The 72,089-nt window shown below is 41.5% G+C and overlaps 1 pseudogene; it reads right to left on the bottom strand.

The window, feature by feature from the left end:
- Positions 1 to 21,987: 21,987 nt before the first annotated feature.
- LOC110295661 (uncharacterized) lies at positions 21,988 to 49,195 on the bottom strand (annotated as a pseudogene).
- Between the last annotated feature and the right edge of the window lie 22,894 nt (positions 49,196 to 72,089).

Here is a 72,089-nt window from a genome sequence, read left to right as displayed (position 1 = left end):
TTCTGCCATTACTTCACTCAGTGATGGACTGTGACCTGGAACTGTGTAAGTCAAATAAACCTTTAATTGTGTAAGTCAAATAAGCATGGTTTAAAGTTACTGCGTTTATCACAGCAAGAGAAGGCAAACTAAAACAGTAGCTAATGCTGCCATCTTGTGGCCCCCCCAAAAATCCTTTTGTTCTAAAGTCTGCCTCAGACAAGGATACCAATGATCATTTGCACTTTGTTACATTATTACATGCATTACTTTTAAAGTGAGAAATAAAATCTAATAGTATAATAATTTTCAAGAGGCCCAAAGTGAATATTCCTCAGTGACAAGAATTATCTACAACTATATGTAACACTATGAATAGCCTTCGCAAGTACAAGGTTGAGCAAAAAGAGCCAGATGTGAAAGAATGCACAGCTAATAATTTTCATTAAATATAAAAGCAAACAAAGATAATCTAAATATGTATGTATACGAACATATACACATGTCATCTATCATATGTTCATCATGGTGTGTTGTTTGAGTGTATATGAGAGAGAGAGACAGACAGACAGAGACAGAGAGACACAGAGAGTCTCTATGTAGTCCTGAGTGATTTTGAGATTGCTATGTATATCAGGCTGACCCTGAACTAACAGAGGTCGACTTGTCTTTGCCTCCTGAGTACTGAGTAGAAATGTGGACCAACATATGCAGCTGTATCCCATTTTAAATTTGTATTGAAATACAACATTCATATAGAATTGCTCATATTCATACAAGCAATAAGTTTTCACAAATGGAGCACAACGACCACCCAGAACATCACCCCTCATGCCTTTTTCAATCACTATTCCCTCAATACACACATAATCAATTTCATAAATGTAATGGTGAACAAAAAGAGACCACTTTAACCCCCCCTAAAAATTTACCATCATCTCAATCATCAAGCATAGATCAGTTTTGCTTTCTTTTTTTTTAATTAGGTATTTTCCTCATTTACATTTCCAATACTATCCAAAAAGTCCCCAATGCACTCCCCCCCCCACTCCCCTACCCACCCACTCCCACTTTTTGGCCCTGGCGTTCCCCTGTACTGGGGCATATAAAGTTTGCAAGTCCAATGGGCCTCTCTTTCCAGTGATGACCTACTAGGCCATCTTTTGATACATATGCAGCTAGAGTCAAGAGCTCTGGGGTACTGGTTAGTTCATAATGTTGTTCCACCTATAGGGTTGCAGATACCTTTAGCTCCTTGGGTACTTTCTCTAGCTCCTCCATTGGGGGCCCTGTGATCCATTCAATAGCTGACTGTGAGCATCCACTTCTGTGTTTGCTAGGCCCCGGCCTTGTCTCACAAGAGACAGCTATATTTGGGTCCTTTCAGCAAAATCTTGCTAGTGTATGCAATGGTGTCAGCGTTTGGAAGCTGATTATGGGATGGATCCCTGGATATGGCAGTCTTTAGATGGTCCATCCTTTCTTCACAGCTCCAAACTTTATCTCTGTAACTCTTTCCATGGGTGTTTTGTTCCCAATTCCAAGAAGGAGCACAGTGTCCACACTTTGGTCTTTGTTATTCTTGAGTTTTATGCGTTTAACAAATTGTATCTTATATCTTGGGTATCCTAAGTTTTTGGGCTAATATCCACTTTCCAGTGAGTACATATTGTGTGAGTTCCGTTGTGATTGTGTTACCTCACTCAGGATGATGCCCTCCAGATCCATCCATTTGCCTAGGAATTTCATAAATTCATTGTTTTTAATAGCTGAGTAGTACTCCATTGTGTAAATGTACCACATTTTCTGTATCCATTCCTCTGTTAAGGGGCATCTGGGTTTTTGCTTTCTTTTTTTAATTTGTTAAAACTGAATTATTTGCTGTGTATTCTTTTGCATCTGGTAGAGAGATTCTCTGCCATTTATTTTTTCAGACAGAGGATTAATATAGAGAATATGTAAAGAACTTTTTAAAGGAACAGCAAAAGACCTAAATGACAATTTAAAAATTGGGTCTTTGAATTTAGGGGATAGGCAGGAGGGGTATAGGAAGATTTGTAGGAAGGAAAGGTAAGAGACAAATACTGTAATTATAATATGAAAACCAAAATAAAATAAAAGTTGGCCAGGAGCCGAGATGTCACGTGATGAAAAAATGTCTAAGAATAACTCAAAAAATGATAATTTTCCCCAGTAATTAGAAAAATATACATCAAAACAAAATTAATATTCCTTCTGTCTTAGCCTAGTTAAAATGGCAAAACTCACCCAAACAACCAAAAATGGAGGGCTGGGATGGGGGTTCTCAAATAAAGGGAATCTGAACATCATGTTGGGATTGCAGACTGGAGGGGTCATTCTAGAAATCAGCATGGAGAATTCTGAAAGCTAAAATATCTACCAGATAACTCAGCTACACCACTCCTTGGGATATGCACAAAACATGTGATATCCTTTGCCTCAGATACTTGCTGCTCTCTATAAAAGAGCTAAGAAATGGAAACAACTTATATATTCTACAAGTGACAAATGGCTAGTGGAAATATGGTATGGATACACTTAGCGATCATTTCAATCCTACATGAGGACCAGCAGTCTCAATTTATCTGGACCCCTGAGGTCTCTCAAACACTGGAGCACCAAAAAGACAGCATACACCAGCTGATATGAGGCCCCCAACACACATACAGTAGAGGACTTCTGGGTGTGTGTTCATTCAGAGATGATGCACCTAACCCTCAAGAGACTGGAGGCCCCAGGGAGTTTAGGGGTCAAGTGGGGTGGAGGGTGAGGGCATCCACGTGGAGACAGGGTGGGGTGGGGAGGAGGTGTGGGGTGTGGAGCAATCGGAGGGTGGATGGGGGGGCTAGAAAAGGAATATGGAGTGTAAAAATATATTAATAATTAAATAAAATAAAAAAGAGATGGAAACAACGTATATATATATATATATATATATATATATATATATACTTTCCTTTATATATATATTTATATATATATATATTTATATATATATTTCCTTTATATATATATACTTTCCTATATATATATTTCCTTTATATATATATGTGTGTATATATATACATATACATATATATATATCCTATACGTTCACTTTCCTTTCTTCAAGGTCTCCAAGTCACTCTCAGACTTGCACGTTTTTGTTTCTTCTGTTTACATCCACCTACCTGTGACTAGTACTAAGCACACATGCAATTCAGAGCTCTCTGAAGTGAATAAAGTGGACCACTGAGCACCTTCACACAAAGTAGATAATACAGTTCTTGTCTATCACACCAGGATGCTTGCAACACATCCCCATTCCTGTCTTTCAGGGCCCTCTCATACAAAATGTCCAGCAGGCATCCTCACAGGAAATTATGGTAGTACATTCACCCATTCTCTGCAGAGTCCACAGATCAGTGAGAAGTGTCCCTACTGCAGACATATGAAAGATTGGGTTTTGTCACCAGGCTGTATGCAAACATATCAACAAACTAAAGACAACCACCACACTGACACCAACACCACACACACACACACACACACACACACACACACACACACCAGAGATACATAATACACAGAGATTTTTGTGCTTATTCTTCTTCTCCTTCTCCTTCTCCTCCTCCTCCTCCTCCTCCTCCTCCTCCTCCTCCTCCTCCTCCTCCTCCTCCTCCTTCTTCTTCCTCTCTCTCTCTCTCTCTCTCTCTCTCTCTCTCTCTCTCTCTCTCTCTCTCTCTCTCTCTCTCTCTCTTCCCTGATCTCTGTCTATCCTTAACTCTACTTCTAACTCTTTCTCCTCCTCATCTCCACTCTTCCATACCTATAGTCCAAACCACTGTATCCAGGGAAGAACTGCCTATCTGTTTAATAGAGGATTTACCATGTGCACTTAGATAAAGCTTTCTAGACCTTCAGGAAACCTTCTTTCTCTTGAGGACCAGTCCTCCAAAATTATGCCACCACATTGCCCAAACTTTCTGGGCTGTACCTAGAAGACCCTCCCTGCCTCTTGGAGGCAGCACCATCATTGCATTCCAACTCTTCTTCTCTAACATGAGTCCTAGAAGCATCCACTCTGGTGCTTGAAACAGAGCTTCCTTGGGGTGGACCTGAACTCAGTTCACAGAGGTGTCATGCTGGCAAATTCTAAGGGTAGAATATGCTAGAATTCATCTATGCTACCATGCAGTTCATTTTCTAGACTGCCATGTGCGTATACACACACCCCAGGAAAATTATAGACCTTGTGCCCACCTTGGCTGATTCTGAAGGATTGAGCCCTACTTAGCCTTAGCTACAAAACAAACTGTCCTTCCCCATGTCTACTTTTAGATGTCTACCTTAACCAGTATAGTCTGTGCTCCCTGTGGCCTCACTTCTTACCTCTCTGAGCCATAGCTTCTTGGACAGGTGATACACAGAGAATATACTAAATATGTACACACATGCAAACACATACACATATATGTAAAAATGCACACAGAAACACATGCACACACTCCATGCCAATCAGGACCTCAGGACCATAGTGAAGAGCCTCAGAGACAAATCCAGTTCCAGAAGATCTGATAATCTTTCTAGGATATACATGTACCAGATACACAGGCACACACATGGACAAAACTGCTGAAGGGTGAGAGTATACTGTAGTCGGTACAGTGCATGAGCACAGAGCCTTGGGTTGGACTCCCAGTAGTCTGTAAACTAAGCATGATGACATAAGCCTGCGTTTTCAGCACTTAAGAGGTGGAGGCAAGAGGGTTAGAATTTCAAAGTCATTTTTACCTACAAAGTGAGTGTGAGGTGAAGCCTACTTAAAAAGTATTAGTGAAATCTCATACTAGCTCCTTAAAAGCACACCCTAAATCTCTAGAACAAAAGAAATGGCATCCCAAAGTAGGAGGTGGCAAGAAATAATCAAACTTGGGGCTGAAATCAATAAAATAGAGAGAAAGGGAACAATACAAAAAAAATCCATGAAGCAAAGTTTTGGTCTTTGGCAAGAGATGGGGGAGGACAAGGGAAGGAGAGAAGAAAGAAGAGCATGAGAGCAACCAGGAAACACTAGCACCAAGACAGCATGGGGAACCAAGAGAATGAGCAGCCAAAATGGTGGAGTTCTACAAGAATCTGAGAAACTGAGTAAGGGAAGTAGAAGCCTAGACCTGGGGCTAGAAATCAATGTGGCACTTTCCCAGATAGCTGGGAATCAGTTTCCCTGAAGATTCAGCTGTATCATTCTTGGGCATATAGCCAAAGCATGCCTCATCCTACCGCAGGACACTTGCACAAACATGTTAATTGCTGCTGTATTCATAATAGCCAGCAACTGAAAACAACCTACATGTCCTTCAGCTGAAGAATGGATAAAGAAACTGTGGTATATTTATACAATGGAGTGTTACTTGGCTGTTTCAAAAAAATTGACATCATGAAATTTACAGACAAATGAATGGAAATAGAAACAAAAGTCATCCTGAAAGATGTATTCTGGTCCCAGGAAGATAAATGTGGTATGTATTGATTTATATGTTGATATTCACTGTGCTAAATTGTTTTCGTCAACTTGTAACGTGCTAAAGTTATCTGAGAGCAGGGAACCTCAATTGAGAAAATGTCTCCATACGATTGGACTGTGCAAAGGAGATACCACTTCCAGGCACTGTAGCACGCCCAGAATCTTAGGACAACAGGATCCCAGGATAACAGGAGCTTGGTCACACCAGTATTTCAGGGTCTCAGAGGAGCTTGACTACCAAGAACTCTGACACACCCAGAATCTCAGGTTCACAGGAGCCCACAAGCAAAGGATCACAAAGAAAGCTGGACTCTGAGGAATCCTGAGTCAACTGGGATTATAGGAAGGACAGGCTCCAATCAGGTATATTGAGGGCAGCAAGCACTTGAGATAATCAGATGGCAGAAGGCAAGCATAAGAACAATGAATTTATGAAATTCCTAGGCAAATGGATGGATCTGGAGGGTATCATCCTGAGTGAGGTAACCCAATTACAAAAGAACTCATATGATATGTACTCACTGATAAGTGGATATTAGCCCAGAAACTTAGAATATCCAAGATACAATTTGCAAAACACATGAAACTCAAGAAGAATGAAGACCAAAGTGTGGACACTTTGCCCCTTCTTAGAATTGGGAAGAAAACACCCATGGAAGGTGTTACAGAGACAAAGTTTAGAGCTAAGATGAAAGGATGAACCATCCAGAGACTACTCCACCCAGGATCCATCCCATAATCAGCCACCAAACCCAGACATTATTGCATATGCCAGCAAGATTTTGCTGAAAGGACCCTGATATAGCTGTCTCTTGTGAGGCTATGCCGGGGCCTGGCAAACACAGAAGTTGATGCTCACAGTCAGCTATTGGATAGAACACAGGGCCCCCAATGGAGGAGCTAGAGAAAGTACCCAAGGAGCTGAAGGGATCTGCAACCCTATAGGTTGAACAACAATATGAACTAACCAGTACCCCCAGAGCTCGTGTCTCTAGCTGCATATGTAGCAGAAGATGGCCTAGTCGGCCATCATTGGGAAGAGAGGCCCCTAGGTCTTGCAAACTTTATATGCCCCAGTACAGGGGAATGCCAGGGCCAAGAAGCAGGAGTGGGTGGGTAGGGGAGCAGGGCAGAGAAAGGGTATAGGGCACTTTCGGGATAGCATTTGAAATATATATAAAGAAAAATCTAATAAAAAATTGAAAAAAGACAAAAAAGATTGGACTGTGCAGGCAAGACTGCAGGGCGTTTTCTTAATTAATGAATGATGGGGAAAGGTCCTGTCTGTTATTTTTCCTGCCATCACTGTGCTTATGTTCCTGAGTTCTCTTTGAAAGAACAAGTTATGAGGAGCTAGCAACCAAGCTGTACCCATCCATGGTCTCTGCATCAGATCTTGCCTCCAGGTTCCTGGCCCATTTCAGTTCCTGTTCTGCCTGTCTTCAATGATGCACAGCAATGAAGAAGTGTTAGACAAATAAGTCCTACCCTCCCCAACTTTCTCTTTGATCATAGTGTTTTGTGTCAGCAATAGAAACACTAAGACATTCAACATTACATAAGTAATGGCCAGTCTATAATCCAATTTATAATCGGTAGATACACAGAAGTTAGGTATGGAGGAAGGGACTCGGGTGGACACGTGGATGCCTGTGGAATAGGGAAATGGAATGATTTTATTAGCGGACAAAGGTGGACAAGAAAGAGAAGATCAGGTGGCATGGTGGAGGGAAATGACATTGAAGAAGGGAATGCAGGGAGATATAGTTGAAACAGATGATGGACATTTGATGGATGATATGAAAACCTAGTCATTTTCTAAAATATGTGAAGGTGATGCTAAAGAAGTCTCCTACTAATGAAGAAGACTGAGCTCCAACTGGACATCTCTTGTCACCAAAGTTTCCACTACAGGTACTGAGTGGTATTCTATTGAGTTGTTGGCCAAGGGGATGCCATGGAAATCCCCACACAACACAGACAGTTGCCAAGACAATGGGTTGCTCTCTGCAAATTGACTCTGGAGCCCCATTGCTGAGGAAAATACGTCAACACAAGTCATTGAACATGAAGAAATTGTTTTGGTACCCACACAGAACCTTAATACTTACAGTCTAGTTTTCTGATGCAGGAAGATACTTTAGAAGTTAACAAAAGAGAAAAATGTAAGCACTAACCCAATCACAAAACTGTTGACATGAATCTGTTCTGCCTACAAGATATTCTATGTTAATGGTGGCAGAAAACTTGTGGGAGTGTCCAAAAAAGTAACTGATTTGACCTAAGGCCCACTCCTCGAGATGGAACCCATGCCCAAGACTGCTTGGGTGACCAAGAACCTGAGATTAAACAGCCCAGGTACCTAGGGTACAATCAAATAATACTGGTCTAAAAAATAAAAGAAATATAGTGATGCAATGATTCCCTTCTCCTACACTCACAGATCAGTACCTCATTCAGCCAGACAGGGATTGAGGCCATCAGGAGAACAAGACCCTCTGAGTCTATGGAGCAAGGTTCATATAAACCCAGAGAGATTGAAGCATCAAGTACAGGGATTGCTCAGTCTGCAGGAAGTCCTCTGCATATATGATAGTTTATGGCTTTAGATTTTTATGAGATTCTTGAGTGTATGAATGAGTGGGTTTCTGACTCATGTGCCTGATTTTGGAGGTCTTTGCCTTCTGTTGGCCTTCCTGGTCCAGCCTTAATGTGATGATTTATATTTTTTATTCTTTATTTTGTCATATTTGGTTGTTGTGTGTTAGAATCCTGCTCTTCACTGAGGATGGATCTGAAGGGGTGGGGGTAGAGGTGGGAAAAGATCTGGGAGGAGTAAAAGTTGGGGGGATGGTAAGCATGGTATATTATATGAGAAATTAATTTATTTTCAATTTTACTAAAAAGAAAAATAAGTTAAACACAGCAGCGGGGCTCCCAAGACTGTACATTTTACCTCTGAACTACTGGGCTTTGATGGATTCTCAGTAAGGTGAACCACTTAAAAACTGAAGTGAACTCACTCCATGGGTAACGGGGCAATAGTGATGATATCATGTACATTTGGGAATAAGAGTTTACATAATCCTTTAATTCAGCTTTACAGCACAGTATTGGGACTGGCTAGACAGATAAGTGATTACTGTAGCTATGCCAGCTAATCTGTGTTTGATCCTCAAGATGTGCATGGTAGAAGGAAAGACAAGACATTATGACATGTACTTATGAATTCCATATGTATGTTATTCACCCTGCAGTAACATATTAGATAGATGTTGGGTGCTGTGCAAGAGGAACAGCAAAATCATTAGAACTTATGTTATGTGGCCCAGTAGTTAGCCCAAGCAAAGTGAGAGTGCCTGAGAGGCGGGGCCTGAGGACTGTGTCCTGAGGATTTCATGCTGTTGTGGAGTTTCACTCTGTTGCGAACCTCACGTCACACCACTCATAATCTATGAGTTGTATGAAAACTCTAAGGGGGGTTCCAGCCCCTAACTTGGGCAATGTCATTGTCACCCACAGTGTAAGTTATATTGAAGATTTTCAAGCATTGCTGCTGGGGCAGATTAATGATTCAACCACCACTCTTAGAAAGAATTACTATGAAAAAAATGCTTTTTTATGCAAAAGCCGGGCTGGTGAGCAGGTGAAGATTAATTCCTTGTACCCCCTCAGATTTCTGATATGATTTAATAAAAACATGGTTAATGAATAGATGTGCACCCTGAGGATTCAAAGTAGAAAGGGATGATTGGTTTTATTTAAAATTTTAGTTCTCTGATTCTTTTAGATTTTTGTAGGATTAATTTCTGAGATAAATAATGAAGTAATTGATCCTTTCTTTATAACAGCAAATTACAGTCTGCCAGTAAGAGAAACTGGCTGAAAAAAATTACCTTGCTTGCTTACACCTTGTTAATCTATAACGAATTGCTTACTTAGGAACTCCACATAAAACCAGAGACACTGAAACTTATAGAGGAGAAAGTAGGGAAAAGCCTCGAAGATATGGGTACAGGGGGAAAATTCCTGAATAGAACAGCAATGGCTTGTGCTGTAAGATCTAGAATCAACAAATGGGACCTCATAAAGTTGCAAAGCTTCTGCAAGGCAAAAGACACCATCAATAAGACAAAAAGACCACCAACAGATTGGGAAAGGATCTTTACCTATCCTAAATCAGATAGAGGACTAATATCCAATATATATAAAGAACTCAAGAAGGTGGACTCCAGAAAATCAAATAACCCCATTAAAAAATGGGACTCAGAGCTGAACAAAGAATTCTCACCTGAGGAATACCAAATGGCAGAGACGCACCTGAAAAAATGTCCAACATCCTTAATCATCAGGGAAATGCAAATCAAAACAACCCTGAGATTCCACCTCACACCAGTCAGAATGGCTAAGACCAAAAATTCAGGTGACAGCAGATGCTGTCCAGGATGTGGAGAAAGAGGAACACTCCTCCATTGTTGGTGGGATTGGAAGCTTGTACAACCACTCTGGAAATCAGTCTGGTTGTTCCTCAGAAAATTTGACATAGTACTACCAGAGGATCCTGCAATACCTCTCCTGGGCATATATCCAGAAGATGTCCCAACCAGTAAGAAGGACACACGCTCCACTATGTTCATAGTAGCCTTATTTATAATAGCCAGAAGCTGGAAAGAACCCAGATGCCCCTCAACAGAGGAATGGATACAGAAAATTTGGTACATTTACACAATGGAGTACTACTCAGCTATTAAAAAGAATGAATTTATGAAATTCCCAAGCAAATTGATGGACCTGGAGGGCATCATCCTGAGTGAGGTAACCCAATCACAAAGGAACTCACACAATATGTACTCACTGATAAGTGGATATTAGCCCAGAAACTTAGGATACCCAAGATATAAGATACAAGTTGCTAAACGCATGAAACTCAAGAATAACAAAGACCAAAGTGTGGACACTTTGCCCCTTCTTAGAATTGGGAACAAAACACCCATGGAAGGAGTTACAGAGACAAAGTTTGGAGCTGTGATGAAAGGATGGACCATCTAGAGACTGCCATATCTGGGGATCCATCCCATAATCAGCTTCCAAAAGCTGACACCATTGCATACACTAGCAAGATTTTGCTGAAAGTACCCAAATATAGCTGCCTCTTGTGAGACTATGAAGGGGCCTAGCAAATACAGAAGTGGATGCTCACAGTCAGCTATTGGATGGATCACAGGGCCCCCAATGGAGAAACTAGAGAAAGTACCCAAGGAGCTAAAGGGATCTACAATCCTATAGATGGAACAACAATATGAACTAACCAGTACCCCCCTGGAGCTTGTGTCTCTAGCTTCATATGAATCAGAAAATGGCCTAGTCGGCCATCAGTAGAAAAAGAGGCCCATTGGTCGTGAAAACTTTATATGCCTCAGTACAGGGGAATGACAGGGTCAAGAAGCAGGAGTGGGTGGGGGAGGTGGTCTGGAGGTCCCTTCTGGTGGATTGAAATATTATAGGTCCTAAAGATAGGGTGGGGAATGTCTGAGGACCCTAAATCAGAGGAGGACAATTCAAGGTCCTCCTTGGTCAGAAAGGCATATTTGAAGACAGTTTGGGTAAAATGAAATCTGAGGTTCTCTGGTAAATCAGAGACAGTAGATTAGAATCTCTTTGATCCCAACAGAAGGATCTGAGGCCCAATTAAATAGACTTAGTAAGTCCACTCCCACAGGACAATATTTAGAACATCTTAGAACCCTTTGGATATTAGTGGTCTGTAGCTCTCTATTGGAACCAACATGTCTGAAATTCTATTGTTAAGAAGAGAAACAGCTGGGGTATAATTAGGGAGAGGGAGTAGTCTAAAATCCAATTCTGTAACAGAGGATACTCAGATTTCCTCGGGTAGCTGGAGACATATCCAATATCCCTGTTTGCAGAAGAGGAATGGTTTCTGACCCTCTGGGGACAGGTGATAGATCTAAGATGCTCTGAAGTAGAAGAATGAGAGAGGATCTCTCAAGGATTGTATGGAAGAGGCTCAGCCTTCTTACTCTTATGTATACAGCCCTACTGAGCAGAAGTAAAAGGTTGATTGATACCTTGAGAATTATAGAATGTTCCAGCCACTTGCTACATCAACAACTCCAAACCTGAAATTACAATGAAGAAGCATTGGAAATGTAATTGAGGAAAATACCTAATAAAAAATATTAAAAAAAAGTTAAACTGAAAAAAAAAAGAATATGCATCATCTGAATGTCCATAGTAGGCAAGACAGCAGTCTTAGAAGTATTCTAAGAGGGTGCAATGCAGTAGTCTCGGGGTTAGTTATCTTCTTCAACTATATGTCCATCCACATAGTCCTATGCATGGAGGACAGGATGTCTCTGTCTAAGGGAAGACAACAAAGACTGTAATCTGATTTTGCCTTGATAGTCTTCTGTTTGGGATCTCAGTCCAGAGTGCTCTGAGATCTCTTAGTTCAAAACAGTGCTTCCCGGGCCATGAAAATTAGATGGGGTAGGTAGGAGATATGCTGAGAAGATGGGGAATCTATGGGGTTTCCCTGATCACACAGGACATGTCTGGAGCACTTTCTGTTGTGAATGTCTAAATCTTCCTATGTAAGATGGGGGAGGAGCTTGGACAGCTTTGCACAGAAGTAGCACTGTTGTGCCCTTCATCAAAGAGGTAATGTAGCAAACTTCATTGGAATAAGGAAGGTGAAGCACCCTGATCATAAGCAGGATTTCTGAGAAACTCTGTGCAAAGGTGAAATTCTATATCTACTTGTCAGAGGGGTAAAATCTCTGGCTATTTTCAATAAACTAATAAAGACCATTTCACATTGGAGAATATATAAATACCTTGAAGAGCATAGAAAGTTCCAGATCAGCTTCCAATGCTTTTTCAGTATTTAGAATATCCATGTATTTTGTGTGCTGTGTGGACAGCAGGCAGCAATTGTTCCAGTATTCCAACAGGTTGGATGGTTATCTTTGGGCTATGAAGCCTTTAGTCAGATGAGATAAATCCAAGACCCCTTTCTCCAGTGGAGGAATGTCTCAGAATATATGTAGCAGGAAGAAGTTTGGAAGTAATCCTAGACAGTTGGGATGTAGCAGGCACACAAGTCAATAGAACAAGATCTATGGACACCTTACAAGAGAGGGTAGGCATGAGCTCCCCTTGGGCAAAAGGAAATATATCAGGCCAATGTAGGCATTAGGAGAAGGCTTTGTTGCCCACTAGTCAGAGGGAAAGAGAAAATATTTATGAGTAGATGTGGAGTGTCTGAGGCACCCATAGGCAAAGGGAGAGGTGCTGAAGCCCTGGTATGACTGGATGACATTTGCAGACCTCTTGGACAGAGGGTGTGAATTTGAGGACCTCTGGAACAAAAGGACTCATTCTGATGTCTCTTTCAGATGAGGTGTTCAATGTGAGCCACAGTTAATTGGAATGTTTGTGCCCTCCTTTATCAGGAAGAGAATGGTTTGGAATCATTCTTGGTCAGAGAGGGTAGTTACTAAGGACTTTTTAGCTTGAAGTGGAGTTTGGGGCCTGGGGCAGGTAGAGGTGACCTCAGGCCCTGTCAGTCTTACAAGATAGATATTAGACCCTCTTATACACAGAGAGTGCATTTGATATATAATGGACAGAAAATGGTGGTCTAAGCATTGATATTTAGGAGTAGAAGATTAAATCAAACTTAGAGTCTGCTTAAAGTCCAAATCCTCTTTAAGGATAAAAGAGTGTCCTAGCCTAACTTGAGCAGGGGAGGTAGGACTGCTTCACAGTTTAGAAGATTCCCATCTTCAGATACACCATGGTAGGCCTAGCAGCAATACAAGCATTATTTATGAGTCATGATTGTCAGTCTCTAAGCACTCTTGAAGCTTATCATCACTTATATGGATGTATGCATGTAGGAAGGTATGAAGGACAGATGACCTAACTTTCAGGCTCTGTTAACCCAGAGCAGAACTAAGTGAAGTTCCTTTGGTCACATGAAAATTTTCCTAGAGGCCATGGTTAGAGGGAAATGATCTAACGCTCACAATTGGAGAGCTTTGTTTGAAGTCCATGTATAGGTGGAGGATGCTCTGAGGACACTTTGATTTTGGTCCCCTTAGGCAAAATGACAATTCTGAGATCCCAACAGTAAACTCTAGTCATTCTTATAACAGACCTTTGACAGAGGTATTTGGGGTATTATTTGTAACAGCAGAAAAGCCTGAAAGCCACCTATCCTAAGTGCTGATGACCCTTCATCCAAAATGAATGGTATGAGATGCCTGGAGAACAGGTGCAGTTTGAGTAGCCTGTATTCCTAAGTGCAACTTCTGGGGTTATCCTGGAATGTTTTGTTAAAAAAAATGCCTGGGGCTGGAGAGATGGCTCAGTGTTTAAGAGCACTGACTGCTCTTCCAGAGGTCCTGAGTTCAATTTCCAGCAAGCACATGGTGTCTCACAACCATCTGTAATGGGATCTGGTGCCCTCTTCTGTGTGCAGGCATACATGCATATAGAACATTGTATGCATAATAAATAAATAAATATTTAGGGAAGGAAGGAAGGAAGGGAGGGAGGGAGGGAGGGAGGAAGGAAGGAAGGAAGGAAGGAAGGAAGGAAGGAAGGAAGGAAGGAAGGAAGGAAGGACAGAAGGAAGAAAGGAAGGAAGGAAGGAAGGAAGGAAGGTAGGAAGGAAGGAAGGAAGGAAGGAAGGAAGGAAGGAAGGAAGGAAGGAAGGAAGGAAGGAAGGAAGTCAGTCAGTCAGTCCCTGGCCACGTATAACTAAATAGCAGGATCCAGTGACCACACTGTGCAAAAGGGGAAAATCTAGCTTACCTTGGGTAGTGGAAGAACAGAATGGTACTGCATCATTTGTTTCCATCTCTTCTTCACAGTTTCCACTATCCATATATTGTATATACTATTGGAAGGAGTACAAGATCAACATGCTCTTCCAACAGGGTGACTGGTTGTATGAACTCTGAGACTCCCTCAGGGTTGTATTAGTCTGTAAATATCCATAAATAGAGATGGGAAATCAACAGTTCTGACAACAACCTCTAGGAAGATCACATGCAGGTTAGTTTTAGATTTCTTTTTTTTTTTCTTTTAGATTTCTATATTCTGCCCACTGTCCTACACCCAGAAAGTTGTGAGGTCCCACTTTGAGGTTGCAATTGTGTTTGCCTGGCAATCTTGGTCACAGAGATTGGCACTAAAATATTATGGCTTTAAAGTCAACTTTAAAGTGCCCTTGGAATGACGTGATGCTCTTGGGCATCCCATAGATAGAGGCTATATCTAAAGCTCCTATGACTATAGATGGAAAAAATGAGACCCTCTTGGTCATAGGGGGCAAAAATGAGGTTTCTTTCATCATTGTTCCATGGGACATACACCCTTGGCCAGGAACTGAATGTCTATAGTCCTGTGGTTGAAGGAGGAAATCATAGCACCCTTTTGCACTACAATGAGTGGATCTTATTTTACCTTCAACACAGGGAATGACATGAGCCTTACTTGGTCTGGAGCATCTTTTGTTACAAGAGAAATTACTTAGTCCCACTTTCAAAGGAACATAAAGTTTGAGGGTATTTCCACTAAATGAGTAGTTTAGACCACCTTGAGCAAATGTGGACGGTCTGCAGTAGGCTTTGTAATAGGGAATTCTGACATTCTTTTCAATGAAGTACAAGGAGTTAACTTGGGAAGAGAGGAAGTACTGGGCCCTTATGAGAAAGAGAAAATGATGAGAACTGGTTGTACAAAGGTATGCATTAGAAAATGCTTAGAGAGGGGGTGAGAACCATGCACATCCTGTTAAGCATGAATGTCCCTCTTACCATATTCAGTAAAGGAAGTCCCTCCACTGCTCTCCAGCTTCCAACTCTTCCTTAGTTGGTAGAAGTTCCACATCTTGTGTTTAGTCTGGGGGAGTTCAAGCAACAACCCAAGCCTTTTCAAACAGCCTGGATGTCTTTCCCTTGCTAGGTTGTATCCTTCAGTTTGTCTTAATATGTCCATATATGGGCAGCAACAATTTGATTAGATTGCAAAGCATAACATAGGATCCTGTCAATAATTCTACACATAGGGCCTGGGACCACACACCAGAGAGGAACAATATATTTCCCTTGCCATCCTGATAAAGGGTGAAAGGTTTGAATCTCCCTTATTCAAAGAATATACATTGGATGTAGTTCAAAGACATAAGAGGATGCTTGAGGATACATGGCATGATACACTGTTATTCAAAAGAGCATATATAATGTCACCTTTGGAATAAAGGAATGTGTAAGCTTCCTTTGGTCAAAGACAGTGGTTAACATTCCCTCTTGCAGAGGTGGGTAAGATCCGAGGCCACATTGTTGGGGAATGGAAGGACCAAGGCACAGTTCTCTCAGCTACAGTGTGGAGTGTCTGACTAACACAGGAGTTCTGAGAACTGTTTCTCAGAATGGGAAATTCTAAGACCACCTTCAACAGAGGAGAAATCCTGAATGTCTTGGTTCCTAAGGTAGAGGTCCCCAGTCATACTTTGCAGGACAGAAATATCTAGTTCACCCATGATCAGCAGGGGAAGGTTCTAGACTCCATTGGGTACTGGAGGAATGTTCACACTCTGCCTCACTATCTTGCAAGTATTTTCCCCATATGCATACCCTGTGTGACATCTTTGAGAGTCCAGGCAATGGTCACAAAAATCTTCCAAGAGGATAAGTAGTTATGTAATCACTGACGTTTCCTCAAGGTGGTGTTCATCTGCACACATCTGTGAATAAAAGATAAGAATAGTGCATTTTGATGACCAACTTTGAGGCACAGGATGTGAGAGACAATTTCAGATTTTTCTCTCCTGTCCTATAATCTAAAAGGAGAGAATTGTGAGGTATCACTGGTTGCAAATGTGTTGTATGGATATCTTAGACATAGGAATTAGCTTTGAAGCAAACTTAGTTAATAGGGGTGTTTGTGAGGCATGGGCAAAAGACAGGCTCTGGTGGTTGGTTCTTTAGTTGCAGAGATGGACCTGAAGTCCACTAATGAAGAGGGTAGAGGTCTGAAAAACCCCTTTGATACAGGAGCTAATTCTGAGAGTCCTTTCAGTAGATTTTAATTTCTCCTACTGGGAAAACAGCGGATGTTAGATGCTCTTTTATGTAGAATGAGTTGTATAAGGCTCCCATGGTCTAACAGCCCTTTAAGGAAAAAAGACTCAAAGCTACTTGGTAGGAATAGGAATATTCCATGTAAGGCATAATACATGTTTTAAGCCACATTTAACCAATAGGGTCTAGGGCAATGTTACTCCTAGGATAGTTCTGACATTCTATTCAGTGTAGTGAGAAGGAGTAAGTTAACATTGGGAAATGTGAGCCCATGTAAGAGAGGAAAACTCTGAGGCCCCACTGAAAGAGGAAGACAGAATCTTCTTGAGGCAGAGTGTGAAGGTGCTATATACACTTCTGTCAAAGGTAAATGTCCCTGGTACCTGGTACAGTGGAGAAAGTTTCCAGCAGTAATAGTTGTTATTCAGAGTTGTGTATTATCATGGTTTGTGTTCATTCAGGAGAGACACAGCAGCAACTTATTTCTTCTTCCAAAGGTTTTGGATGACTGTTGCTGGCTAGGTTACTTCTTCCACTTTGTTCAGCTATCCAGGTCTAGGCAGAATTAATGAAGTTACTACATTTCTATTGACTTGCCTGAAGGCAGATTGCACAGGTTCTTTGCTCTGATTTGAAACTTGGATTATGGGATCTCAAACCAAAGTGGACTAGGGTACCTTGTTTACAGAAGGAGTCACTTTTGGAATTATGCCTGATCAGTTAGGTATAAGACTACTTTGACTATATGTGGGAATATCATGGGCCCCATTTTTGAGAAAGAGAATATGTTGGGAGGATAAGGAAGAGCAGGACGGTCACAGAATCCTTCAGCCAAAAGGTTACCATGGGAATTGGAAGAAGGTGTAGAAAATAGCTTATCAGGTGCAAATGTCTTCATAGTCCAGAAGACCCATATGTTCTGAGACTCTGAGGTGTGCTTGCCAACGATCAAAGCTTTTTTTTTTTTTTTTTTTTTTTTTTGAGACAGGGTTTCTCTGTATAGCCCTGGCTGTCCTGGAACTCATTTTGTAGACTAGGCTGGTCTCGAACTCAGAAATCCACCTGCCTCTGCCTCCTGAGTGCTGGGATTAAAGGTGTGTGCCACTACGCCTGGCTCAGAGCATTTTTCTTAATAATTGGTTGGAAATCTCTGGCTCTAGGTTCTCCAAAAGCTGTCCAGCAGCAGCCCAGGCATGGGCAACAAAGATGGAACTGCTCCATTTCAAGTGACATACTTAATGATAGAAGTTACATTAGGGCCCAGATTTTTATTGTCATGTTCCAGGATATCATTTCAGAGTGATTTGCCATCGCTTGGGTCATTTGAGCATGTCTGACCACCCAGATCATAAGGGAAACATTAGGGCCTCCTAGAAGAATAGAACTGGTGATGCTATGGATAGAAGTGGATTCTCTGAGGAAAGCATTGTCAGGGGTTGTTGATTTAAAGTTTCCTTGGGAAAAAAGAACTTCTGTGTGAGTTTTCATGTCATTGGCATCTCTGTAGGCTCCTTAAACAGAAGAATTTGTATTAAGGACACTTCAAATTTAAGGGTGTGTGTAGATTTCCCTAATTCAAAGAAGATAAAATGTATGCTTTTTCCTTGACAGAGTATTTATGTCAAAGATTCTTCATTGCATCATTTTTGAACCTAGAGTTTACCTTGAACTGAAGGAAAAATCTGGGAAACATTAGGAAAAATATCTGAGGTTCAGTCCATAGTATCAGGATGTTGTGTTGGATTCCTGCACCTAAAGGAATGTCTAAGCCGCCTTTGGACAAACTGGAATGGTCTGAGGCTTGTTTTGCTTCAGGGGTAAGATATGATGCCTCTTTAACCAAAGGTAGAAGGAGTGAGTAGCCCTGGGAAGAAAGGAGGTGCTGATATCCTTGTAACAGGAGAGATGATCAGAGTTTTAAAATTCCCATAATATTTTGAGCAAAAATTAAATTGCTTACCATAGCTCATGAGGTCCTAGCATTGCCTCACTTTCTAAATGTTCTTCCCAGCCTGGGGTATCCATATCTGTAGCTGAATTAGCAAGAGACCAAATATAGATCCCATGATTCATAAAAAGCTTGAGAATGTGTCCTCAGCATGATTGCCTTCTAAGAATTATGTTCAACCAACCAGAACTGAGCTAGACTGATGATTTCACACCATATCATGTGACTGTACTCAAGGAAGTGGCATAAGGTTCCAGGATTGGCCTCCTCTTCTTGATTTCTGTGAACTTTGACCAGAGGGAACAATATTCCTTCGTCAGAGGTAAAATATCCCATGGGCTCCTGAACAGAAGGGATTTTTATGAAAGCCCATTGGGTCAAAGGGGTACATTTTATGACATTGATCATCATAGGAAGGAAAGTACTATAAGTTTGTAAAGGAGAAAGTCCCTCAACCCTGTTGGACAGTAAGGGAGTAGCCCTTTTCACCTTCTGTAGAGGAGGTTGGTCCAGGTACTCCAGGCCTCCACATCTTCAGAGAACTCTAGAAAATTCTTATCTCTGAGGACTCCACTGCAGATTTGACAGCAATCTGAGGTTTCTTCTGAGAAGTTGGCTCAAAGTCCCTGGATTTGTTCCCTATTAAACTTACAACAGGCCACACAGGTGTGGGTGTGGAGGACAGTTATCTTTCTGATGACCAGCTTAAGGAGAGCCTTGGATCCAGGCTGAGGTTTTTATTCATTGGCCATGGGACTTGAATCCGGAGTTTTCTGAGGTTTTTTTGGTGGTCAAAGGTGTATTCCCTAACCAATAAGGTCTGAAGGAGAAGCTCTGGTCTCTCTTAGTTGAATGGTAGACACGAGTCAGCCATGAACAAAGAGCAAAGCTCCTGTGAATTCTTGGTACCAAGTATTCAATCTTAAGCACACTAGAGCTGAGCCTGAATATTTAAGATAAACTCCTCACTCACAAGGTCAGTTCTATACCTTGCTTCATCAGAGGGGCATGCCTCAGACCTCTCTAGGGCAGAAGGAGGAAGAATAAAGTGTTTTTACTCAAGGTCAGCTGACCCCTTTGGCATACCTTTAATGTCAAGGGTTACTATGGTTAGAGGAAGTAAGGCCTAGGCCCTCTTCAAAAGATAATCCAACTGAGTGTCAGCCCCCTTGAAGTTATAAGATACTTTACTTCTGAGGGGGGCATGACTTGATGGAGTTGCTATTTACGCTGGAGGTATAAATTATCCTGGGTCTAGAAGGGTACATCTGAGTCCCCATTGTGACTTCATCAATGTTATTGCATGCTGATAGTATAAGAGCCATATTTGTGGCCTTCTTAAAATATTGTTGAGGTCTGAAGTCCTTTCTTTATCGTGTCATATGTATCAGGGCATCTTCAGTCATTGAGGATCTATGTGACACCTTTGTTCTGAAGTGGTAATTCTGAGGGCAATTAAAGAACTTCTGAGATTTCTGATAATCATGTGTTAATGCTACCTTCAACACTGGGGAGTTTCTAACATATTTGATGTTGATGAGGTACATCTGAAACCCCCTTGAGTTATTGGTGGAAGTTGTGAGGCACATAGGTTCTATTTCATGTATGTGGGTATACTGTCATTGTCTTCAGACACACCATAAAGTGGCATCGGGTCCCATTACAGATGGTTGTGAGCCACCATGTGGTTGCTGGGAATTGAACTCAGGACCTGTAGAAGAGCAGTCAGTGCTTTTAACTGCTGAGCCATCTCTCCAGCCCCAGCACATTGGTTCTAGACAGGTAAGATTAAGGTCACTTAGGCTATTGGGGGAAGATCTGAGGATCCCTGGTTCAGCATGGGTGGATCAGAAGTCCCCTTGGTCCATAAAGTAGTTTGGAAGATCTGTGGTTCTTAAGCTGTAGGTCTGAACCTTACTAGAGAAGAACGCCTGGAGTGTATTTGAATTCCTGGTTTAGACAAAGTGTACCTGATGACTCCTTGAGCCATTGAGAGTAATTTAAGCTCCACTTCAAATTTGGGGGAAATGTGTGAGTCTTCTTGGTGCTGAAGGAATAATTCTGAGGTTTCTGTGTCAGAAACACAATTTGGAGGACCCATGGACAGAGTGAGAATGTTGACGTATCCACAAACAATTAAGGATGCCATCCTTTAGAGGCAGAAAGTTTCACACCATGTTGGGGAAAGTAGAAATGCCAAAGACTCTTGTGTCTGTACAAGATCAAGGGTCGATTTGGAGAGGAGAGAAGGCCTGAATATTTCATTATTGGGGCTTCCTGGGAACCTAGAATATGCATATCATGCAGGCCATGCAACAGCTTAATCAATTTCCAGTATGCTAGGAGGCACTTCCCAGCTAGTTCTCCTGATAAATCAGCTGCCTACTTCTGAAAATGGCAAGGCTTTCTTGTTTCTGCTGGCCAACTTAATGTATATGTCCTGGGTTTATGAACTTGCTGGCTACTCTTAGGCTATGGGACCTCAGGCACCCGGGTCCTACTCCTTGGACAGAGGTAATGAGGTCAGAGGATCAGAATAAGAAGCACTGGGTGCACATTAGATCAAGGGAGTCGATTTGTCATGGATTAGATCAGATCTAGTAGGTAGGTCTAGGTCCTCACTGATCAGAAGAAGCACACAATTTCTCCATGAGGTGAAAATTATATAGCATGCTCTTCTGGCTACAAATTGTGGGCTACTCTTAATCAGAAGGGGGATTATTGTCGTGCTTTTAGTCACAGGGGCATATATGATGCTTCAATGTGCGTCTGAGGCAGCTAGGAGTGGAAATTGTAAGTTTGATAGACAGTTGATGAGAAGAAAAAATTCTAAACTCATGTTGCTGATAAGGGGTACAGAAAGGGAAAACATGAGGGCAACTTGTGGATCAAAAAGGAACTGAAAATGCCAGGGTAAGAGAGAGTAGGGCCCAGGCCACCCTCTTGAGATGGACTATCATATAGGTTCCATTTGGCAGGCTGGGAAGCTCTGGTGCATCCTTGGCCAGAAGGAGTATGTTGGAAGCAAGGAGTAACTCGTAAGCTTCCTAGAGCATTTATGATATCTCTTTTGTCATAAAAAGCATCTGTGAAGCCCAGTTTCTTAGATGGGGCATTTGAGAGGCCATCTCTTTCAGCCTGAAGCATTCTGAGCCTTTCTGAAACAGGGGTCACATAGCCAATGTCCCTCTGGTGAGAACTGGAAAGTCTGAGTCCACATTGTTCAGATTGAGAAGGTCTGATACCTCCTTTAGGGGAGAGGAAAGAACTACAGCTCTCCTTTTGCAGTGCGATCCTGTTGAGATTGATTTTGATATGACGTGTATATTTGTGGCCTCCTAGGACAGAATGGTCACAAAGGGAGTACCCAAATTCATATTGTAATGATGGGTCTCTCGCTGGGCAAGAGAGAGCAGGTATCACGTCCTCTGCTTGAGGTATTGTACGTTTGTAATTTCTTTGCATAACAGGGAATGTTCCACTCCCTTTTGGAACTCGTGGAGGTATGAATTCCCATAGGCTAGGCACCAAAGCTGTGGGCTCCCGTTTAGCACTAATGGAAGGTTTCTCTCCCTCTAAGACAATAGGAACATGTTTTGAACCCTCCATAGTAGAAACAGGGTGGATGATATCCTTTTGGGGTGCTGATGAGAGTTTGACACCTCTATGGGGACTGTCTCTATCTGCCTTCTTGATCAGCAGGAGAAGTTTGCAGGGCTTCTTGGGTAACAGGGACATTCCTCTGTCTTCTCCTGGTAGAAGTAGTGTGTCTGGGAATCTCATGAGGAGAGGTGGGATGCCCAAGGCTCTCTTCATGAGAAAGAGTGGTTTGCATGCACTCTTCTGTAAGGATGGAGGATGGTTTGCCACCCTCATGCTCTAAATGGGAAGCTTCAGTGTCCCATTGGTCAGAAGGGGCCTTTTCTGATGGGGTTTTGGTAGAATTGGACAGTCTGTGAATGCCTTGGGTTGGGGGGGGGGACTTCTGAGGCTCTCCTCATGAGATGGTGAGCATCCGCAGGCTCCTTTGGCAGAATCAGAAGTGGTGAGGTTTATGTTAGTCACAGTTTTAAGCTTTGCACCTCTTTTTTTAGATTTGCAAGCTCTTACCCACATTGTGGAAGAAAGGCAGTGTTTCCTGCGGCATGTTTTGAGCGCACAGATTTCAGGCCTGCTTGATGTACAGAGGAAGGACTTGGTCTTGTTTTCTGCAATTTAGAAGGTGTGGGGCAACCCCTTTGAGGAGGAGAATGACTGAGACATTTTTTACAAGGGACACTAGATCTGAAACTCAATTCTGATGATTTTAAGGGGGAGATGCTCCTTTGAGGAGTAGAGGTAGGACTGGATTCCTTTTCTGCATACTTGGAAGATGTGAGGCTACTTTCAGCAGAAGAGATACATTTTAAGGCATCAAATTCTGAAAGGCGGTATCTGATATCCCCTTCAGGAAATGGGACATGTTTCAATATTCTTTGCTTAGAATTGAAACGTCTATGGCTCTTCTTGGGATAAGAGGAGTTTCTTCAGCCATCTTCATGAGGAGGGGTAGGAATAAAGTCCCCTTCTGCACAAAGGGACAGTCCCTGAAACTCTGTTGAAAAGGAAGTACCCATGGTTTCTTGGGGGAGATGGCCTAGGTTCTAGAGGCCCCTAGGCTGGTTGAGAAAGTTCTAAACTTTCCTGGGGAAATGCTGGTGTTCACAGGATCCCTTGTTCAGATACTAAACGGTCCAGAGCACCTTCATTGGGTATCAAAAGACACAGAGATCCTGACACAGATGGCAAAGCTTCTAGAGCCCCTGCCACAGATTCTGAACTCTTATAAATGGATTGAGTACATGGCAGAGGTTCTTCCACCTCTGGACTAAGTGGTGAAGGAGCTGGTAATATGGGGGAATCTTGTGTGGCTGACAAAGATTCTATGATCTCTTGGGTGACAGGTGGTATTTCTGCACTGTTTTGCATACATGCCCATGTTTCTAGTGTGTCCTGGGTAGAATCAGAAAGTCCAAGATCTTCTGTATTGAATGGTGAATATCCTAAAGCCTCTTTTTCCAAACAGGGTCGTGGAGGATTTGGGGATAACAAGGAAGTTTCTGGAGGCCCTTGAGCAGATGTCGATGTTCCTAGTACACCTTGGGCAGACAGGGAAGGTCTCCGAGACAATAAGACAGGTTGTGACACTTTCAAATCCAATTAGACAGATGGAGAAGATCCTAGACTCACTATGGTAGATGCTGAAATTTCCAAAGCTCCTGGTGAAGCATTAGCTATTCCTGGCTTGCCATGTGTATAGGAGCAACCTTCCAGATTCCCCTGTAAAGACAGGCAAGGGCCTCCAGATTTTTTAACAGATAACAAAGGTCCCAGATTCACTTGAGCAGATAGGGACATTGTCAAAGGTTCTAGGGCAGATGATATAGATCCTAGTGTTCCTTGTCCAGACAAAGAAATTACCATGGGTCCTTTGGAAGAATTTTTAGATCCAGAAGGATCTGAAGCACATGGATCTGTTTGCTGGACCCTTTGTGGAGAATTCAAAGACTCATTTGGTCCCTGGAATGAAGCTAAAGGTCCCTCTGTAGACTTAGAGGGATCCAAAGTCTCTTCTGTGGAAAGGGAAGGATCCAAAAGGCTTAGGGAAGAAAGTGAGGAACTAAGTTGGACAGAAATTGCAAGTTCCAGAGGTGAGTCATTAGATATCACAGGTCCTGGGGTAGTTGTTGAAAATTTTTGTGCACCTGATGCAAATAATGAATATCGTAGAGTCCCCTGGGGAGATGGCAAAGGCTCTACAGAGCCTTGTGCAGTTGCCAAAATTCTCAGAGATCCTTGGTCAGATTTCAAAGTTCTTGCCGTCTTTTGAGCAGGGTGGATATATCCCTGACACACTGGGGAAGATGGTGAGTCTGCTACTGTGTAGTATGTAGATGTGGACTGAGTTCCTATACCTTGTATATGTAAAGAAGGACTTGAAAGCCGTTGGGAAGATGTCGAATGTTGGGTAGATGTTTGTGGACATGTGGACAGATGTACAGTCCACTGTGCAGAGAGACAGGGACTCACACCTCCATGAGCAGAATCAGAAGATGCTGGAGTCCCTTGTTCTGAGAAGGAAAGACCCAGAGGATTATGAGAACATTCAGAAAATTGTGATGTACTCATTGTTGCATGGTCTGAGATAGAAAGTTTCAGAGGCCCCTGGGCAGATTACAAGGGTGCTAGATACCCTTGGCCAAATGGGAAAGTCTCTGTACCTCCTTGGGTAGAAGAAGAATGCCTACCAGGTTTTGGAGGTGACACTGAGTAGAGTCACTGAAGTAGACTGAGAAAATGCTACAGCCTCCCTCACTCATGGCAAATGGCCTAAAGTACTCTGTGATTCTTTGTATTGTGCCAATATCCCTGTGGAATCTGTTGAATTTTCCAGATTTCTTTGGTTGGAGAAAAAAGAACTTTGCATGGGCAAAGTTCCCGCTTCTGCCCTGGAAAGTTCCTTGGGCTTTTGAAAAGATGGGAAAGCTTCTAGAACCACTGCTCCAGAGCACACTGTACAGGTGGGCAATGTCCTACATCTGATGGTGAAGAACAAAAGGATTCTTGAAATTTCTGGCTAGGTAGGAAAAGTCCAGTGTCCCTTGTGAAAGCTGGGGATCTTTGTGCACAATGTTGGGCAATTGGAGAAAATCCCATATCTGTTTTCAAAGAAGTTGGAGGATGCAAAGTATCTTGAGCAGATGAAACATTTTGTGAAGTCTCCTGTTTAGATGTGGGCAGTTTTAGAGGCACTTGAGCAGAACAGAAATGTCCAAAAGCCTCTTGGGAAGATGAAGAGCCTAGAGTTCCTTGTGAAGATAAAGAAATTCCCAGAGAACAAAACACCCAAGGAAGGAGTTACAGAGACAAAGTTTGGAGCTGTGATGAAAGGATGGACCATCTAGAGACTGCCATATCCAGGGATCCATCCCATAATCAGCTTACAAACGCTGACACCATTGCATACACTAGCAAGATTTTGCTGAAAGGACCCAGATATAGCTGTCTCTTGTGAGACTATGCCATGCCGGGGCCTAGCAAACACAGAAGTGGATGCTCACAGTCAGCTATTGGATGGATCACAGGGCTCCCAATGGAGAAGCTAGAGAAAGTACCCATGGAGCTAAAGGGATCTGCAACCCTATATTTGGAACAACATGATGAACTAACCAGTACCCCGGAGCTCTTGTCTCTAGCTGCATATGTATTGAAAGATGGCCTAGTCGGCCATCACTGGAAAGAGGGGCCCATTGGACTTGCAAACTTTATATGCCCCAATACAGGGGAATGCCAGGGCCAAAAGAATGGGAATGGGTGGGTAGGGAAGTGGGGGGAGGGGGCATGGGGGACTTTTGGGATAGCATTGGAAATGTAATTGAGGAAAATACGTAATAAAAAAAGAAAAATAAATAAAAAAAAGAAAGAAATTCCCAGAGGCCTTTGATCAGATGACACAGATTCTTGTAGCACCTGAGTATTTTGAGTAGACCCCAGAGGTCCTGGAGTGGGAGGCAAAGTTCCCACAGTCTGCTTTGCAGACATAGACTTTCCTACTGTGGCTTGTGCAGATAAGGGATGCCTCCTAGTACCCTAAGCAGATGCAGAAGACTCTAGAGTTGTTTCTTTAGATTCATTCCCCTCTTATGATAAGCAAGGTCCCACAGTTCCTTGCTCAGATCTCGAAGATGATGGTGTCACCTGTAGCGATGTAGTAAGATCCAGATGCAGTCCAGCATATCTGGAAGTGTCTGAAGTCCCTCGAAGAGATGGAGAATATTCATTTGTTTCTGAAACTGCTGGGGAAGGTGCTGAATACAGTTGAGCCCCTTCAGTAGATCCTCAGCTATGTGTCATTGCCTAGGCAGAGATGGCAAGTTTCAGAGGCCCCTGGGCTGATTGAAAAGGTGCTAGATTCCCTTAACCAGATGGGAATATTTCTGCGCCTCCTTGAGTAAAAGATCAATGGCTACCAGGTCCTCAAGGTGATGGTGGCAAAGTTCCTAGAGTAGGCAAAGCATATGTAGAAGATTCTACATCCTCCCTCACTTGAGGCAAAGGGCCCAGTCTCTGTGTGTTTACATTGCCCCAATCCCAATATTCCTGTGGAATTTGCCAAAGGTTCTAGATTCATTCAGATGGATGACAAAGAACTTTGCACAGGCAACATTCCCTGTGCACCTGTGAAGTCTTTCTTGTGCCCTTGAGAAGTTAGCAAAGGTCCTAAAGCTGCTGTAGTAGGTAATGGATGTTCCTGACCACCTGGTGTAGATGGGTAGTGTCCTGGATAACCTGGGGAATACAAAAAAAGTTTCCTGATTTTCCTGGCTAGATAGGACAGGTCTGTGGGGAACATGATGAGCATTGTACAATATGTTGAGTAGATGGGGAATATTTTAGAGGCATCTGGGAAGGAGTTGGATGTTTCAAAGGCTTTGGAACAGATGACACAGTTCCTATAGGTTCTTGTTTGGATGTGGACAGATACCCTTTGGCAGATAGGGGAATTCCCAGAACCCCTTCTGCAGAGGACCAAGATCCTAAAGTTCCTTCTACAGGTAAAGAAATTCACAGAGGCACTTGGGCAGATGGAAAAATTCCTAGTTCCTGCTTGTCACTTTCTTTATAACCTAGAGTACCTGGGCAAGAATGCAAGAGTTCTTCAACTCCCTGTGCAGCTATGGGCTGTCCCAAAGTGGCTTCTGCATTAAGGGAAGCTTGTCGACAAGCCTCTTCAGGTCAGAAAAGCACCGGAGTAGCTAGGGCGCAGGGTCAGCTGACACTCGCCAGCTACCCACAACATCCGCCACAGGATCTTAAGACTTCTGGTGAGTGGAACACAGCTTCTGCTCCAATCCAATTGCACGCGGGACCTGAGACTGCATTAGATAGGGAAGCAGAAACCGGCCTGAGTAGGGCCACAGGCCTCATCCGGCCGGACCAGCACCGGGGTAGCTAGAGCGCAGGGTCAGCTGACACCCGCCAGCTACCCACGACCCCCGCCACAGGATTTTGAGACTGCTGGTGAGTGGAACACAGCTTCTGCTCCAGTCCAATCACGTGGGACCTGAGACTGCTTTGGTTGGGGAGGCAGAAATCCGGCCTACATAGGGCCACAAGCCTCTTCTGGTCAGAAAAGGACCGGGGTAGCTAGGGCGCAGGTTCGGCTGACACTCCCCAGCTACCCATAATACCCACCACAAGATCTTAAGACTTCTGGTGAGTGGAACACAGCTTCTGCTCCAATCCAATTGCTCGCGGGACCTCAGACTGCATTAGTTAGGGAAGCAGAAAACCAGCCTGAGTAGGACCACAGGCCTCATCCGGCTGGACCACCACCGGGGTACCGCCAGCTACCCACGACCCCCGCCACAGGATTTTGAGACTGCTGGTGAGTGGAACACGGCTTCTGCTCCAATCTTTAAACAGTGACAACTACAACAACTAACCCCAGAGATTACCAGATGGCGAAAGGTAAACGTAATAATCTTACTAACAGAAAACAAGACCACTCACCATCATCAGAACCCAGCACTCCCACTTCGCCCAGTCCAGGGAACCCCAGCACACCCGAAAAGCTAGACACGGATCTAAAAGCATATCTCATGATGATGGTAGAGGACTTCAAGAAGGACTTTAATAACACACTTAAAGAAATACAAAGGAACACTGGTAAACAGGTAGAAGACAGTAAAGAGGAAGCACAAAAATCCCTTAAAGAAATGCAGGAGAACACTGCTAAAGAGTTACAAATCCTTAAAGAAAAACAGGATAACATAATCAAACAGGTAGAAGTCCTTAATGAAAAACAGGAAAACACATCCAAACAGATGATGGAAATGAAGAAAACCATACTAGACCTAAAAAGGGAAGTAGACACAATAAAGATATCCCAAAATGAGGCAACACTGGAGATAGAAACCCTAGGAAAGAAATCTGGAACCATAGATACCAGCATCAGCAACAGAATACAAGAGATGGAAGAGAGAATCGAAGGTGCAGAAGATTCCATAGAGAACATCAGCACAACAATCAAGGAAAATGTAAAATGCAAAAAGATCCTAACTCAAAACATCCAACAAATACAGGACACAATGAGAAGACCAAACCTACGGATAATAGGAGTAGATGAGAATGAAGATTTTCAACTCAAAGGACCAGCAAACATCTTCAACAAAATTATAGAAGAAAACTTCCCAAATCTAAAGAAAGAGATGCCCATGAACATACAAGAAGCCTACAGAAATCCAAATAGACTGGACCAGAAAAGAAATACCTCCCGACACATAATAATCAGAACAACAAATGCTCTAAATAAAGATAGAATACTAAAAGCAGTAAGAGAAAAAGGCCAAGTAACATATAAAGGCAAGCCTATCAGAATTACACCAGATTTCTCACCAGAGACTATGAAAGCCAGAAGATCCTGGATGGATGTTATACAGACACTAAAAGAACACAAACTCCAGCCCAGGCTACTATACCCAGCCAAACTCTCAATTAACATAGATGGAGAAACCAAAGTATTCCACGACAAAACCAAATTCACACATTATCTCTCCACGAATCCAGCCCTTCAAAGGATAATAACAGAAAAAAAACCAATACAAGGACAGGAACCACGCCCTAAAAGAAACAAGAAGGTAATCCCTCAACAAACCTAAAAGAAGACAGCCACAAGAATAGAATGCCAACTTTAACAACAAAAATAACAGGAAACAACAATTACTTTTCCTTAATATCTCTTAATATCAATGGACTCAACTCCCCGATAAAAAGACATAGACTAACAAACTGGCTACACAAACAAGACCCAACATTTTGCTGCTTACAGGAAACTCATCTCAGAGAAAAAGATAGACACTACCTCAGAATGAAAGGCTGGAAAACAATTTTCCATGCAAATGGTATGAAGAAACAAGCTGGAGTAGCCATTCTAATATCTGATAAGATTGACTTCCAACCCAAAGTCATTAAAAAAGACAGAGAGGGACACTTCATACTCATCAAAGGTAAAATCCTTCAAGAGGAACTATCAATCCTGAATATCTATGCTCCAAATACAAAGGCAGCCACATTCATTAAAAAAACTTTAGTAAATCTCAAAGCACACATTGCACCTCATACAATAATAGTGGGAGACTTCAACACACCACTTTCACCAATGGACAGATCATGGAAACAGAAACTAAACAGGGACACAGAGAAACTAAGAGAAATTATGAATCAAATGGATCTGGCAGATATCTACAGAACATTCTATCCTAAAACAAAAGGATATACCTTCTTCTCAGCACCTCATGGTACCTTCTCCACAATTGACCACATAATTGGTCACAAAACAGGCCTCAACAGATACAAAAATATTGAAATTGTCCCATGCATCCTATCAGATCACCATGGACTAAGGCTGATCTTCAATAACAAAATAAATAATAGAAAGCCAACCTTCACGTGGAAACTGAACAACACTCTTCTCAATGATACCTTGGTCAAGGAAGGAATAAAGAAAGAAATTAAGGACTTTTTAGAGTTCAATGAAAATGAAGCCACAACATACCCAAACTTATGGGACGCAATGAAAGCATTTCTAAGAGGAAAACTCATAGCTCTGAGTGCCTCCAAAAGGAAACTAGAGAGAGCACACATTAGCAGCTTGACAACACACCTAAAAGCACTAGAACAAAAGGAAGCAAATTCACCCAAGAGGAGTAGACGGCAGGAAATAATCAAACTCAGGGGCAAAATCAACCAAGTGGAAACAAGAAAACCTATTCAAAGAATCAACCAATCAAGGAGCTGGTTCTTTGAGAAAATCAACAAGATAGATAAACCCTTAGCCAAACTCACTAGAGGGCACAGGGAAAGCATCCTAATTAACAAAATCAGAAATGAAAAAGGAGACATAACAACAGATCCTGAAGACATCCAAAACACCATCAGATCCTTCTACCAAAGGCTATACTCAACAAAACTGGAGAACCTGGATGAAATGGAGAAGTTCCTAGACAGATACCAGGTACCAAAGTTGAATCAAGATCAGGTTAATGATCTAAACAGCCCTATATACCCCAAAGAAATAGAAGCAGTCATTAATAGTCTCCCAACTAAAAAAAGCCCAGGACCAGATGGGTTTAGTGCAGAGTTCTATCAGACCTTCAAAGAAGATCTAATCCCAGTTCTTCACAAACTATTCCACAAAATAGAAACAGAAGGTACTCTACCCAACTCATTCTATGAAGCCACAATTACTCTGATACCTAAACCACAAAAAGACCCAACAAAGATAGAAAACTTCAGACCAATATCCCTTATGAATATTGATGCAAAAATCCTCAATAAAGTTCTTGCTAACCGAATCCAAGAACACATCAAAACAATCATCCATCCTGACCAAGTAGGTTTCATCCCAGGGATGCAGGGATGGTTCAATATACGGAAATCCATCAACGTAATCCAGTATATAAACAAACTCAAAGACAAAAACCACATGGTCATCTCGTTAGATGCGGAAAAAGCATTTGACAAGATCCAACACCCATTCATGATAAAAGTCTTGGAAAGATCAGGAATTCAAGGCCCATACCTAAACATGATAAAAGCAATCTACAGCAAACCAGTAGCCAACATCAAAGTAAATGGTGAGAAGCTTGAAGCAATCCCTCTAAAATCAGGGACTAGACAAGGCTGTCTACTTTCTCCATACCTATTCAACATTGTACTTGAAGTCCTAGCCAGAGCAATTCGACAACAAAAGGAGATCAAAGGGATACAAATTGGAAAAGATGAAGTCAAAATATCACTTTTTGCAGATGATATGATAGTATATATAAGTGACCCTAAAAATTCCACCAGAGAACTCCTAAGCCTGATAAACAGCTTCGGTGAAGTAGCTGGATATAAAATTAACTCAAACAAATCAATGGCCTTTCTCTACACAAAGAATAAACAGGCTGAGAAAGAAATTAGGGAAACAACACCCTTCTCAATAGTCACAAATAATATAAACTATCTTGGCGTGACTCTAACTAAGGAAGTGAAAGATCTGTATAATAAAAACTTCAAGTCTCTGAAGAAAGAAATTATAGAAGATCTCAGAAGATGGAAAGATCTCCCATGCTCATGGATTGGCAGGATCAACATTGTAAAAATGGCTATCTTGCCAAAAAGCAATCTACAGATTCAATGCAATACCCATCAAAATTCCAACTCAATTCTTCAACGAATTAGAAAGTGCAATCTGCAAATTCATCTGGAATAACAAAAAACCTAGGATAGAAAAAACTCTTCTCAAGGATAAAAGAACCTCTGGTGGAATCACCATGCTGGACCTAAAGGTTTACTACAGAGCAATTGTGATAAAAACTTCATGGTACTGGTATAGTGACAGACAAATCGACCAATGGAATAGAATTGAAGACCCAGAAATGAACCCACACACCTACGGTCACTTGATCTTCGAAAAGGGAGCTAAAAACATCCAGTGGAAGAAAGATAGCATTTACAACAAATGGTGCTGGCACAACTGGTTGTTAACATGTAGAAGAATGCGAATCGATCCATTCCTATCTCCTTGTACTAAGGTCAAGTGTAAGTGGATCAAGGAACTTCACATAAAACCAGAGACACTGAAACTTATAGAGGAGAAAGTGGGGAAAAGCCTTGAAGATATGGGCACAGGGGAAAAATTCCTGAATAGAACAGTAATGGCTTGTGCTGTAATGACAAGTGGGACCTCATGAAACTGCAAAGCTTCTGCAAGGCTAAAGACACCATCAATAAGACAAAAAAACCACCAACAGATTGGGAAAGGATCTTCACCTATCCTAAATTACATAAGGGACTAATATCCAATATATATAAAGAACTCAAGAAGGTGGACTCCAGAAAGTCAAATAACCCCATTAAAAAATGGGGCTCAGAACTGAAAAAAGAATTCTCACCTGAGGAATACCGAATGTCAGAGAAGCACCTGAAAAAATGTTCAACATCCTTAATCATCAGGGAAATGCAAATCAAAACAACCCTGAGATTCCACCTCACACCAGTCAGAATGGCTAAGATCAAAAATTCAGGTGACAGCAGATGCTGGCGAGGATGTGGAGAAAGAGGAACACTCCTCCATTGTTGGTGGGATTGCAAGCTTGTACAACCACTCTGGAAATCAGTCTGGTGCTTCCTCAGAAAATTGGACATAGTACTACCAGAGGATCCAGCAATACCTCTCCTGGGCATATATCCAGAAGATGTCCCAACCGGTAAAAAGGACACATGCTCCACTATGTTCATAGCAGCCCTATTTATAATAGCCAGAAGCTGGAAAGAACCCAGATGTCCCTCAACAGAGGAATGTATACAGAAATTATGGTACATTTACACAATGGAGTACTACTCAGCTATTAAAAAGAATGAATTTATGAAATTCCTAGCCAAATGGATGGACCTGGAGGGGATCATCTTGAGTGAAGTAACACAATCACAAAAGAACTCACACAATATGTATTCACTGATAAGTGGATATTAGCCCAAAACTTAGGATACCCAAGATATGAGATACAATTTGCTAAACGCATGAAACTCAAGAAGAATGAAGACCAAAGTGTGGACACTGTGCCCCTTCTTAGAATTGGGAACAAAACACCCAGGGAAGGAGTTACAGAGACAAAGTTTGTAGCTGTGATGAAAGGATGGACAATTTAGAGACTGCCGTATCCAGGGATCCATCCCATAAGCAGCTTCTAAACGCTGACACCATTGCATACACTAGCAAGATTTTGCTGAAAGGACGCAAATATAGCTGTCTCTTGTGAGACGATGCCGGGGCCTAGCAAACACAGGAGTGGATGTTCACAGTCAGCTATTGGATGTATCACAGGGCTCCCAATGGAGAAGCTAGAGAAAGTACCCAAGGAGCTAAAGGGATCTGCAACCCTATTGTTGGAACAACATGATGTACTAACCAGAACCCCGGAGCTCTTGTCTCTAGCTGCATATGTATCGAAAGATGACCTAGTCGGCCATCATTGGAAAGAGAGGCCCATTGGACTTGCAAACTTTATATGCCCCAAAATAGGGGAATGCCAGGGCCAAAAGAATGGGAATGGGTGGGTAGGGAAGTGGGGGGCGCTATGGGGGACTTTTGGGATAACATTGGAAATGTAATTGAGGAAAATATGTAATAAAAATATTAAAAATTTTTAAAAAAATCAATTCTTCAACGAATTAGAAAGTGCAATCTGCAAATTCATCTGGAATAACAAAAAACCTAGGATAGCAAAAACTCTTCTCAAGGATAAAAGAACCTCTGGTGGAATCACCATGCCGGACCTCAAGCTCTACTACAGAGCAATTGTGATAAAAACTGCCTGGTACTGGTATAGTGACAGACAAATAGACCAATGGAATAGAATTGAAGACCCAGAAATGAACCCACACACCTACGGTCACTTGATCTTCGACAAGGGAGCTAAAAACATCCAGTGGAAGAAAGACAGCATTTTCAACAAGTGGTGCTGGCACAACTGGTTGTTAACATGTAGAAGAATGCGAATCGATCCATTCCTATCTCCTTGTACTAAGGTCAAGTGTAAGTGGATCAAGGAACTTCACATAAAACCAGAGACACTGAAACTTATAGAGGAGAAAGTGGGGAAAAGCCTTGAAGATATGGGCACAGGGGAAAAATTCCTGAATAGAACAGTAATGGCTTGTGCTGTAATGACAAGTGGGACCTCATGAAACTGCAAAGCTCCTGCAAGGCTAAAGACACCATCAATAAGACAAAAAAACCACCAACAGATTGGGAAAGGATCTTCACCTATCCTAAATCAGATAAGGGATTAATATCCAATATATATAAAGAACTCAAGAAGGTGGACTCCAGAAAGTCAAATAACCCCATTAAAAAATGGGGCTCAGAACTGAAAAAAGAATTCTCACCTGAGGAATACCGAATGTCAGAGAAGCACCTGAAAAAATGTTCAACATCCTTAATCATCAGGGAAATGCAAATCAAAACAACCCTGAGATTCCACCTCACACCAGTCAGAATGGCTAAGATCAAAAATTCAGGTGACAGCAGATGCTGGCGAGGATGTGGAGAAAGAGGAACACTCCTCCATTGTTGGTGGGATTGCAAGCTTGTACAACCACTCTGGAAATCAGTCTGGCGGTTCCTCAGAAAATTGGACATAGTACTACCAGAGGATCCAGCAATACCTCTCCTGGGCATATATCCAGAAGATGTCCCAACCGGTAGAAAGGACACATGCTCCACTATGTTCATAGCAGCCCTATTTATAATAGCCAGAAGCTGGAAAGAACCCAGATGTCCCTTAACAGAGGAATGTATACAGAAATTATGGTACATTTACACAATGGAGTACTACTCAGCTATTAAAAAGAATGAATTTATGAAATTCCTAGCCAAATGGATGGACCTGGAGGGCATCATCTTGAGTGAAGTAACACAATCACAAAAGAACTCACACAATATGTATTCACTGATATGTGGATATTAGCCCAAAACTTAGGAAACCCAAGATGTAAGATACAATTTGCTAAACACATGAAATTCAAGAAGAATGAAGACCAAAGTGTGGACACTGTGCCCCTTCTTAGAATTGGGAACAAAACACCCAGGGAAGGAGTTACAGAGACAAAGTTCGTAGCTGTGATGAAAGGATGGACCATTTAGAGACTGCCGTATCCAGGGATCCATCCCATAAGCAGCTTCTAAACGCTGACACCATTGCATACACTAGCAAGATTTTGCTAAAAGGACCCAAATATAGCTGTCTCTTGTGAGACGATGCCGGGGCCTAGTAAACATAGGAGTGGATGCTCACAGTCAGCTATTGGATGTATCACAGGGCTCCCAATGGAGAAACTAGAGAAAGTACCCAAGGAGCTAAAGGGATCTGCAACCCTATTGTTGGAACAACATGATGTACTAACCAGAACCCCGTAGCTCTTGTCTCTAGCTGCATATGTATCGAAAGATGGCCTAGTCGGCCATCAATGGAAAGAGAGGCCCATTGGACTTGCAAACTTTATATGCCCCAATATAGGGGAATGCCAGGGCCATAAGAATGGGAATGGGTGGGTAGGGAAGTGGGGGGCGCTATGGGGGACTTTTGGGATAGCATTGGAAATGTAATTGAGAAAAATATGTAATAAAAATATTAAAAATTAAAAAAAAAAGGGAAGCTTGTCCATCTACCTGAGTATATGGTGAGGGTAATCAAAAAATTTGTGCAGAAGCATTCAGCTCAAGAGTTGCTTGTTGATACAGGGAAGTTGCCACAGCTGTTTGCAAAGATGATGGAGGGAATTGACTTGCTTTTGTTGGTGAGGAATGGCTAAGAGGCTTTGGGGCATGTGGCAATGTTCCTGCAGTCCTTGGCACACATGAAGACATTCCCAAAGATCCTGAGACCAAAAACAAATGTTTATGAGTACACTGGGCAGAGTTGAATGTTCCCAGAATCTTTTGAAAAGATGATGACTTCTGGATAGACTGTTGAGTGTATGGTGACAGGCCCAGAGTTGCCTGAACAGATACGCAAAGTTTGGTAGATAGCAAATGTGCTAGATCCCTTGAGACTTCTAAAGAAGTCTCCTGAGATCTTTGATCAGGTTGTGAATGTCCTGTATGCCCTAAAGGAGATGTCAAAAGGCTTGTAGTCCCTTGGAGAGATGGTGAGGCATCCTGCGATTGTGCCATGCGTGATGAGTGCCCGAGCTTCTTTTGGAAAGGTGCTGAATGCTCCATAAACCCATCCCACAGTCCCCTGGACAGGTATAGAATGTTCTAGAAGCCCTTGCGTACACCTCACAGTTGTTAGAGTTCTTAATGTAGTTTGGGGAGTTTTCTGAGCACTTGGTATAGATGACAAAGGTTTCACACTCTCTTTGGAAGATAACAATGTTTTCTTAGTTTTCTTGGTAAGTGAAGAAGATCTCTGTTCAGATGGCAAATTCTCTGGAGTCCTATTTTCAGATTTGGGCAGTACCATAGCCCTTCTAGGATGCAAAGGACCTGTAGTCTCTTGGACAGGTGGTGAGGTATCCTTTGATTCTGCCATGCGTGATGAGTGTCCGAGCTTCTTTTGGAAAGATGCTGAATTCTCTAGAAACCCTGGTGGAGATGACAAAGAACCCACAGTCACCTTGACAGGCACAGAATGTTCTAGAGTCCCTTGCTCACACTTCACATTTGTTAGAGTCCCTGATGTAGTTTGGGAAGGTTTCTGAACATGTGGTGCAGATGATGAAGGTTTCACACTCTCTTGGAAAGATAACAATGGTTTTTTAGTTCACTGAGTAAATGAAAAAGATCTCAGAGCCCCTGTATCAGATGGTGGATGTCTCCAAATATCTTGCATAGATAGAGAATGGGTAGAAGCCTTCTGAAAAGAATTGAAATTTTTCACAGGTCTTTGTTCAAATGGCAAATATTCTAGAGTCCTAGTTTCAGATTTGGGCTGTCCCATAGCCCCTCTAGGAGACAGGGAATGTTTCTCAGCCCCTTGATTTGATGGCAACATTTGAGCCTTCCTATGAGCATGTCGAGTAGATCCTAAAGCCCCTGTCTTATGCTGTGATGGTCCTACAGTCCCCTGTAGTGATACAGACTGTCTCAGAATGTCTTTTTCTGATTTGTATTTAGTACCTTCCCCTTGGGACAATATTAAAGGCTCTAGGGTCCCTTGGGCCAGTGGTGACATTTCAAGAGTCCTTTGCAAAAGGAAATTCCCTAGTGTAGATGGTGAAGAATGCAGATTCTGTTTAGAAGGTGTGTAAATGGGCAGTGGTCCTTGGGAAGTTACCAAAAGTCCTAAGGCCTGTGTAGGAAATGGATAAAGTTTCTGTGCATTTTGTGCAGAACGTGAGTCTTTTCCACCTTCCTTGGTGGGTAGCAAAGACCCTTGAGATCCTTCAGAAGATGAGGAAGATACCAAAGCCTCTGTAGCAAGAGCAGGTAAGGAAATTCCCACAGGATCGGGGCCAGACAGCATATTTCTTGGAAAACCTGCAACATTTTTCAAATGTCCTGGATATCCCTGAGCATGTAAATATGTCCCCATATCCACATTCACAGGTGGCAATGGTCCTTTAGACCCCTGAGGAGATAGGGAAGGTGCCATATCACCTGGACCAGACAGAGAATGTCTGAGAGTTCCCTGTGTAGATGTGGAGAGTTCTGGAGTCTGTTGTGCAGATAGAGACTGTCCCACAGCCCCTTGGACAGAAGACAAAGGTGCTACTCTTCGTTCTGAGGATGAGGGAGTACCCTGTTGCCATTGGGTGAATGGCATTACATTTAGGGGGGACCCTGATCCACACTGTGATCTATGAATGTGGGGAAAATTTGATGGAGTCTCCTGAGATGATGGAAAAAGGCTCACAGGCTCTAGAGGCATTGGTAAGGGTCCAGGAGCTACAACGGCTAAAGGGGAAATTATCAGAGCTTCTAGTCTAGGTGGCAAAGGTCCTAGCATTTCTTGCACAGGATGGAAGTTTCCCATTTTACTTGGGAGAGATAACAAAGGTGTTAGAGTCCCTTGGGTAGTTGGTGAAGTTGCAGCAGTACTCTTGGTAGTTGTGGAAAGATCTGGAGGCCTTTGCAAAGACACCAAAGGTCCTGCAAACCCAGGTGAGTGTGAAGAACATTCCAGAGGGCCCTGAGATGGTGGGACATGTCCCGAAACCCCTTGTGCTGATGAGGAAAGATCCAGATCTCCTGGAAGGTGGGGTAAATATCCTGAATAACTTATTGAAGATGGAAAAGCTTTCTTAACACCTTGGCCAGGTGGCAAATGTTCTATTGTTCCCTGGGGAAAATGCTGAACATCCTAAAGACCTTTGAAGTGCTGGTAAAGTTTCTAGATGCCCCTGCTTAGATGTTGATGGTCTCATAAATCCTAGGGCAGATGGCAAATGTTCTTCAGCAAGAATGTTGGAGGCAGAAAGATTTTTAGATGCTTTAGAAGACATGGAGAGGATCAGCGGGAGCCATCTTGGTTCCAGAACTCTGCCGAACTTAGTCTGCACAGGTGAGAGTGTCCACCACAGAAGCTGACAGCTTCTGTGACAGGCCAAAGCAACACAGTTTCTGGGAAACATCCTGTTTTGGGCCTTCATCTTCGGCCAGGAGGAGGTCCAAACACCAGATATCTGTGCACCTTCCCTGTAAGAGGATAGCTTGCCTGCAGAGAGTGCTCTGAACACTGAAACACAGAGGAGAGAGCTAGTCTCCCAGGTCTGCTGATAGACCATAACAGAATCACCAGAGGAACAATCTCTAACCAGAGACAACTATAACAACTAACTCCAGAGATAACCAGATGGCAAAAGGTAAACATAAGAATCTTATTAACAGAAACCAAGACCATTCACCATCATCAGAACCCAGCACTCCCACTTCACCCAGTCCAGGGCACCCCAACACACCCAAAAAGCTAGACCCGGATTTAAAAGCATATCTCATGATGATGGTAGAGGACATCAAGAAGGACTTTAATAACTCACTTAAAGAAATACAGGAGAACACTGCTAAACGGGTAGAAGACATTTTAAAAAAGCACAAAAATCCCTTAAAGAATTGCAGGAAAACCAGACCAAACAGGTGATGGAATTGAATAAAACCATCCAAGACCGAAAAATGGAAGTAGACACAATAAAGAAAACCCAAAGTGAGGTAACGCTGGGAGATAGAAACCCTAGGAAAGAAATCTAGAACCATAGATGTGAGCATCAGCAACAGAATACAAGAGATGGAAGAGAGAATCTCAGGTGCAGAAGATTCCATAGAGAACATCAGCACAACAATCAAAGAAAATACAAGATGCAAAAAGATACTAACTCAAAACATCCAGGAAATCCAGGACACAATGAGAAGACCAAACCTATGGATAATAGGAGTAGATGAGAATGAAGATTTTCAACTCAAAGGACCGGGAAATATCTTCAACAAAATTGTAGAAGAAAACTTCCCAAACCAAAAGAAAGACATGCCCATGAACATATAAGAAGCCTATAGGACTCCAAATAGACTGGACCAGAAGAGAAATTCCTCCCGACACATAATAATCAGAACAACAAATGCACTAAATAAAGATATAATACTAAAAGCAGTAAGGGATAAAGGTCAAGTAACATAAAAAGGCAAGCCTATCAGAATTACACCAGATTTTTCACCAGAGACTATGAAAGCCAGCAGGGCCTGGAAAGATGTTATACAGACACTAAGAGACCAAAAATGCCAGCCCAGGCTACTATACCAAGCCGAACTCTCAATTACCATAGATGGAGAAACCAAAGTATTCCACGACAAAATCAAACTCACACATTATCTTTCCACGATTCCAGTTCTTCAAAGGATAATAACAGAAAAAAAAAATACAAGGACGGAAACCACATCCTAGAAAAAGCAAGAAGGTAGTCCCTCAACAAACCTAAAAGAAGAGAGCCACAAGAACAGAATGCCAACTCTAACAACAAAAATAATAGGAAGCAACAATTACTTTTCCTTAATATCTCTTAATATCAATGGACTCAACTCCCCAATGAAAAGACATAGACTAACAGACTGGCTACACAAACAGGACCCAACATTTTGCTGCTTGCAGGAAACTCAACTCAGAGAAAAAGAGAGACACTACCTCAGAATGAAAGGCTGGGAAACAATTTTCCAAGCAAATGGTAGAAAGAAACAAGCTGGAGTAGCCATTCTAATATCGAATAAAATCGACTTTTAACCCAAAGTCATCAAAAAAGACGAGGAAGAGCACTTCATACTCATCAAAGGTAAAATCCTCCAAGAGGAACTATCAATTCTGAATATCTATGCTCCAAATACAAGGGCAGACACATACATTCAAGAAACTGTACTAAAGTTCAAAGTACACATTGCAACTCACACAATAATAGTGGGAGACTTCAACACACCACTTTCACCAATGGACATATCATGGAAACAGAAACTAAACAGGGACACAGTGAAACTAACAGAAGTTATGAAACAAATGGATCTGACAGATATCTACAGTACATTTTATCCTAAAACAAAAGGATATACATTCTTCTAAGCAATCATGGTACCTTCTCCAAAATTGACCACGTAATTGGTCACAAAACAAGCCTCAACATGTACAAAATTAATGAAATTGTCCCATGCATCCTATCATATCACCATGGACTAAGGCTCATCTTCAATAACAAAATAAATAATAGAAAGTGAATATTCATGTGGAAACTGAACAACACTCTTCTGAATGACACCTTGGTTGAGGAAAGAATAAAGAAAGAAATTAAGGAATTTATGGAGTTTAATGAAAATGAAGCCACAACATACCCAAACTTATGGGACACAATGAAAGCTTTTCCTTTTTTAAAAAAAAAAATTTATTAGGTATTTTCCTCATTTACATTTCCAATGCTATCCAAAAAGTCCCCAATACACTCCCCCCCCACTCCCCTACCCACCCACTCCCACATTTTGGCCCTGGCATTCCCCTGTACTGGGACATATAAAGTTTGCAAGTCCAATGGGCCTCTCTTTCCAGTGATGACATACTAGGCCATCTTTTGATACATATGCAGCTAGAGTAAAGAGCTCTGCGGTACTGGTTAGTTCATAATGTTGTTCCACCTATAGGGTTGCAGTTCCCTTTAGCTCCTTGGGTACTTTTTCTAGCTCCTCCATTGGGGGCCCTGTGATCCATTCAATAGCTGACTGTGAGCATCCACTTCTGTGTTTGCTAGGCCCCGGCATTGTCTCACAAGAGACAGCTATATCTGGGTTCTTTCAGCAAAATCTTGCAAGGGTATGCAATGGTGTCAGCGTTTCGAAGCTGATTATGGGATGGATCCCTGAATATGGCAGTCTTTAGATGGTCCATCCTTTCGTCACAGCACCAAACTTTATCTCTGTAACTCTTTCCATGGGTGTTTTGTTCCCAATTCTAAGAAGGGGCAAAGTGTCCACACTTTGGTCTTCATTCTTCTTGAGTTTCATGCGTTTAACAAATTGTATCTTATATCTTGGGTATCCTAAGTTTTTGGGCTAATATCCACTTATCAGTAAGTACATACTGTGTGAGTTCCTTTGTGATTGTGTTACCTCACTTAGGATGATGCCCTCCAGGTCCATCCATTTGCCTAGGAATTTCATAAATTCATTCCTTTTAATAGCTGAGTAGTACTCCATTGTGTACATGTACCACATTTTCTGTACCCATTCCTCTGTTGAGGGGCATGTGGGTTCTTTCCAGCTTCTGACTATTATAAATAAGGCTGCTATGAACATAGTGGAGCATGTGTCCTTCTTACCGGTTGGAACATCTTCTGGATATATGCCCAGGAGAGGTATTGCTGGATCCTCTGGTAGTACTATATCCAATTTTCTAAGGAACCGCCAAACTGATTTCCAGAGTGGTTGTACAAGCTTGCAATCCCACCAACAATGAAGGAGTGTTCCTCTTTATCCATATCCTCGCCAGCATCTGCTGTCACCTGAATTTTCGATCTTAGCCATTCTGACTGGTGTGAGGTGTAATCTCAGGGTTGTTTTGATTTGCATTTCCCTGATGATTAAGGATGTTGAACATTCTTTCAGGTGCTTCTCTGCCATTCGGTATTGCTCAGGTGAGAATTCTTTGTTCAGTTCTGAGCCCCATCTTTTAATGGGGTTATTTGATTTTCTGGAGTTCACCTTCTTGAGTTCTTTATATATATTGGATATTAGTCCCCTATCTGATTTAGGATAGGTAAAGATCCTTTCCCAATCTGTTGGTGGTCTTGTTGTCTTATTGACGGTGTCTTTTGCCTTGCAGAAGCTTTGCAACTTTATGAGGTCCCATTTATCAATTCTCGATCTTACAGCACAAGCCTTTGTTGATCTATTCAGGAATTTTTCCTCTGTACCCATATCTTCAAGGCTTTTCCCTACTTTATCCTCTATAAGTTTCAGTGTCTCTGGTTTTACATGGAGTTCCTTAATCCACTTAGATTTGATCCTGACCAAGTAGGTTTCATCCCAGGGATGCAAGGATGGTTCAATATATGGAAATCCATCAATGTAATCCAGTATATAAACAAACTCAAAGACAAAACCCACATGATCATCTCATTAGATGCTGGGAAATCCTTTAACAAAATCCAACACCCATTCATGATAAAAGTCTTGGAAAGATCAGGAATTCAAGGCCCATACCTAAACATGATAAAAGCAATCTACAGAAAACCAGTAGCCAACATCAAAGTAAATGGTGAGAAGCTGGAAGAAATCCCACTAAAATCAGGGACTAGACAAGGCTGTCCACTCTCTCCCTACCTATTCAACATTGTACTTGAAGTCCTAGCCAGAGCAATTCGACAACAAAAGGAGATCAAGGGGATACAAATTGGAAAGGAAGAAGTCAAAATATCACTTTTTGCAGATGATATGATAGTATATATAAGTGACCCTAAAAATTTCACCAGAGAACTCCTAAGCCTGATAAAAAGCTTCAGTGTAGTAGCTGGATATATAATTAAGTTAAACAAGTCAATAGCCTTTCTGTACGCAAAGGATAAACAGGCTGAGAACGAAATTAGGGAAACAACAGCCTTCTCAATAGTCACAAATAATATAAAATACCTTGGCGTGACTCTAACTAAGGAAGTGAAAAATCTGTATAATAAGAACTTCAAGTCTCTGAAGAAAGAAATTAAAGAAGATCTCAGAAGATGGAAAGATCTCCCATGCTCATGGATTAGCAGGATCAATATAGTAAAAATGGCTATCTTGCCAAAAGCAATCTACAGAGTCAATGCAATCCCCATCAAAATTCCAACTCAATTCTTCAAGGAATTAGAAAGGGCAATCTGCAAATTCATCTGGAATAACAAAAAACCTAGGACAGCAAAAACTCTTCTCAAGGATAAAAGAACCTCTGGTGGAATCACCATGCCTGACCTAAAGCTGTACTACAGAGCAATTGTGATAAAAACTGCATGGTACTGGTATAGCGACAGACAAGTAGACCAATGGAACAAAATTGAAGACCCAGAGATGAACCCACACACCTATGGTCACTTGATTTTCGACAAGGGAGCTAAAATGATCCAGTGGAAAAAAGACAGCATTTTCAACAAATGGTGCTGGCACAACTGGCAGTTATCATGTAGAAGAATGGGAATTGATCCATTCCTATCTCCTTGTACTAAAGTCAAATCTAAGTGGATTAAGGAACTCCACATAAAACCAGAGACATTGAAACTTATAGAGGAGAAAGTAGGGAAAAGCCTCGAAGATATGGGTATAGGGGAAAAATTCCTGAATAGAACAGCAAAGGCTTGCGCTGTAAGATCGAGAATCGATAAATGGGACCTCATAAAGTTGCAAAGCTTCTGCAAGGCAAAAGACACCGTCAATAAGACAAAAAGACCACCAACAGATTGGGAAAGGATCTTTACCTATCCTAAATCAGATAGGGGACTAATATCCAATATATATAAAGAACTCAAGAAGGTGGACTTCAGAAAATCAAATAACCCCATTAACAGATGGGGCTCAGAACTGAACAAAGAATTCTCACCTGAGGAATACCGAATGGCAGAGAAGCACCTGAAAATATGTTCAACATCCTTAATCATCAGGGACATGCAAATCCAAACAACCCTGGAATTCCACCTCACACCAGTCAGAATGGTTAAGATCAAAAATTCAGGTGACAGCAGATGCTGGCAAGGATGTGGATAAAGAGGAAAACTCCTCCATTGTTGGTGGGATTGCAAGCTTGTACAACCACTCTGGAAATCAGTCTGACAGTTCCTCAGAAAATTGGAATGGATACAAAAAATGTGGTACATTTACACAATGGAGTACTACTCAGCTATTAAAAAGAATGAATTTATGAAATTCCTAGCCAAATGGATGGACCTGGAGGGCATCATCTTGAGTGAGGTAACACAATCACAAAGGAATTCACACAATATGTATTCACTGATAAGTGGATATTAGCCCAAAACTTAGGATACCCAAGATATAAGATACAATTTGCTAAACGCATGAAACTCAAGAAGAATGAAGACCAAAGTGTGGACACTTTGCCCCTTCTTAGAATTGGAAACAATCACCCATGGAAGGAGTTACAGAGACAAAGTTTGGAGCTGTGACGAAAGGATGGACCATCTAGAGACTGCCATATCCAGGGATCCATCCCATAATCAGCTTCCAAACGCTGACACCATTGCATACACTAGCAAGATTTTGCTGAAAGGACGCAAATATAGCTGTCTCTTGTGAGACGATGCCGGGGCCTAGCAAACACAGGAGTGGATGTTCACAGTCAGCTATTGGATGGATCACAGGGCTCCCAATGGAGAAGCTAGAGAAAGTACCCAAGGAGTTAAAGGGATCTGTAACCCTATAGGGGGAACAACATGATGAACTAACCAGTACCCCGGAGCTCTTGTCTCTAGCTGCATATGTATTGAAAGATGGCCTAGTCGGCCATCACTGGAAAGAGAGGCCCATTGGACTTGCAAACTTTATATGCCCCAATACAGGAGAATGCCAGGGCCAAAAGAATGGGAATGGGTGGGTAGGGAAGTGGGGGGGGGTATGGGGGACTTTTGGGATAGCATTTGAAATGTAATTGAGGAAAATACGTAATAAAAAAAAGAAAGAAAAATACCTAATATATATATATATATAAGAAGACATGGAAGTTTCCTGATATGTTTGGGCTAAAGGCACAAGTTCTGGATGATTTCTTTTAGATGTGCACTTTCCCTTAGACCCTGGGTAATATAGAGGAGATTGTGTAGTTCTGAAGTTTGATTGGCTAAGTGACAAATCACCTTGATCATGGGGAAAATGTTCTGAATCACTTGACAGAGAGGAAGGAATTCCCTGAAGCCCTGGGCCAGATGATGAACATACTAGAGCCTTTTGGGTAAATAGAGAAGGCCCTTGAACCTTTTGGGGAAATATGGAATATCCAACATGCCCTTGGCAGACTGGCAATTTTCCACAATCCCTTGGTCATTTCAAGGCATTTTGCACAGATATAGAAGGTGTGGGACTTACCTGATGAGTATTTGTAGCTTTTGATGTTCCTTTGGCAGCAGGAGATGATGTAAGCCCTCTTTCTGCAGAAGTTCTGGAACCTCCTTTTTCAGAAGGATCAACTCTTACCCTGTTTTATCTAGAAATTGGAAGCCTGGGGACCACTTTGTTAGAGGAAGAATGTCTACTATTTCCCCCCAGAGAAGGCGTGTAAAAGAAACACTCTTGGGAAGATGGAGATAATTGTAAAGTACCCTGTTCAGATATGGTAGATCCTATGACCTCCTGCACAGATTGGAAAGTCTTAATATGTCTTGTGTACCTGTGCAAGTCTTGACTGTGGCTTCAGAATGAGAAGAAGGTACTAAAGATACCTGTGTAGATGTGGCCTCTCCTAGAGCATCATGGACATATGTGAAAGGTCTAAGAGCCTCATGGGCAGGTAAGGAAATTTCTAGACCTCCTTGTGTACTAGTGGAAGTTCCAAGAAATATTTCTTCAGCTGGAGAAAGGGATAACACCTTCCGTATAAAAGTGTCAGGATTCATAGCCAGCTTGATGGGCAAAACAGGTTCCAAGGCCCCTTTGGAAGATGAAGTAGAACCCAGAGCCTTTGGGGCATTTGGAAGATGTTCTGGAGGCATTTGTGGGCATGGAGAAGGACCAACGACCCTTTTTCCAGATGGATAAGAGTCTATAGCATCTTGTGTAGTTGGGGAAGATGGCTGATCCTCTTGAGGAGATAGGGAAGTTCTCATAGTCTCCTGTGAAGTTTGGAGAGGTCCTATGGATTCTTCTGCACAGGTAGAATCCAAGGAGTCCCCTTCTTTAGATGTACAGGATGCTACAGACTCTTGTGTGTGCATATCATGTCCCATAGCCCCTTGCTCACATAGGATTGGATTCAGAACCTTCCGTACAGATGGAATATGTCCTAGAACATCTTTTGTAGATGTGTCACATCTGCAAGCCATTTGTAAAGATGGAGCTGTGTCTAGAACTCTTTTTGTAGATGTATCCTGTCCCACAGTCCCTTTATGAGATAGGGTAGTACTCAAAAAATCGTGTACAGGTTTCTAAAATCCTAGCATCTCTGATGTATATGTGGAATTTTTTACAACCTCTCCTACCTATACAGAATGTCCTAGAGTTCCCTGGGGAGGCAGGGAGAGTTCTATTGTCTCAGAACACCGCACAAATATGGAGCCTGCATGGCTCACTGGGAGTGTTTTGGCACAATTGTGGCTGCTTGGGGCCTGATGGCAAGTCAGGAGGGCCCTTTTGGCTGGTAGGGGATCTCTGAATAATTCCTGGTCAGATTGGGACTTTCTGAAGACCCGTTGTTTGGAGGGAGAATCTTTCAGTCTTCTTTTGCAAGAATGGGAATAGTCAGGGTCACTTTTTATAGCAGGAGAATGATTTAATCTCCCTTTCTGTGAGAGGAGATTTAATAACATGTGTTTGATCCTCTTCTGTAGAGGGGGACAATCCTAGTGCCCCCTGACAGATTGGGAGGGAAGGTCTCAGAACCCCTGGGGAAGATGGTGATGGTGCCAGTTCACTTTGTCTATGTGCAGAAGGCACAAGAGTCCCTTTGGTGGACTCAGGAGTTTCTACCACATCTAGCCTATGTGTGGAACTCTCAAGAGCCCCTTCTAAAAATGACAAAGGTCCTTGAGCTCCTGGTGTAGGTGAGGAAATTTTTGTCTCTGCTTAGGCAGATATGAGCTGTGTGAGGCACACTTGGGGAACTGTGATTGCATTTATTTCCCTTTGGACTGTAAGAGATGATCTGAGCCCATTTTTTAATGGTAGAGGACTACTTTGAAAGCCCTCTTGGTTTAAAGGGGAAGTTCTGAAATCCCCTTGGTGAGCAGGGTCAGGTCTCAAACTCACTTTACTAGAAGCAGATTGCATAGGCCACTTTGGGGGAGTAGGGGAACATCTTTGGCTGTCTTTGTGAGAGGACATAGTTCTCTGCCCTGCTTTGGCAGCTGTCAAACATGTTGAACTCTCCTAGGGAGAAGAGGTGGGACTTGATTTGGGACAAATGATAAATCACTGACATTACCTTTGGGAGAAGGAGGTTTGGAGCCCTCTTTGTCTGATGGGGCCTGTTGTAGGTCCACCTGACCAGAGGGGTCTTGTCCAACATGCTTTTGAGGAGAATTGGAAATATTAGAGACATGTAGGGTAAGGGATAATCTTTTGGAACTCCTTCTGGAAGAGGAGGCATGTATGATTTTCCTTTAAGCACAAGTGGGAAGTCTTTGGGATGCCTGGGCAGATGTGGAATGTGCCATAGACTCTTGGAAACATTTGGTTAGTTCCAGAACCTCTTGGGTTGATAGGGACAGTCCCTGAGCATCTTGGGGGAGAAGTGGAAGATCCCAGATCTCCTTGGCTAGATCAGAAAGGGTGTGGGGAAACTTGAATGTGTGGGGAAATTACCTGTCCACATTGGCCAGCAGAAGAGTCAGCAGAAGATGGCCCAGGCACTATGTGATCTTTGAACTGTTTACTGGCATCTCTAGTACCGTGTTTTGGAAGTGGTTGCAGGCACTCTGGCACCCAACTGGTCAAAATCCGTAGGTTCTTCAAACACAGTGGACATGGGCTTTCCCAGGTCACCTTCCCAGGTATGGACACAGAAGATGAGGCTACTCTTTTTCTAGTAGCAGGCTGTAAAACAGATTGTCTGGTATCCCTGGTCAGTGGGTTACTCATGCCATCAGGAACCCTCAGAGGAAGTGAAACTGTCCATTTCTTGTTCTCTTTCAGATCCCTCAGAGGGTCCAGGGTCCTCTTACTGGCTGAAGCCTTTACAAGAGCTTTGAGTTTCTGTAGCTTTTCTGTAACATGAGCATCAGGTTTTTTGAATCTCTGATCTTCATAGGGCTTTGGGCACCTGAACTTGTGCCGAGTCGGTCTAAGGAGCCCCGGAGGAGCAAAGTCCCTCTGTTCTCGGCTGGTCAGGTGCTTCCCCTGTTGGGGTAAGGTGTTACAATCCGTTTGGGGGACACTGAAGGGGGCCCCAGGCCGTGGGGGCTGGGAACCCTGCAAGTGCTTCCCCCGTTGGGGTAAGGTGTTACAATATGGTTGGGGGACACTGAAGTGGGTCCCAAGCCATGGAGGCTGGGAAACCAATGGTCTAAGGACAGAGGGTAAAGTCCGGGCTGAGGCTCGCTGGCCTCTCTCCACAGGTCTGTCCATTTAATCATTAAGGAAATTGAACAAGAAACATGAAATGGGCCACTGCCCCTTGAAGGGGCAGCGAATGTACTTGCCAGTGGTGACTCGCGGCAAGAAACGCTTAAGCAGCATCCTTTGAGAGTGGTGCTCTCTCCCAAAAACTGTGAACACATCCAAAAGGCAAAGCACACAGAACTAGAGTGACCGTTGGCCTCAGGAATCAAGCAAAGTTCGAGAACGGCTGTCCTCATGCCTGCACCGGCCAGCGCCGAGCTGGAGAGTGGCTGTCCTCGAGCCTGCAGGGGCCAGTCCCGAGCCTGGAGACTAGCTCGTGCCTGCATGAGCTAGTCCTGTTCTGCCTTACTTTGCAGTTCTGCTAGCCGAAGCAGGGCAATCATCTAAACTTTCTAAATGAGGAGGGACGCTGAGGACCCTCTTCCTCGGGGTTCAGAGTGCTACCTGGACTGGTGCCCACTCTCAGGGGCCATGACAAGGAAGTGATGAAGGCACAGCATGATTGGAATCAAACAGAGCTGGAGAGCAGCTGTCCTCACACCTGAACTGGCCAGTCCCGAGATGTCTCACCTGGCAGCTCTGCTTGCAGTAGTGGGGCAATCATCCAAGCTTTCTGAATGAGGAGGGACGCTGAGTACCCTCTTCCTTTGGGTTCAGAGTGCTACCTGGTCTTGCTATCACGGTCAGGGGCCATGACAAGGAATTGTTGAAGGCACAGCATAATTGGAAAGGGCAAGGGGTTCTTAGGAGTCTGTGTTCTCAAGGCCGTCTTGCACTAGGATAGATCCCTCTAACCTGAGGCCATCAGTGTTGCAGTGATGTCTGTTGTAGTCTCATAACTGAATGGGAAAGGCTGATCCAGACCCTTGCTCCTCAGAGGCTGTGGGGGCTAGACAAACACTGGCGTATTTGCTAGGGAAAGAACAGGTGATAATATTTGAATAGAGCATAGAATGAATGGAATTGATATCACAGATATTATTCTGTATTTTAAAGATGACCTATCCTAGATAAATTTGTGACAACTGTTAAAGTCTTCCTGTATGCTGAAAGACATCTTTAAATGACTAAATAATACTTACTACAATTTTGTTATTGTGCAAATACTATGCTGTTGCTCAGAGAATAAGGGCAAAACAATAATCTCCTTATAGTACAGATGCAAGTTTTATTTCAAATACTTTTATCTGTGTTTGACTAGATTCAGAACACAGACACAGTTGGACTCCTGCATGTAGCACTTGTGGCCTTAAACAATTGCTTTGTCTGTCAAAGTAAGCAAGTTGGGTTCCTATTTAGATTGCTTTTGGAAGGTCATATAATTCTCCTGAAGCCACAACAGGCTAACGAATCACATCAGTGGCAACACATGGGCCATTCACTTTCAGTCCAATGATGCAGCTGGAATATAGTTGCACAAAATGATTTTTGAAACCCTTAGACAAGTTGATTCTTTGAAATGTCATGTTTTGATAGCAATTGGTACACCAAGAAAGTGTAAAATTGAGACTATACGTGAAGATTCTACTTTACTGACAGAGAAACTTGGTTTGCTTGTTGCACATCTTGCCATTTTTCTTTGAGAAGTTTTTGATCTTGCTGGATGAAAGGGGTTTGTTTGGGTGCTCTCTCTGATTTCTGTGAAGGATTTCTGTTTCCCTTTGGCTACACAGCCATGAAGCCTTGCATCATTCAGAAGCACAGGGGCACTTTGCTATCATCTAATTATTTCCTTGTGCCATTGCCTTAGTGCTTTGCCATAAGTTCTTTCTTCTTGGAATTCCCAAATGCTTTATCACCCACTTTCTTTGTTTATCTCCAATTTACCTCAGTGGTTTCAATTTAAAAGCTATCTATTGTCAGGAAGTCCACTCTTGTCCTACAGTCTGGGGTAACTTCTATTCCTGGATAATTCTGTATTCACTGTGCTTATCCCCATACTAGTACATATCCTAACTTTTGGCTTGCTTATATGAATTTCCAGGTGGTCTTTTGCGATCTTTGAAAACATTGAATTTACTTATCATAATAATCCTGCTAGGCATGAAAAACTAGCAGCAGGGTAAAATGGACAGGAAATTATAGGTATCAATTCAGACAATATACACCGTTTGAGAATTAGCTTGGCAATTCTAATGCCAGCACAAAGTAGCTTTCTTGATTTAAGTTACAGTGACTATGTTTCATTCAAATAATCTATCAAGGTTAACTGAGTAGTGGCATATATATATATATATATATATATATATATATATATATACAAATGACTGCTTTAAGCACAGTAATATTTAAAAGAAATTTCAGTCTTTCACTTTGAAATTAAATCTCTGAAAATGATTACTTGATTTATGATTGGCTAATGTTTCTGTGAATTTTTCTGCATACTTGGGAATGTTTCCAAAATAATATCATTGTTAATAATGACATAAAGTTGTTCAAATAAAATAACTTTTATGCATAGCAAATTGAATAATTAATATAACTGAATAGTATATTTTGTAGCATTTAACACAGCAATTAATATTCTTTTCTGAAGCTTTTAAAATCTATTCATTTTCTTTGTCAGAGTACAAAGGAATAAGTTTCATTAGAGAACTTTCATACATATGCTTTTATTGATTTATCTTATGGCCTGTGTGTAATGGGAGTATCCATCATTGTCTAGGTGATTACCAAGTTTACTCCGTTGCATGAACAAACAACTGGATGAACAGGAGAGACAGAAGACCAAGTCTTGTCGTAAACCAAATTAATAACGTTATACATTTGGGATGTGAGAAGCATGAGACTGGAAGTCAGTTAAACAAAATGTTGGTATGGATATTTAATAGGGCCTTCGTGTCCTTTCTTTTCCAGTACTGGACCTGTCTAGATGACACCAATGTGCTTTCATGCTATTTCTCCTAACAGAGTCTTGTGGGAACAAGAAGAGACTATCTCAGGGAGTCCCTCTCTCTGTCTCTCTCTCTGTGTCTCTGTCTCTCTTTCTCTCTGTTTGTATGGGGGGGGTGTATGGGTGGGGGGGTGAGTGTGAATTGGGGTGGATGCTAATGGCATGTTGTGTAATGTGTTTTTATGTATGTAGCTGTACATATGTCTGGGTATATGTTCATGTGTGTGCAAGTACAGACCACATGTTAAAGCTGTGTGTCATTTCAGGATTACACTATGTTTACTGAAGCAGTGTTTGGCTTGTCTAGCTAGCGAGCTTATGCATGGGATTCCCCATCTCCATCTGTCCAGAGTATAGGTGAGCAGGCACAAGCACTCTCAATTAGGTTACTAGAGATCTGAACTCTTTTTTTTATTAGATATTTTCTTCATTTACATTTCAAATACAATCCCAAAGGTCCCCTATACCCTCCCCCAAACTGCTTCCCTAACCACCCACTCCCACTTCTTGGCCCTGGCATTCCCCGGTACTGGGGCATATAAAGTTTGCAAGAACAAGGGGCCTCTCTTCCTAATGATGGCCGACTAGGCCATCTTCTGCTACATATGCAGCTAAAGACACAAGATCTGGGGGTACTGGTTAGTTCATATTGTTGTTCCACCTATAGGGTTGCAGACACCTTCAGCTCCTTGGTTGCTTTCTCTAGCTTCTCCATTGGGGGCCCTGTGTTCCATCCAATAGTTGACTGTGAGCATCCATTCCTGTATTTGCCAGGCACTGGCATAGCCTCACAAGAGACAGCTATATCAGGGTCCTTTCAATAAAATCTTGCTGGTGTATGCAATAGTGTCTGCATTTGTTGGCTGATTATGGGAAGGATCCCCAATTGGGGCAGTCTCTGAATGGTCGGTCCTTTTGTCTTAGCTCCAAACTTTGTCCCTGTAACTACTTCCATGGGTATTTTGTTCCCTCTTCTAGGGAGGATTGAAGTATCCACACAATGGTCTTCCTTCTTCTTGATTTTCTTGTGTTTTGCAAATTGTATCTTGGATATTCTAAGTTTCTGGGTTAATGTCCACTTATCAGTGAGTGCATATCAAGTGAGTTCTTTTGTGATTAGGTTACCTCACTCAGGATGATATCCTCCAGATCCATCCATTTGCCTAAGAATTTCATAAATTCATTGTTTTTAATAGCTGAGTAGTACTCCATTGTATAAATGTATCACATTTTCTGTATCCATTCCTCTGATAAGGGACATCTGGGTTCTTTCCATCTTCTGGCTATTATAAATAAGGCTGCTATGAACATAGTGGAGCATGTGTCCTTATTACCAGTTGGAACATTTTTTGGGTATATGCCCAGGAGAGGTATTGCTGGATCTTCCAGTAGTATAATGTTCAATTTTCTCAGGAACCTCCAGACTGATTTCCAGAGTGGTTGTACAAGCTTGCAATCCAACCAGGAATGGAGGAGTGTTCCTCTTTCTCCACATCCTCGCCAGCAACTGATGTCACTTGAATTTTTGATCTTAGCCATTCTGAATGGTGTGAGGTTTGTTTTGATTTGCATTTCCCTGGTGATTAAAGATGTAGAACATTTTTTCAGGTGCTTCTCAGCCCTTCTGTATTCCTCATTTGAAAATTCTTTGTTTAGCTCTGTACCCCATTTTTAATGGGATAATTTGAATTGCTGGAGTCCAGCTTCTTGAGCTCTTTGTATATATTGAATATTAGTCCCCTATCAGATTTAGAATTGGTAAATATCCTTTCCTACTCTGTTGGTGGCCTTTTTGCCTTATTGACAGTATCTTTTGCCTTACAGAAGCTTTGCAATTTTACGAGGTCCCATTTGTCAATTCTCGATCTTACAGCACAAGCCATTGCTGTTCTGTTCAGGATTTTTTCCCCTGTGCCCATATCTTCCAGGCTTTCCCCACTTTCTCCTCTATAAATTTCAGTGTCTCTGGTTTTATGTGGAGTTCTTTGATCCACTTAGACTTGACCATAGTACAAGGAGATAAGAATGGAACAATTCACATTTTTCTATATGATAACTAAAAGTTGTGGAAGCACCATTTGTTGAAAATGCTGTCTTTTTTTACAATGAATGGTTTTAGCTCCCTTGTCAAAGATCAAGTAACCATAGATGTGTGGGATCATTTCTGGGTCTTCAATTCTATTCTATTGATCTACCTGTCTGTCACTGTACCAGTAGCATGCAGTTTTTATCACAATTGCTCTGTAGTACAGCTTGAGGTCAGGCATGGTGATCCCCCAGAGGTTCTTTTATCCTTGAGAAGAGTTTTTGCTATCCTAGGTTTTTTGTTATTCCAGATGAATTTACAAATTGCCTTTCTAACTCAGTGAAGAATTGAGTTGGAATTTTGATGGGGATTGCATTGAATCTGTAGATTGCTTTTGGCAGGATAGCCATTTTGACTATATTAATCCTGCCAATCCATGAGCATGGGAGATCTTTCCATCTTCTGAGGTTTTCTTCAATTTCTTTCTTCAGAGACTTGAAGCTCTTATCATACAGGACATTAAATTCCTTAGTTAGAGTCACTCCAAGGTATTTTATATTATTTGTGACTATTGTGAAGAGTGTTCTTTCCCTAATTTCTTTCTCATCCTGTTTATCCTTTGTGTAGAGAAAGGCCACTGATTTGGTTGAGTTAATTTTATATCCAGCTACTGCACTGAAGCTGTTTATCAGGTTTAGGAGTTCTCTGATGGAATTTTTAGGGTCACTTATATATACTATCATATCTGCAAATAGTGATATTTTGACTTCTTTCTTTCTTTCTAGTTTGTATCCCCTTGATCGCCTTTTGTTGTCAAATTGCTCTGATTAGGAATTCAAGTACTATATTGAATAGGTAGGGGAAAAGTTTGCAGCCTTGTCTAGTCCCTGATTTTACTGGGATTGCTTCCAGCTTCTCTCCATTTAGTTTGATGTTGGCTACTGGTTTGCTGTATATTTCTTTTATTAGGTTTAGGTTTGGGCCTTGAATTCCTGATCTTTCCAAGATGAAGGAGTGTTGGATTTTGTCAAATGCTTTCTCAGCATCTAATGAGATAATCATGTGAGTTTTGTCTTTGGGTTTTTTTTTATATATATATAGTGGATTACGTTGATGGATTTCCGTATATTGAACCATCCCTGAATCCCTGGGGTACTTGGCCAAGATAGATGATCATTTTGATGTGTTTTTGGATTCGGTTAGCCAGGATTTTATTGAGCATTTTTGCATTGATAGTCATAAGGGAAATTGGTCTGAAGTTTTCTTTCTTTGTTAGATCTTTGTGTGGTGTGGGTATCAGAATAATTGTGGCTTCATAGAATGAATTGTGCAGAGTACCTTCTGTTTCTATTTTGTGGAATAGTTTGAGGAGAGTTAGAATTAGGTCTTCTTTGAAGGTCTGATAAAATTCTGCATAAAACAGATCTGGTCCTGAGCTTTTTTGGTTGGGAGACTATTAATTACTGCTTCGATTTCTTTAGAGGTTATGGGACTGTTTAGATCATTAATCTGATCCTGATTTAACTTTGTACCTGGTATCTTTCTAGAAAGTTGTCCATTTCAACTCAGGTTTTCTAGTTTTGTTGTGTATAACATTTTGAAGTAGGATCTGATGATGTTTTGGATTTCCTCAGGTTCTGTTTTATGTCTCCTTTTTCATTTCTGATTTTTTTAATTAGGATACTGTCCCTGTGCCCTCTAGTTAGTCTGGCTAAGGGTTTATCTATCTTGTGGATTTTCTCAAAGAACCAGCTCTTGGTTTGGTTGATTCTTTGAATAGTTCTTTTTGTTTCCACTTGGTTGGTTTCAGCCCTGATTTTGATTATTTCCTGCAATCTATTCCTCTTGGGCGAATTTGCTTCCTCTCGTTCCAGAGCTTCTAGGTGTGCTGTCAGGCTGGTAATGTATGCTCTCTCTACTTTCTTTCTGGAGGCATTCAGGGCTATGAGTTTTCCTCATAGGACTGCCTTCATTATGTCCCATAAGTTTGCATATGTTGTGGCTTCATTTTCATTAAACTCTAAAAAGTCTTTAATTTCTTTCTTTTTTCTTCCTTGACCAAGGTATCATTGAGTAGAGTGTTGTTCAGTTTCCACATGAATGTTGGCTTTCTATTACTTATGCTGTCATTGAAGATCAGCCTTAGTCCATGGTAATCTGATAGGATGCACGGTATAATTTCAATATTTGTATCTGTTGAGGCCTGTTTTGTAACCGATTATATGGGCAAATTTTAGAGGAGGTACCATGAGGTGCTGAGTAGAAGGTATATCCTTTTTTTTTTTTTAGGATAAAATGTTCTGTAGATATCTGTTAGATCCATTTGTTTCATAACTTCTGTTAGTTTCTATGTGTCTCTATTTAATTTCTGTTTCTAGGAACTGTCCATTGATGAGAGTGGGGTGTTGATGTCTCCCACTATTCTTGTGTGAGGTGCAATGTGTGCTTTGAGCTTTACTAAAGTTTCTTTAATGAATGTGTCTGCCCTTGCACTTGCAGCATAGATATTCAGGATTGAGAGTTCATCCTGGTATATTTTACCTTATTGGATATGAAGTGCCCCTCCTTGTCTTTTTTGATATCTTTGGGTTCGAAGTCAATTTTATTCTATATTAGAATGGCTACTCCAACTTGTTTCTTTGCACCATTTGTTTGGAAAACTGTTTTCCAGCCTTTTACTCTGAGCTAGTGTCTGTCTTTTTCCCTGACGTGGGTTTCTTGTAAACAGCAAAATGTTGGGTCCTGTTTGTATAGCCAGTCTGTTAGTCTATGTCTTTTTATTGGGGAATTGAGTCCATTGATGTTAAGAAAAATTAAAGAAAAGTAACTGTTGCTTCCTGTTATTTTTGTTGTTAAAGTGGGAATTCTGTTCTTGTGACTGTCTTCTCTTAGGTTTGTTGAAGGATTACTTTCCTGCTTTTTCTAGGGTGTAGTTTCCATCCTTGTGTTGGTGTTTACCCTTTATTATCCTTTGAAGGGCTGGATTCGTGGAAAGATATTATGTGAATTTGGTTTTATCATGGAATACTTTGGTTTCTCCATCTATGGTAATTGAGAGTTTTGCTGGGTATAGTAGCCTGCGCTGGCATTTGTTTTCTCTCAGGGTCTGTATAACATCTGTCCAGGATCTTCTGGCTTTCATAGTCTCTGGTGAAAAGTCTAGTGTAATTTTGATAGGCCTGCCTTTATATGTTACTTGACCTTTTCCCTTACTGCTTTTAGTATTCTATCTTTATTTAGTGCATTTGTTTTTCTGATTATTATGTGTCGGAAGGAATTTCTTTTCTGGTCCAGTCTATTTGGAGTTCTGTAGGCTTCTTGTATATTCATGGGCATGTCTTTCTTTCGGTTTCTGAAGTTTTCTTCTATAATTTTGTTGAAGATATTTGCCGGCCCTTTAAGTTGAAAATCTTCATTCTCATCTACTACTATTATCCGTAGGTTTGGTCTTCTCATTGTGTCATGGATTTCCTAGATGTTTTAAGTTAGGATCTTTTTGCATTTTGTATTTTCTTTGATTGTCGTGCCAATGTTCTCTATGGAATCTTCTGCACCTGAGAGTCTCTCTTCCATCTCTTGTATTCTGTTGCTGATGCTCGCATCTATGGTTCCAGATTTCTTTCCTAGGGTTTCTATCTCCAGCATTGCCTCACTTTGGGTTTTCTTTATAGTGTCTACTTCCCTTTTTAGGTCTTGGATGGTTTTATTCAATTCCATCACCTGTTTTCTCGTGTTTTCCTGCAATTCTTTAAGGGATTTTTCTACTTCCTCTTTAAGGTCTTCTACCTGTGTAGCAGTGTTCTCCTGTATTTCTTTAAGTGAGTTATTAAAGTCCTTCTTGATGTCCTCTACCATCATCATGAGATATGCTTTTAAATCCTGGTCTAGCTTTTCAGGTGTGTTGGGGTGCCCAGGACTGGGTGGGGTGGGAGTGCTGTGTTCTGATGATGGTGTGTGGTCTTGGTTTCTGTTAGTAAGGTTCATACATTTGCCTTTCGCCATCTGGTAATCTCTGGAGTTAGTTGTTGTAGTTGTCTCTGGTTAGATCTTGTTCCTCAGGTGTTTATGTTAGCCTCTATCAGCCGAGATGGGAGACTAGCTCTCTCCTGAGTTTCAGTGTTCAGAGTACTCTCTGCACGTAAGCTCTCCTTTTGCAGGGAAGGTGCCAGATATCTGGTGTTCGAACCTGCCTCCAGGCAGAAGTTGTGATCCACTCACAGAGGTCTTAAGATCCCTTGGAGGGAACCTGTGTATACCTTGCTGGTGTCAACAGACTCCATGCCCAAAGTACCCGGTGCTGGCGCGGACCGGAAGGGACTTGTACCCCTGACCAGGCCGGGTTTTCTGCTTCCCTAATTAATGCAGTCTCAGGTCCCGTACGATTGGATTGGAACAGCAGCTGTGTTCCACTCACCGGAGGTTTTTAAGATCCCGTGGAGGGTCTTGTGGGTAGCTTGAGGGTGTCAGCAGACTCTGAGCCCAAGCTACCCTGGTGCTGGCGTGGACCAGAAGGGGCTTGTGCCCCTGATCAGGCTGGGTTTTTTGCTTCCCTAATTAATGCAGTCTCAGGTCCCGCATGATTGGATTGGAGCAGCAGCTGTGTTCCACTCACCAGAGGTCTTAAGATCCCGTGGCGGGTCTTGTGGGTAGCTTATGAGTGACAGCAGACTCCGCACCCAAACTACCCCAGTACTGGCGGGGACTGGAAGGAGGATGTATTTTCATTTTTATTGGTTATGTTATTTATTTACATTTCAAATGTTATCCCCTTTCCTGGTTTCCTTTCCTCCCTGCTTCTTTGAGGGAGTTCTCCTACCCATCCACCCATTCCTGCCTCCCTGCCCTAGCATTCCCCTACACTGGGGTATAGAGCCTTCATATGTCCAAGGGCCTATGGGGAGGATTTTTAAGGAAGAGTTTATTGATAGAATGAAAGTTATTGAGTGAGCCCAGCAGATGCTTGAAACAGTTAGAAAGCTACTGAAATTTAATTGATTAAAAACAATGATAAAGTCTCAAATGAAAGTTTTCACAATGGGGAAATGGGTAAACACTTAGAAGGTGGATTGATTGAGCCTACATAGCAAAATTTATTTGTTAGGAATGTATAGAATAAAAAGTGACTTTGGATTTCTATTCTGGGTTACTGGGTAGGTTAATCTAGGAGGAAGAACAAGAGTCAGTCAAGATTATCAAGTCTGTTGTGACACTTAAGCCAAACTCAAAAGAAAGTTTGGTTTGGTTTGGTTTGGTTTGACTGTTTTCTTGAGACAAGGCCTCATTATATAAACAAGTCTAGCTTGAAATTTGCTACGTAGTCTAAACTACTGAGGAGTTTATAATTCTCCTGCCCTATCCTCCTGAATGCACAGATTACAGGTATGCATATTATGGGAATGCCTCAAGTACTGGCATTCTGACCAAAGAACATAAATCTCGTATTCAAGAAATCTGACATCTGCCTGTGGTGTGACTGATTTTAGGCACTTTCTTACTGTGCACATAACATTCTGATTCATCTTTAAAATGAGAATAGATGATCTCCAAATGTCACCCAACACTAATAATGGGCATGGACAGACCAAGTACTGTTTTTTGTGGTCTGAAGTAGATTATACCAGAGAACAGCAGAGGGCGTCCTTATATAAAAGGTAGACTGGGAATTTAAGGAGCAGTTGGAAGGAATACCATTTTCAGAATTTAATGAGCCTTTACAATTATTTTGTTTGTTTCTATGCTGTTTTTAATAAACACAATAAATTTACATTTGGTATTTTGAGACATTGTTTGTTGATAATTGTGTGATATGAAACAGACCTAGATCATCCCACTTTGCAGTTGAAAAAAAACAAGTTAGGAGAAGTTAGCTATTAGTCTAGGCTCATGAAGCAGGTTCAACGCAGGTCACTTCATGGACACTAAATAAGTAAGAGCAATTATGGGAGCATAGTGGTGCACTGGAACAAGCCCCTAAGGTGAAACTGAGCGTCCACATTCCTAATGTCTCAAAATGCAGTCTACTGGACTGCAAGGTTTGCATGCAGAAACCTGGAAACAGTGACCACAAGACCATATTACAACAGGCCTTTGGCTACTATATACTATAAAGGTTTGAGGCTGTTAGAAATCATACTGGCCCTGTTGATGATCCCCAGATGTAGCTGAGGCTAAGAGTTAGCTAGAAGTGTCATATGTAACAGCTGTGTGAGAATGGAACTATCAAGCAGTGAAAAGACATGGAGACCCACTTGCCTCTGGGGGTATGCCCTGGAGGGGATTGGTGTAGGAAGCTGGTTCCTTCTCTTGAAGATCTCTTAGGAAAAGAAGATCCTAGCTCAGCTAGAATGGACCTCTTTTCAGAAATGAGGAAAGAGAGATTACCGTGGAAGACAAATGGCAGGCAATTCTGATCTCTCTCTGGTTTTAAAAAAAGAAAATAAATAGGAAACTACTTTTTAAGGGAAGTGATATATAGAAAATAAAACTCAGGAGGAAGAGGGACAAAAAATTGCAAGGATTTTTTGTTGTTGTTTGGCCTTTTTGTTGTTGTTGTTCTTTGTTAATTTTTGGAGAGTTCACAAGTTAAGTAGATTTCAAAGATGTTTTACCAAATCAAATTAGTCTCTTGAGTACTGACAGGCAGATGTCATTATCTGTAGAGTAAAATGTCTAATAAGAGGCTAATAACACTAAAAATTGTTATTTCAGAATGGCCCTTAAGAAAACTGAATTTACAGCCGGGCGTGGTGGCGCACGCCTTTAATCCCAGCACTCGGGAGGCAGAGGCAGGCGGATTTCTGAGTTCGAGGCCAGCCTGGTCTACAAAGTGAGTGCCAGGACAGCCAGGGCTACACAGAGAAACCCTGTCTCGAAAAACCAAAAAAAAAAAAAAAAAAAGAAAACTGAATTTTCTTTGAAAGCTCGTCTTACACAAACTGAAAAATGAACCTCTAGATCCTGCCCATAAAACAAAACAAACAAACAGAACAAAGCAGAACATGATGTTCTCATGATACTGAAACAAAACTGATGCAGATGAAATTAGCTGGGGTCTACTTTTTCTACAGTTGGGTTTCTATAATGAAGAAATGGGTCTTTAAAGGCATCTGTGAACATGATATGTGTGTAAGTATGTGTATAGTGCTCAGTGAGGCCAGAAGGTAGCAATGGATCCGGGAAACTGGAGTTACAGGTGCTTGTGAGCTGCCTGTGTGGGACTTAGGAACTGAACTTGGGTCCCATGCAAGAGTAACAAGCCATCTCAACCACTGAAAATTTTCCCTAGGCTTGACAATCTTATATCTTATGTTCTCTATATGATTGTTATATATGAATGGATAGCCATAACTTGATTTGGGAATTTGACAGTTCAATATATCATCATCCAACAACCTCTGTCCCAACACCTGGAATAAATGGGACCCGTGGGATCCAGGGACTCATGAACCCCACCTAGCCAGTGGCACAGGTTCATTCCAGTCTAGGTCAGTGCCCTGAGCAGACCTTGAGCAAGAACTCTGCAACCAGTCCCACAACACCCAAAGGAAGCACCATTTCTGGGTGCTCTAACAAACTTAGGATCATAAGATCAGATGTGCCCTGAGCAGACCTTGGGTGCTAACTCTGAAGCCAGTCACACAACAACCAGATGAAGCTCCACTCCCAGTGGCACTAACATGCCCAGAATCACAGGATCACATGATCACAGGAGCTTGGCCACACCAGGATCTCAATGTCCCAGAGGCAGCTTGACTCCAAGGATCTCTGACACACCTAAAATCTCAGGATTACAGGATGCCAGAATCACGAGATCATAGAGACAGCTGGTCTCAGAGGAGTTCTGACTAAACCAGGATCACTGGAAGGACAGGCTCCAGTTAGATATAGCAAGGGCAGGTAGCACTAGAGGTAACCAGATGGTGGGAGGCAAGCATAAGAACATAAGCAACAGAAACCAAGGTTACTTGGCATCATCAAAACCCAATTTTCCCACCATAGCAAGTCCTGGATCCACCATCACAATGAAAAAGCAAGATCCAGATCTAAAATCACTTCTCATGATGATGATAGATGACTTTAAGAAGGACATAAATAATTCCCTTAAAGACATACAGGAGAACACAGGTAAACAGCTAGAAGCCCTCAAAAAGCAAACACAAAAATCCATTAAAGAATTACAGGAAAACACAATCAAACAGGAGAAGGAAATGAACAAAACCATCCACCATCTAAAAATGGCAATAGAAACAATAAAGAAATCACAAAGGCATTTCTAACCCTGGAGTTAGAAACTCGAGGAAAGAGATCAGGAGTCATAGATGCAAACATCACCAACAGAATACAAGAGATAAAAGAGAGAATCTCAGGTGCAGAACATACCATAGAAAACATTAACACAACAGTCAAAGAAAATTAAAAAAGCAAAACGTTCCTAACCCAAAACATCTAGAAAATCCAGGACACAATGAAAAGATGAAACCTAAGGATAATAGGTATAGAAGAGAATGAAGATTCTCAACTTAAAGGGCCAGTAAATATTTCAACAAAATTATAAAAGAAAACTTCCCTTACCTAAAGAAAGAGATGCCCATGAACATACAAGAAGCCTACAGAACCCCACATAGACTTGACCAGAAAAGAAATTCCTCCTGTCACATAATAATCAAAACACCAAATGCACTAAACAAAGAAAGAATTTTAAAAGCAGTAAGGGAAAAAGGTCAAGTAACATATAAAGGCAGACATATCAGAATTACACCAGACTTCTCGCCAGAGACTATGAAAGCTAGAAGATCCTAGGTAGATGTCATACAGACCCTAAGAGAACAAAAATGCCAGCACAGGCTACTATACCCAGCAACACTCTCAATTACCATAGATGGAGAAACCAATATATTCCATGACAAAACCAAATTTACACAATATCTTTCCACAAATCCAGCCCTACAAAAGATAATAGATGAAAGACATCAACACAAGGAGGGAAATTACACCCTAGAAAAGGCAAGAAAGTAATCTTTCAACAAACCCAAAAGAAGATAGCCACACAAACATAATTCTACCTCAAACAACAAAAATAACAGGAAGTAACTATGACTTTCCCTTAATATCTCTTAACATCAATGGACTCAATTTCCCAATAAAAAGACATAGACTAACAGACTGGCTACACAAACAGGACTCAACATTTTGCTGCTTACAGGAAACCCATCTCAGGGAAAAAGACACACACTACCTCAGAGTGAAAGGCTGGAAAACAATTCTCCAAGCAAATGGTCCCAAGAAACAAGCTGGAGTAGCTATTCTAATATCTAATAAAATGGACTTTCAACCAAAAGTTATCCAAAAAGACAAGGAAGGACACTTCATACTCATCAAAGGAAAAATCTACCAAGATGAACTCTCAGTTCTGAACATTGATGCTCCAAATGCAAGGGCACCCACATTCATTAAAAAAAAAAAAAAAAAAAAAAACAACTTTACTAAGGCTCAAAGCACACATCACACCCCACACAATAATAGTAGGAGACTTCAACACCCCACTCTCAGCAATAGACAGATCATGAAAACACAAACTAAAGAGAGACACAGGGAAACTAACAGAAGTTAAGAACCAAAAGGATCTAGCACATATTTATAGAACATTTCATCCTAAAGCAAAAAAATATACCTTCCCAGGTGGGGCAGTCTCTAGATGGTCATTCCTTCAGTCTCTGCTCTGAACTTTGTCTCCGTAACTCCTTCCATGGGTATTTTGTTCCCCCTTCTAAGAAGGATCAAACTATCCACACTTTTGTATTCCTTCTTCTCTAGTTTCATGTGTTTTGCAAATTGTATCTTGGGTATTCTGAGCTTCTGGGCTAATATCCACTTAACAGTGAGTGTATATCATGTGTGTTCTTTTTTGATTGGGTTACCTCACTTAGGATGATATCCATCCCATAAACAATCATGAAACCCAGACACTATTGCAGATGCCAACAGATTTTGCTGACAGGAGCCTGATATAGCTGTCTCCAGAGAGGCTTTGCCAGTGCCTGGCAAATACAGAAGTGGATGCTCACAATCATCCATTGGACAGAAAACAGGGTCCCCAATGAAGGAGCTATAGAAAGTACCCAAGGAGCTGAAGGGGTTTGCAACTCCATAGGAGGACCAACAATATGACCTAACCAGTACCCCCAGATATCCCTGGGACCAATCAAAGAAAACACATGGTGGGACTCATGGCTTTGGCTGCATATGTACCTGAGAATGGCCTAGTCAATCGTTATTGGAAGGAGAGGCCCTTGGTCCTGTGAAGGTTCTATGTCACAGTAAACAGGAATGCCAGGCCCAGGAAGCAGGAGTGGGTGGGTTGGGGAGCAGGGGGAGGGAGAGGGATAGGGGATAGGGGATTTTCAGAGGGGATACTAAGAAAGGGAATAACATTTGAAATGTAAATAAAGAAAATATCTAATAAAAAAGAAAAAAAGAATATACCTTCTTCTCAGCACCTCATGGTACCTTCTCTAAAACTGACCATATAATCAGTCACAAAACAAGCCTCAACAGATACAAGATTGAAATAATCCCATGCATCCTATCAGATCACCACAGACTAAGGCTGGTCTTTAATAACAACATAAATAATAGAAAGCCAACATACACATGGAAGCTGAACAACACTCTACTCAATGTTAACTTGGTCAATGAAGAAATTAAAGACTTTTTAGAGTTTAATGAAAATGAAGCCACAACATACCCAAACTTGTGGCACACAATGAAAGCAGTGCTAAGAGGAAAACTCAGCTCTGATGCCTCTAAAAAGAAACTGGAGAGAGCTTACACTAGCAGCTTAACAGCACACCTAAAAGCTCTAGAGAAAAAAGAAAAAAAAATACACACAAGAGGAGTAGAGTGCAAGAAATAATCAAACTCAGGGCTGAAATCAACCAAGTAGAAGCAAAAAGAACTATACAAAGAATCAACCAAACCGGGAGCTGGTTCTTTGAGAAAATCAACAAGATTGATAAACCCTTACCCAGACTAACCAGAGGGCACAGAGACAGTAACCAAATCAATAAAATCAAAAATGAAAAGAGAGATATAACAATGGAAACCATGGAAATTCAAAAAATCATCAGATCCTACTACCAAAGCTTATATTCAATAAAATTGGAAAATCCGGATGAAGTGGCAATTTTCTAGACAGATACCAGGTGCCAAAGTTAAACAGGATCAGATAAACCATCTAAACAGTCCCATAACCCCTAAAGAAATAGATGCAGTCATTAACAGTCTCCCCCCCCCCAAAAAAAAAGCCCAGGACCAGATGAGTTTAGAGGAGAATTCTATCAGACCTTCAAAGAAGACCTAATGCCAATACTCTTCAAACTTTTTCACAGAATAGAAACAGAAGGAACACTACCCAATTCATTCTATGAAGCCACAGTTATGCTGCATATTTTACCTTGGAGATGGAATGGTTTCTGTCTAATCAGGAACTTGTCACAATTTCCTTTCATAGAGGACTTCATAAGAGATTTTTTTTCTATTTCTATCATGTTTAATGTTCCAAATAGATTTTAAAATCTGGTTGAGTGCATATTACTTTTAGCTTCAGAAGATATCATGTATATTTAAGAGGCATTTAACTATTATAAATTATTTTGATTACTTAAAAATGTTAATACTTGGTTGTATATTTTAAAATAATTTTTTAAATATATATAATTCTTCCACTTTAAACATACATTACAGTATTGAATTTCATTCTTGGAACTAGAAAACAGGAGGTTGTGAGTCTGGCTTGAGTTCTGGGAACTGATCTTTAGTCCTCTGGAGAAACAGCAAGCATGCTTAACTGCCCAGCTACCTCTTCATTTCATAACTATAAGATAGTATTAAACAACAGTAGATATTTGAATCTGTTTTAAATCCTTGTGAGAGGGAACTAATTAAAATAACTGAAGAACAAAGACAAAAAGGAAAAGGAGTGGCTAACTTTAAGCAAGCGACAGTTTCCCTGTTATCACATTAGGATTCAGGGGAAAGAAGACTTGCAGACAAAGACATACTTGTATATGGGTTTTTCTTAATGACTCCATGGGAGACCTAGCCTGTGATGGAAAGAAGATGAGAGTTAGGCAGAAAGGAACAAACACTAGAAGAGTGTAGGGAATGAGAGAAACAGTTATGAAGACAGGACCCATCAAAAGGTACTTCTCTTTCAAGGATTCAATTGAAACTTTACATCTTATATATAAGATGTGACTGCTAATATGATTATCTCCAGAAGGCTTAAGAGCCCTGGGGCAGGAGCAGAGGTAGCAGGTAAGGTAAAATGATCTGAAGTTCTATGAGAAGTTAGGTAACTGATCTGTGGCGTGAGTCAATTATTTTTATTTGTTTGCCCATTTACCATTGAGGTAAATTTACCATTGAGGTTAAAAAAAAAAAAAAGACTATCTAGCACAGGTTGACTTTGAATTCACTAATTAGTCTCAAATTCAAGGTCTTCTTGCCTCGAATTCCTGGATGTTAGGATTACAGATGGAAAACAACAAACCTGCAATAAGACAAAAAGACCACCAACAGATTGGGAAAGGATCTTTACCTATCCCAAATCGGATAGGGGACTAATAACCAATATATATATAAAGAACTCAAGAAGGTGGACTCCATAAAATCAAATAACCCCATTAAAAATGGGGCTCAGAACTGAACAAAGAATTCTCACCTGAGAAATACGGAATGGCAGAGAAGCACCTGAACAAATGTTAAACATCCTTAATCATCAGGGAAATGCAAATCAAAACAACCCTGAGATTCCACCTCACACCAGTCAGAATGGCTAAGATCAAAAATTCAGGTGACAGCAGATGCTGGTGAGGATGTGGAGAAAGAGGAACACTCCTTCATTGTTGGTGGGATTGCAAGCTTGTACAACCACTCTGGAAATCAGTCTGGCGGTTCCTCAGAAAATTGGACATAGTACTACCGGAGGATCCAGCAATACCTCTCCTGGGCATATATCCAGAAGATGTCCCAACCGGTAAGAAGGACACATGCTCCACTATGTTCATACCAGCCTTATTTATAATAGCCAGAAGCTGGAAAGAACCCAGATGCCCCTCAACAGAGGAATGGATACAGAAATTATGGTACATTTATACAATGGAGTACTACTCAGCTATTAAAAGGAATGAATTTATGAAATTCCTAGCCAAATGGATGGACCTGGAGGGCATCATCTTGAGTAAGGTAACACAATCACAAAGGAACTCACACAATATGTATTCACTAATAAGTGGATATTAGCCCAAAACTTAGGATACCCAAGATACAAGATACAATTTGCTAAACGCATGAAACTCAAGAAGAATGAAGACCAAAGTGTGGACACTATGCCCCTTCTTAGAATTGGGAACAAAACACCCAGGGAAGGAGTTACAGAGACAAAGTTTGGAGCTGTGATGAAAGGATGGACCATCTAGAAACTGCCATATCCAGGGATCCATCCCATAATCAGCTTCCAAATGCTGACACCATTGCATACACTAGCAAGATTTTGCTGAAAGGACCCAGATATAGCTGTCTCTTGTGAGACTATGCCGGGGCCTAGCAAACACAGAAGTGGATGCTCACAGTCAGCTATTGGATGGATCACAGGGCTCCCAATGGAGAAACTAGAGAAAGTACCCAAGGAGTTAAAGGGATATGCAACCCTATAGGGGGAACAACATGATGAACTAACCAGTACCCCGGAGCTCTTGTCTCTAGCTGCATATGTATCGAAAGATGGCCTAGTCGGCCATCAATGGAAAGAGAGGCCCATTGGACTTGCAAACTTTATATGCCCCAGTACAGGGGAACGCCAGGGCCAAAAAGGGGGAGTGGGTAGGTAGGGGAGTGGGGGGGTGGGTATGGGGGACTCTTGGTATAGCATTGGAAATGTAAATGAGGAAAATACCTAATAAAAAATTTTAAAAAACAACAAACCTGGCCCTTAGATTCTTATTATGCATAATAAATTGTGAACTGTTAACTGACAAAGAAGGAACTGATAACTTCTAAGTGTCTACCATTCTCAATGTAAACCTCACAACCATCTTGGAATCCAGATTGAATCATCTTGTCTTGATTATCATAAGGCTCATAAAGGTTAAGAAACTTTCATAGACCACATCTTCTTCTACTTCCTTAGGCATGTGAAAGCAGATGGAATATTGATGGGACAAAGTGCACACTGGGGCATGATTAACTTTTTGACATTATTCTGAGTCTCCACACATACTGCCTGTTTGGTGTTCCTCTGGGAAATAACAGTGAGGAAGCCAATCAGCAAGCCTCTTCCTGCCCGGAAGAAGGGAATGCATTCATTTATAATTCTGTCTTTTAGGATGCTAGTATTGCTGCTTAGAGACTCCAGCTAGGTTTGCTCATTTTCATTATGTTTTCTTGTATAACACTGCCTCTTCTTTGTGCCGGACCCTGTCATTTAAAGCCTCATTTAAGGGCTTCTTGTGTTTGCTTTATGGAGTGGAGTGGTGTCTTGAAATTTCTCTTTGACTGGGTTGGGATGAAAAAGGAATTTCATAGATTTCTGATACAAATCTATGAAAACGTGATACAGTGTCATTCATGATCACATGTGTAAAATGTTTAATAGTACTAGATGTCAGGTATGTGTAATTAGGCAATGGGAAAGTTCCCAGTTAACTCCTACTGTGGCATCTCCACCACATGGGTGATGATCAAGAAGTGTGGTTTGCTATCTATCTTAACTGATTGGAAATAGTCAGAATTGACAATGTGTTAGCTGAACCAGACCCCAACTCTTCAGTTGCTGAATTATGGGAAGTACTGATCATATAGTTGGGTGATCATCTTAGAGCACACTCTTAGTTCACCAAGCAATGTGAAAGAAAGGAAATCAGAAATTCAATGAAGGAACAGGACACAAGGACATTTCCTCCTTCCGGGCAGGAAGAGGCTTCCTGATTGGCTTTCTCACTGTTACTTCCCAGAGGAACACCAAACAGGCAGTATGTGTGGAGACTCAGAATAAGGACAAATTAACTATATGCCAATCTGTCTTTGTACTGCCTAGGGGGATTTACAGTCAGAAATGCAACCCAAGGGTGTTTATCATTAGAATATGTGTAATTTAATGCTTTTCTTCCAGAAATTAAAAAAACACAAAAAGCTTCTAAGGTGTTTCTTTTCCCTTTACATGTCATGAGGACACTAGTGACATGGCCCTTTCCTCAGGATTGGTCATTGTTCCTTTGTGTCAATTATCCTCTTTTTACAAAATAAAATGATTATTAGCCAGGCATATGACCATCTAGGGAAAGAGTATACTCCTTTGTGCCCTTGTAGCTTCTTGTGTCCATATGATAAACACAGAGAGAGAGAGAGACATACACACATGCACACATGCACACAGTGAGAGACATGAAGAACTCTTTGGTCAAACTCTTTAAGAGAAGACAGGCTCATCTTGTTTTCCCTTCATGCTGTTTGATTTTTTTTCAACATTGTGGAAAGCCTTTTGATATATATGGACAAGAGAACTATTCAAAAAGTATAGACAAAAAGCCTAGATTCCCAGACAATCCTGTGTATCAGCAATATGCTTATCTCCAGACCTTAACGTTTATTAAAGGTCTTATCAAATAGGTTCTGTTACAAACAACCAAAACTATATAATACTATAGGATATTTGAACTTTCCTCTTTGCTACTAGGGGCTGGAGAGATGGCTCAGCGATTAAGAGCACCAACTGCTCTTCCAGAGGTCCTGAGTTCAATTCCCAGCAACCACATAGTGGCTCACAACCATCTGTAATGGAATCTGATGGCCTCTTCTGGTGTGTCTGAAGAGAGCAGGGGTGTACTCATATACACAAAGTAAATAAATAAATCTTTTTTGAAAATGTCTCTGCTATTCTTCTGATTCATCTGAGCCACAAATATATGCATTTCTTCCTATTTCTAATGACCATGTTTAGAAGAAATGATGTTAGAAAGAAACAGTTACTAGAGTTTTGTATTGATGTAAGACACTCTACTGAAAGTTAAGAACACGAATTCTCCTTGCACTCAGTGTCATTCATATGGTAGACACAAGGCATGCTTAGAAGTTGTATGGATCACTGCATGCCCCTGCATACCACTTTTGGAATTGGAAAGTGGTTGATTTACTCCTCCAGAAGTGGAATGAAATAGACTAACAATACCCTCTGTAATCAGTAGTTCAAACAGGGCAGAGTCATATTCCCCTTGAATCTTAATGTTCCTGTGAAAAAGAAGTGACCCAACAAAACACAACAGTGGGAGAGGAAAGGACAATCTGCTCAGCAATGCAGGTTGTCACCAATGGGGCCTGGGAGTCACTGAAGGAAGAAACATGATTGGAGTGGAATAACTGTTTGTCCAACAAGGCAATAGAATTGGCAATTGGGTATATTAAGAAATAACCTGAAACCGGTTAGATAAAATGCTTTTTGTTTGCAGTGAAGAGACACTTCTTGCTCTTTATATGCTATAATAAATAACATGTGGGAGAACTGAGGAATACTGGACTGTTAAAGGCCATATATGACCTATGCTTTCTTCATACAGGATTGAAGCTATGGCTCTGGAGCTATCTATTAAGACTAAATTATAAAGGTCCTGCAGGAAGGATGGCTTTATTAATAATCAACCATGTCTAGATCATCATAGAGCAAAAACTTGACCCCCAAATAGTCACTGCAAATGTTTCCAATTCTTTTTGTCATTTACTAAGGGTTTGTGTGCACATGGTTTCTTTTAATGCCTGTACTCTGGAGTGGTGATTATATTTATCTTGCAAAAGACAGATTTTAGATTTGAACTGGTTAAACGACCTCAGAAATTACCTTTAAGCATTGTGAGAGAGCAACGGTTTGAAGGCAGGCCTGTATTCCTCCCAAATAAAAGTGTCACATCAGATGTGACTTTGTAAGACATACAAGATAAGGCACACCCATTGGGTCAGCCTGGGTCACTTCTCAAGCTCTGAAGTGCAAGGGTTATGTAGTTAGCTGAAGACCTTTTTTCACGGAAACGATTCCACATACTTCTCAAGGTCTGGGTGCAAGTTGTTTCAGACACTATGTAAGCTTTAATTTTGGCCACTGACCTACTGCGAAAAGTCCAGAACTGAAGCAGCTTGGGGAGATTTGGAGAAGCTGAATTTCTAAGTAATCCTCAACTGAGATGATGAACTAGCCTGGACAGGAAGATAATTACATCTCCAGTTGTTTGGATCTCTTCTTTGGAAAACAGATGCCTGAGAGAATGGAAAACTTTATCCCAGGAAACAGCTTTACATCTAAACACGGGCTTACTTACATGTTTTCCAGAAAGCATTTTTTCCCTTTAAAGTAATGTACAGGGTCTTTTGCCATATTTTCAGTACTGGGGCTATAATTCTTTACACTCTAGTCAGAGAGGAAAGAGAAGGAAGTTAGTTTCCATATACAAACATCAGAATGGAAAGTAAGTCTCTTTTTTTTTTTGTTGGTGCTGATGTGACATTTTGTTGTTTGGGTTTTTTATTTTTCTGTCTTGTTTCAAGGCAACAGCATCTGGCTACCTAGTGCAGAATCTGGATGTGAGCATTGAGGGTTTGAGACATTTCAAGCTTCATTGGACTTATAGCAGAACAGTCGAAGGTTGTTGTCCTGAGTGTCTATCCCTGGGGACTTAATGACAAGATCTGATGTTTGGGTGCTAGCCTAGCCTAGTGATGGAACAACAAATAACAGAGAAGGAAAACATCCCCTTGGGAGGCAAGCTGGGCTTTTCACAAGAGCCTGGATTTATAAGATGAGCCTCTGGGGGCAACAATCAACTCCTATGTATATTATACCTTTAAATATGCATGCTAAGTCAGAGTCCGGTGAGGAATCCACAGCCACTCCTGCTCAGTTCCATGAACTGAAGGGTGTCGGGGAAAATTATGAGCACCAATAATCAAATTTACCAACAAAATCATTCATGTATTAATCAAGCAAACATTTACTGGTTACCATTCTGGTTGTTCTCTAACTGGAACACACATCATTAATTCTTTGTGGGGCCAGACCCTTCTCATATGCTAAGTGCCTAGCACCTGCCTCCTCCTTAAATATGACTGATTACTTTGTAGTCGGAGTTCACTGAAAATGTGAACTTGGCTATTATTTTATTATTGGCTTCTTTGATGTGTCAACTAAGACATACTTGACTGTAAATAACATAACACTCTGCTCCAAGTAGCTTAAACAAAAGATAGGGTATTTGTTTTC

Source organism: Mus caroli, unplaced genomic scaffold (assembly GCF_978045245.1).
Source record: "Mus caroli unplaced genomic scaffold, Mus_caroli_1 scaffold_5, whole genome shotgun sequence".
In the NCBI taxonomy this organism is placed as follows: Eukaryota; Metazoa; Chordata; class Mammalia; order Rodentia; family Muridae; genus Mus; species Mus caroli.
Note: the sequence above shows the minus strand (reverse complement) of the source record. Positions and strands in the feature narration are given on the sequence as shown.